The sequence below is a fragment of the Canis aureus genome, chromosome 4, assembly GCF_053574225.1.
Source record: "Canis aureus isolate CA01 chromosome 4, VMU_Caureus_v.1.0, whole genome shotgun sequence".
Classification (NCBI taxonomy): Eukaryota; Metazoa; Chordata; class Mammalia; order Carnivora; family Canidae; genus Canis; species Canis aureus.
The window spans coordinates 10,247,623-10,319,035 of NC_135614.1; the positions used below are offsets into that span (position 1 = coordinate 10,247,623).

General features: G+C 41.0%; 2 long non-coding RNA genes and 1 other non-coding gene across 4 annotated transcripts; all 3 read right to left on the reverse strand.

Moving 5' to 3' along the window:
- Positions 1–6,270: 6,270 nt before the first annotated feature.
- LOC144312169 (uncharacterized) lies at positions 6,271–23,133 on the reverse strand. The gene is made up of 2 exons (XR_013377597.1): positions 22,583–23,133; positions 6,271–6,374 (listed from the first exon to the last, which is right to left on the reverse strand). It is a non-coding gene; the product is annotated as an uncharacterized LOC144312169 (long non-coding RNA).
- A 1,024-nt stretch (positions 23,134–24,157) lies between these two features.
- On the reverse strand, positions 24,158–24,260 carry LOC144313146 (U6 spliceosomal RNA). Its single transcript, XR_013378872.1, has one exon. It is a non-coding gene; the product is annotated as a U6 spliceosomal RNA (small nuclear RNA).
- Positions 24,261–27,114: 2,854 nt separating this feature from the next.
- On the reverse strand, positions 27,115–34,482 carry LOC144311783 (uncharacterized). 2 transcript variants are annotated; one of them, XR_013377307.1, is made up of 4 exons: positions 34,361–34,482; positions 34,150–34,282; positions 31,875–32,086; positions 27,115–27,289 (listed from the first exon to the last, which is right to left on the reverse strand). It is a non-coding gene; the product is annotated as an uncharacterized LOC144311783 (long non-coding RNA). The 2 variants fall into 2 exon arrangements; XR_013377306.1 differs by lacking the exon at positions 34,150–34,282.
- Positions 34,483–71,413: the final 36,931 nt, after the last annotated feature.

Here is a 71,413-nt window from a genome sequence, read left to right on the forward strand (position 1 = left end):
TTTTGAAGATTTTAATTTATTTGAGAGAGAGAGAGAGAGAGAATGAGCAAGGGGAGGGGTAGGGGAGAAGCAGATTTCCCACCTAGCAGGGAGTCAGATGTGGGGCTTGATCCCAGGACCCCGGGATCATGACCTGACCCGAAGGCAGATGCTTAACCAACTGAGCCACCCAGGCACCCCAAGGTCATTTTTAATTGAATGTCCGCATTTTATATGACAAATGTTTTGTGACTCAATATACTATCTTCCATTTTACTTGTGTTTGGGGTAAGCAGTTGCATGAGGGGCAGATGACTTTAAAATGACTTGGGACTGAACTGATCTGAAGTTGAATTTTAGCACTTTGGAGAGCTGGTCTATTTCTGATTCACTCCTACTTCAGGGTATCATGTGAAAGTTTGGGGTGTTTGCTGGGATCTCTCTTTCTTGGTGGTTATTAAACATCAACTTTTTTTTAATTTTTATTTATTTATGATGGTCACACAGAGAGAGAGAGAGAGAGAGAGAGGCAGAGACATAGGCAGAGGGAGAAGCAGGCTCCATGCACCGGGAGCCCGACGTGGGATTCGATCCCGGGTCTCCAGGATCACGCCCTGGGCCAAAGGCAGGCGCCAAACCGCTGCGCCACCCAGGGATCCCTAAACATCAACTTTTGTCCCCAGCTTCATGTATATGACAAAAGTTCTGCTCAGCTTTCCAGGCTCTAAGTCACTGCTTTCACTTAATTAATAATTAATTGCCTCAATGGAAGGTGCAGCACTAAACAGGGCTCATCTTTCTGGATTTCCTTTCTCTCTGGAATTTTGACTCCTCAAGTCCTCACTATTTCAATATTTCTAACATTGGCAAACCAACATTTCTTTTTTTCTTAAGATTTTTTATTTATTTATTCATAGAGACAGAGAGAGAGAGAGAGAGAGAGGCAGAGACACAGGCAGAGGGAGAAGCAGGCTCCATGCAAAGATCCTGACGTTAGGACTCGATCCAGGGTCTCCAGGATCACACCCTAGGCTACAAGGCAGCACTAAACCGCTGCACCACCAGGGCTGCCCCAAACATTTTCTTTCTGGCTTTTTTGGTCTTTCTCAGTAAGGAGGTAGGTTTGAAACAAACTACTCATTCACATTCATTTATGTATCATATATCAGGTAGAGATGTACAACATAATCCTTATTGTGGGTCTTCATCAAGACAAACGGAAACACACTGTTTTAAGCCACACTCTACTGTAGGCTCTGTGCTTTATAGTCAGTATGATACACAAGAAAACACACTGGCTTTGGAATAAAAGACTAGGGTTTATATCCTGTCTCTGTCTTTACCGAGTTGTGTTAAACAGGCAAGACACTTACGCTTCACCCTCTGTCTGATTATCTGCAAACTGAAGAATTTGGGTAAAACGTTCTGTGATGTCCTTACCATTGTTTTTTTCTCACCTTCTCTAATTCAAAAATTGCTTAGACTTCTGTTTGTCACTTTCGCACATAGAAGTAATGGAAATAATAATAGCACACAAAGATGCATATTTCTCACATTTTGATGCCTCTGTAGTCAGTGTGCCTTACAGTTGACAGCATCTTATAAATACTACCAGTTGGTCGTGACTCTGTGGTCATGACCTGTGAATGTGGAAACTTGGTCATAGCCACACACAGTCATCACTTTGCTTAACTGGGTCCATCGTCAGTACTACCATATTGAATTTAGTTGCCACTTAAAAACTCCTCAGAAAGATAACAATCTGTTTTAGGATTGCAATGAAAAGTCATCATGAATGGAGAAAGACCCAGAAAAGAGCACTGGAGCATAAACTGGATATTAGTGTATGCAGCAGTTGGCTGAATCAAATTAAGCTACACGTATGTTTCTCAGAATCTCTAGCCCTGTGAGATTTCAGGTTAGAAATGACCAAAAGAGGAATCTGCACAACATTTAAGAGATGGAAATGAGGGATGTTTGGGTGGCTCAGTGGGTTAAGCATCTGCCTTTGGCTCAGATCATGATCCTAGGACCCTGGGCTTGAACTCCATACCAGGGCTCCCTCCCTGCTCAGCAAGGAGTCTGCTTCTCCCTCCCCCTGCTAGTGTGTATATGCTATCTCTCTCTATCTCAAGTAAATATATAATTTTTTTTTTTAAAGGGTGGAAATGAAGCAGTTGCCATTACTGTCAGATGGCCCTTATGGTCAGATGCAGTGAAAGGGCCTACAGATTCCAGCTCTTTCTTTGTTTTCTCCGCTCCATTCATATTTATCCCTGCTGCTGACCTTGCTGATCAACAATGGCCTCAGTCCACCACCAGACACTTAGCTGCAGAAGCAGTGAGTATGCAGAAGTGATAGCTTCTCGCAGATGTCTCCACAAGCTCCTATCTGGGGTGACCTAGAAGCTTTGACTTGTCCCTCTGTGCCAGCATGTCAGGTGGGTTGGCTGCTGAATCCTCTCTATGATACGTTGTGGACTCTTACTTCCTAATGTCTTCCAGAACCATACATGGTCGTATTCCATGCAACTTACTGGCTCTATTCTCGTGACTGAACCCTGACTCCTACTATGTAGCAATCCCGTCATTGCATTAGTGTTCAAAATTCTTTATTGTCTTGGAAAGCAATAACCAAGTGCTTTACAGATTCTAAGAAATGAAGATGACTATGGTAGATAGAGCTATTTACATTTTGTACTGAGATTCATGCAAAATCCTTGCCTTTCACCCATGAAGCAATAAATGGAAAGTGGGAGACATTACCAAATCCTTTTGAGTAGATGAAAGATATGAGCAGTGAGAGGCTGCCATGACCCATGTTGTATCTCATGGTTCAACCTTCAAGGTAGTGACTATGGTAGTTAGAGATGGCCAAGTCCTTTGTCCTTGTGTGTGCATGCTGCTCCATTAAGAAGGGAGTCTAGGGCACCTGGGTGGCTCAGTCTGTTAAGCGTCTGACTCTTGATTTCAGCTCAGATCATGATCTCAGGGTTGTGGGATCAAGACCCATAACAGGCTCCGCACTGAGCATGGATCCTGCTTGAGATTCTCTCTCCCTCTGCCTCCCCCCGCCCCCCCCAAAAGAAAAACAAATAAGAGAAAGAGAGAGCAGTCTAATTTCTCTTCTCTTGAATCTGGGCTTGAGCAACAGAAGGCAGCAGAAATGTTCTGGGATTTCTAAGGCTACATTATAAGAAGCCTACTCTTCCTGGATGCTTCCAAACACTCTCAGGACACTCCTGTAAATAGCCACCATGCTGTGACAATGTCCAAGTCATATTTGGAGGCCACTTGCTGTGCTCCAGCCAATGGTTCAGCTGATCTCCCTGTCAACAGCCCACATCAACTTCCAGGCATGTGAGGCAGCCATCTTGGATGCCTACCAAATGTCTGATGGCTACAGCCTCAGTTAAACCCTTACCCCAGCTACACCACATGAGAGACCCCGAGGGAGAGCCACTTAGAGGAATCTAGTCAACCCACAGAACTGTGAGATATCATCAAGCAGAGATTGGATTAAGCCACTAACTTTTGTGATAATTTGCTTATTTGCTTTGCAGCAATTGATATGCAGAACACTGTCAACGTTTAATTGGCATTTTTTCCTTTTTTTAATACTAAAAATTATACGTGTTTAAAATTTTTGGCATCTCACATTTGATGACACGCAGTAATGATTTTCTCACGTATTTCACAGGGTTGCTTTGAGAATCCAATATTTTTACTAAGCTAGATCATAGTGTAGCTGTTCGTGTAGTTCTGTGGAATTCCTGTTGCTCCACATCCTCGCCAGCATCTATTGTCAGTTCTTGGGATTGGGCACCAATTCCAAACACAGAACTACTTTCAAAAGACCTTTCTGTTCCTTGACCCTCATGAAATGCACACACACCACAGAAATTGATGTGTGCATTGGATGTGGAATGCAGGTTATTCTGAGGCTGTGGGAGCGCTCAGAACAGTGGCACCAGCTTCACAGGGGCCAACTACCAGGCAGAAATTCCTGTTTGCAGGGATCTCTATCCACACTAAGCCATCCCTCAAGTAGGAAACAAAGACAGTGATTTAATGTTTCCCAAACCCCAGGCTGACCCCATTGAGGAGTTTCTTCATGTGGAGCCACTTCTACTTCTTAGAAGAGTGTGCTGATGTTGTGACCTCAGGGATAGCCATCAGCTAAGAGGACTACTTCACTACCATCCTGCAGAGCCACAAATGCATTTGTAAACACTGGAGTGGTTTATCACAATATATGGAACTAAGATGCCTGAAGGGAAAAGACAAGCTTTTCCTTTGCTCTGGCTTCTCCCTCCTGTGAATCAAGTTCTCAAATGTTGACCACATCTAACATGAGTCACTTGCTTGCCCTTCTCACTGGTTATCCTGTAAAGGACTTGAAATTAGGATACAAATTATATTAGTTGACTCAATTAGTCAAAAGATTTTGGTGGTGAGGAAAATGCACCAATTTTGCTTCATTTTTTTTGAATCGAGTCACATTACAGGAAGCGTCTTTTGTAAGCCGTCTTTTGTAAGACGCCAAAGCCTATTTTTTAATCGCCCCACCCCCACCTGCTTTGAGCTGCCAGGGAGAAGTGTTCTCCTGCCATTTCACGATTATTCTCTTCCCCCTCCTGACTCCCCCGGGGAGGCTGCCTGGCTGGGTCTGTCTCCAGCTGCTACTCAGTTTGGCACAACTCAGCCAGCTCAGTACAGGCAGCTAGAGGTCAGCAGAGGAAGGGTGAGGGGACGTGGGCCATGGTGGTGGTGGAGGGGGTGGTGTCCAAACCTAGGTGGCCAGGGTGGGCTGGGAATGTGGGAATATAGTCATCCTGTCCATGCTGTTCCTGCCCACAGCCAGGCTCGCTGAGCACCAGCTCCCTGTGAAGCACATTTTAGGTCTTGGAAGGAGAGATTAAACAAACTCACACACACGCAACACACACAAACACACACACGTAATACTAATTTGCCCATGCTGCCATAACACGGTACTACAGACCAGGTGACTTAAACAACATTTATTTCCTCTTTGTTCTGGAGGCCAGAAGTCTAAGATTAAGGTATCAGCAGGGTTGGCTTCTCCTGAGGTCTTCATTCTTGGCTTGCAAATGGCTGCCTTCTCCCTGTGTTTTCATACTGTCTTCCCTCTGCACATAAGTGTGTCCTAATCTCCTCTTCTTATAAGGATACCAGCCATGCTGGATTAGGGTCCACCTTCATGACTTCATTTTAACTTTATTACCGCTTTAAAGAACCTATCTCCAAATACAGCCACATTCTGAAGCACTGAGGGTTAGATATTTGTCATATGAATTTTAGGGGAACACAATTCAGCTCATATCACATTCATGTACATATAGACACGCACATGCACAGAGTTTCTTTCTTCAAGGATGGTGATATTACTGAGTCCATGCAAGGAAATATAAATTTTGAACTGTAGTCTAAGTCTATCTGTGGCACTACTCTAGACATTGTACCAAAGGGTCACAAAATTGTTCCTAACTTCAGTTAACTTAAAAGCTGAACCTGGCTCTTGTTTTCGAGCAACTATTTTTCATTTTTCTGCACTTGTGATCCTGAAACTGTTGGAATGGAGCAGGGTAGCTGTGTAGCTGTGTTGACTGGGTAACTCTCAAAATGAGGCCTGGGACCATTTGCCTTGGGGTCACCAAAGTTGCTTGTTAAAAATGCTTTCATTTTTACAGCAATAAAAGTGAACAAAGTATTGCCATACTTAGCAATAACTGACGAATCTCTCCAGCATAATGTTGAGCAAAAAAAACCAGTCACACAATAATGCATTCTGTATGATTCCATTTTTAGTTGGTATTTTTAAAGCAGTGCGTAACTAATCTATGATATTGAAGGGTATGGATATAACTGTGACGAAGGTCAAGCAGGTTCATGGTGGTAACAGTTTACTTGGATTGTCGTTACATGACAACTTCTCAAAACACATACTTCTGACTTGTGTGCTTTGCTTTGTGCATGTTTTTTTTTTTCTTGAGTTTTAGAAAGTTATATAAGAAAATAACTCAGGGGCACCTAAGAGGCTCAACTGGTTAAGCATCTGACTCTTGATTTCGGCTCAGGTCATGATCTCAGGGCTGTGAGACTGAGCCCCAGATTCTGGGCAAGGAGCCTACTCAAGATTCTCTCTTCCTCTGCCTCTCCCCCTTCCTCCTCCTCATGCATGCATGCTCTCTCCCTCTCTTGTTCTCTATCTCTATCTAAAAAGAAAAGAAGATAAAAGAAAGAAAGAGAAAGAAAATATCTCCAACATTTTCCATTTGATTTTCCAAGCCACCATTTCTTTTACTTTGAATCTTATTATCATCATGCCATGGGTAAATCACTTCTCTTTTCCTTCAGTAAGTTGAAAACTCCTGAAATTTCACAAAAAAAAAAAAAAAAAAAAAGTTTCATTAAGGACTATGACATGCCAAACAAATATCAGCAAAGAAAATTTAGAAAGGAAAAAAACCCAGGTTTATTTAGAATGATATGGCTTTTAGCACAGTTTAGGGGTCTCCTGCCCATTCATTTACTCTGCCTGGGGAGGGAAGAGAAGGGGAAAAGAGAGAGAGAGCAGGAGGACAAAGAAGAGGAGAGGGATGGAGGGAGAAGAAGGAGGAAGGAAGAAAACAACCTTTGGTGAATTCTTCCATAAAGAGGAAGAGCCTCCTGTCATGATACAACAGTGCAACACCTCACCAAGTTTATCCAAGCTGGATTTCAGGGGATAATTCACTTTGGGGGTATACCCCTTTGTCTTGTAAGTCTCTAAAATTCCTGTTTTCCCTTAAACTTGCATTTTGCAGACCCCTCCTGGGGAACAGATGGCAGAGCGCAGGGCTCTGAAGGGTGGCTCCTGGGGGAGCAGCCCAGGTGGGGTGAGGGCCCAGGTCACACAGCTCTCTCTCCTCTCCCAACCTGGGATTCTGCAGTCTTGGGGACACAGGCATGGGAAGGTCAAGTGTGACATTTTCCTATCTCCCCCAAACAACCTGTATTTATCACCATTAGGAATGTTCTAAGTTCTATGTCATTGAACTGAATGAAAGTACTAAAAATGTGTATGGACCCATGAAAGAAATTGAAGATGGCACAAAGAAATCAGAAGATATTCTATGCTGATGGACTGAAAGAACAAATATTGTTAAAACGTCTATATTACCCAAAGCAATTTACACATTTAATGCAATCCCTGTCAAAATACCAACAGCATTTTTCACAGGGCTAGAACAAGCAATTATAAAAATCTAAAATTTGTATAGAACCACTTTAAAAGACCTGGAACGGCCAAAGCAATCTTGAAAAAGCAAAGCAAAACTGGAGGCATCACAATTCTGGACTTCAAGTTATAGTATAAAGCTGTAGTGATCAAAACAGTATGGCAGTGGCACAAAAATAAACACACGGATCAATAGAACAGAATAGAAAACCCAGAAATAAACCCACAACTATATGGTCAATTAATCCTTGACAAAGCAGGAAAGAATATCCAGTGCGGAAAAGACAGCCTGTTCAACAAATGGTGTTGAAAAAACTGGACAGCAACATGCAAAAGCATGAAACTGGACCACTTTCTGACACTATACCCAAAAATAAATTCAAAAGGAAATAAAGACCAAAATGTGAGGCCTAAAACCATAAGAATCCTAGAAGAGAGCACAGGCAGTAACCTCTTTGACACTGACCATAGCAACTCTTTTCTAGATATGTCCCCTGAGGCAAGGGAAACAAAAGCAAAAATAAACTATTGGGACTTAATCAAAATAAAAAGCTTCTGCACGGGAAAGGAAACAATCAACAAAAACTAAAGGCAACCTACAGAATGGGAGATTTTTGCAAAGGACACATTTTATAAGGAACTTATAAAACTCAACACTCAAAAAATAAATAATCCAACTAAAAAATGGCCAGAAGACAAAAAAGAGATATTTCTCCAAAGAAGACATCCAGATGGCCAACAGACACATGAAAAGATGCTCGTCATCACTTATCTAATCAGGGAAAGGTAAATCAAAACCTCAATGAGCTATCACAACTCTCAGAATGGTTAGAACCAACAAAACCAATAAATGGTTAAAATAAAAAGAAACAAGTGTTGGCGAGGATGTGGAGAAAAAGGAATCCTCATACACTGTTGATGGGAATGCAAACTGGTGCAGCCACTGTGGAAAACAGCGTAGAGTTTCCTCAAAAAGTTAAAAATAGAACTACAGTAGGATCCAGCAATCACACTACTGAGTATTTACCCAAAGAAAACAAAAACACTAATTCAAAGGGATACATGGCACCCGTATGTTTATAGCAGCATTATCCATAATAGCCAAGACATGGAAGCAGCCTGAGCATCCATCAATTGATGAATGGATAAGGAAGATGTGGTATATGTGCACATGTATATGAATGTTATTCAGCCATAAAAAAATGAAATCTTTTTGCAACAACATGCATATGATGAGGAGAACAAAGGCAAGAGAAGAGTAGCCAAAATGAAATCTGACGGCTTGCAGCCCAGTGATAGATACCTGAACATGCAGAGCATAATCTTCCTCAAGGAACTCATGGATGCCTTAGTGATGATGTTTTGCCAAAAACTAAGAGTAACTTTATCTTAACAACAACTAGTCCCTCAAGATCCTGAAAGCCTTCCTTTCAAATTCCTTAGAGACTTATGTCATCCCTAACCCCAACTAATTCAAAAGTATATAATCAGTCACTCCTCAAAATCCCAGTGCAGCTCTTTCTGCCCATGGGTCCTGTCCCCGTGCAATAATAAAATCACCTTTTTGCACCATAAAATGTCTCAAGAATTCTTTCTTGACCATTGGGCTCAATGGTCCTGAGTCAGATGGAGCTGTGGAGTATTACGCTAAGTGAAAGAAGTCAGTCAGAGAAAGACAAATACCGTATGATTTCACTCATCTATGGAATTTAAGAAACAAGAAAAACAGGAGAAAGAGAGAAACAAACCAAGAAACAGACCTTAACTACAGAGAACACACTGATGGTTTCTGGAGTGGAGGTTGAGGGGGAGAGGATTTTTTTCTCATATGAGTCATGCTTTCTGATGTTTAGACATGATCCCTCACAGATTCCCAAGTCCAGAAGTTTTTCTCCTTATCTTCTAAAAGTTCTATAATTACATGTTTTTCATTGAACCTATTTAAAATTAATTTTTGTGCAAAGTGAGGATTAGGTTGAGGTTGTTATATTTGGGGCTATGGTTATCCAATTGCTCTAATATCATTTGTTAAAAAGTGATCTTTCCTCCATTGTACTTCTTTTGAATCTTTGTCAGATTAGTTCCCTTACCTGTGTGGGTCTATTTCTGACTTCTCTATTTTGTTCCATTAATCTATGTGCCTATCCCTCCACCAACACCACTGAGTAACTATAACTGGCTGTACAGTAGTCCTTAATATTCAGTAGTGTAATTCTACTTTATTCTTTCTAAAAAATTTCTTCAGCTCTAGGGACATGATATTTTTCTCCATTTATTTAGCTCTTCTTTTATTTCTTCTATTAGTATTGTGTGGGTTTGTTTGTTTTTTTAAGATTTTATCTCTTTATTCATGAGAGACACAGAGAGAGAGGCAGAGATATATGCAGAAGGAGAAGCAGGCTCTCTGCGGGGAGCCTGGTGCAGGGCTTGATCGCAGGACCCCAGGATCATAACCTGAGCCAAAGGCAGATGCTCAATCATTAAGCCACCCAGGCTTCCCTATTGTGTGGTTTGGGCATAAACTGTAGGCATAGTTCCTTAGATTTACACCTAAGTCAACTTTTTGAGAAGTTGTAAATGATATTGAAAATGTAATTTTAATGAATCACAGTTTCATTGCAAGTATGTAAAAATACCACTGATTTTTATATAATTATCTTAGATCCTGTTGCCTTGCTAAACTCAATATTTTTAAAATATGTTTTAAGGAAATTCTTTGGAATGATTTAAGTAGACCATCATATCACCTGCACTTATGACAGGCTTATTCCTTCCTTTCCAATATGTATGCTTGTCTTTTCATTCCTTATTATTTTAACTAGAACTTTTGGCATTATTTTGACTAACAGTGTTGAGAGCAAACACTCATTTTATATTTGACTATCAGAGGAATGCATTCAGTATTTCTTTTTCTTTTTCTTTTTTTTTTTTTAATCCAGATTGAGAGAGAGAGAGAGAGAGAGAGGCAGAGACACAGGCAGAGGGAGAAGCAGGCTCCATGCAGGGAGACCGACGTGGGACTCCATCCCGGGTCTCCAGGATCACATCCTGGGCTGCAGGCGGCGCTAAACCGCTGAGCCACCCGGGCTGCCCCGCATTCAGTATTTCAACATCCGATGTTAGTTGTAGGTATTTGTTTTTTTGTTTTTTTTTTTTTTTTTGCTTTGTAGGTATTTGTTATGGAAGAAATTAACTTTCCTCTTAATTAGTACCTTGAATAACTACATTGATTATTCATGGAAGACAAAAGTGCTTCTTAATTATATTAATTTTCTTTTTCTTTTTCAGAGAAGCCACGCTTTTGACTCTGATAATTTTGTTTTTAAATTTTTATTATCAAAGTATATATACAAATATACAATGTTATATTAGTTTCAGGTATATAGCATAGTGATTCAACAATTCTATACATTATTCAGTGCTCAGCGTGATAAACGTAGGCCCCATCTGTCATCCTACAATGCTATTATAACCTTGAATCTATTCCCCGTGCTGTACTTAAATCTATCTTTACATAAGTGGCTTTTTTTCCCTAACCTTTGGTGACATACTTAGAAAGCTATTCCTCATCTTAAATTTGTTCTATAATTCATCTAAATGACTTGTTACATAATTTTTAAAAAGCATTTCTGTGACCTAGGGGATAGTATGCTAAGTGAAATAAGACAGACACAGAAAGACAATTACCATATGATTTCACTTACACGTAGAATCTAGAAAATCAGAACAGATGAACAAACCAGAAATGGAAGTGATCTCATAAAGACAGAGCACAAACGGGATGGCCAGGGAGGAAGGGGCGGAGGATGGGTAAAATAAACGAAAGGTATTAAGAGGCACAAACTTTCAGTTATAAAATGACAAGTCACAGGTTTAAAAAGAACAGTATAAGGAATATAGCCAGTAATACTGTAATCACATGGTATGGTGACAGATGGTAACCACACTCATCACGATGAGCACTGAGTCATGCACAAAACCACTACGTTGCACACCTGAAACTAATATAGTATTGTATGTCACCTATAGTTCAATTTTTAAACAGTGGATTTCCGATTAAAAAACAAAGTACTACTCTTTCAGGATTGTTTTTATTAAATGATGGGGAGATCAGTCATCTTCACCCATTCCCTGATGCCCCTCCCCCAAACAAGTCTTGTCAGAGGAGAGGACACTGGGGAGGGGTGAATGCCAAAGTTGTCTGTTGCGATTATTACTAAGATTTTTTTAATGCGCTCCACATAGTATCTCTGACCCTTAGTATTCCTTGTGTAAAAAAAAAAAAAAAACAGCCTTGGATAATGTAATGTTTAGGGCACTTCTAGCTTTAAAATTCCATAAATTACATTCAGATTCTAGTTTAAAGAATATAAAATCTGTTGCAGCCACTGATTAATTCACTTACACACAAAATGATGAAACCCACACAAAATATGCCTTAGCTGGAGTTTGAAATCTTACTAACAATAACAAAAAATGTGTTTTATATTTTGTAATGGCCATTTAATTAAAATGGTTGCATGAAAGTGTCCTGCCTCTGTCTATCGTGCTTCCAAACAGCAGTCACCAAATGACAGCTAGAGGCCCTGGAGAGCGCACCTAGGCCATGCCACACGGCAATAGGTACAGTGGCTGAGCTGTGACTTCATCCTGGACATGCTCTTTCTCTCATTTCCCCTCTGCCAACATTCTCTAGGATGCCTCCATACCCTCTCTAAAAAAATGTTCTATACTCCCACCCATATTAACGTTGTCTTTTATTTTTTGTTTTCTGATGCCTTGACCCCTGGGGTCCTGTTGACCCTGGAGGGACTGTCCCCACAGAGGCTAATCGATCCCATCCAGATAGTAAACAACTAGCCTGAGAGCAAGCATTTCACATACAGCCAACCCATCCAATGTTTCACATACACCCCCAGCCACCTTCTCCAAAAGGATCTCACTGTCCCTCTGCCCTAATCATCCAGGGCCAGGTATCGGGGCACCAGGTAAAGCCAGCCAGTTGGCCTTCCAATACCTAGAGAATAATAAAATTCACATGAAAACACCCCACTTCCTTCCTATTCCCTGAAGGGCCTACATGGGATGGATGCCAAAGGCATGCTCTGTCTCCACATCCATGAAAGATTTTTGACGCTGACCTCTACACTTGCCATGGTGTTGGCTGGGTCTGCCTAGGCATCGAACTCAGTCCTTAGTGGCTGTGCATGAGCTCCATGGATCTCATCCTGGATTGCAGCTGTCCGTTCTGCATCCACAGGAAAACCAGAGCCCTTTCTCAAGCCTTGAGTAGGATTTTGCCTGCACATTGTTTATTAAATGGAACAATGAGGCAATGCCTTCACCCACCTTCCTCCCTTTGCACTTGGCCTTGGGGGTGTGCAGGTCTGGTCCTTCTATCGGAGCAGCTAATCCCTGCCCAGCCCCTCTCACAGGCTCACAAGGTGCCTCCTTGCAGGTCCCACCATGTGCTCTGTGGCCAGGCAAACAGCACCCAGCACCCAACAAGGTGAGGCGAGGAGGCCACACAGGTGATCAGCTTCCCCATGCATCTTGAGACCTTCAGGTTGCCAGCAGGACTGAGAACTTGACTTGACAGGACATCTGGGAGTCAAAATCCCTCACAGAAACTCAAAGCACTAAGCACAGATCCTAGAAACATGGGCTGCTTGACACCCTACAGTTGAAGGACTTGCTCACCGTTTCCATGGCCAAAGGAACTCACACCTACTCCAAGCCTCAAGACAATCTCTGCTCCTGCCTGTTGAGGGCGGGGGGCGGGGGGGGGGGGTGCGGTCAGTGCACTGAGTTACTAAAATTCCAGCATAATGTGTACAGCCCTTTCCAGTCTACAGATTTTTCCTATACCCTGTCTCATTTCATCCATAGAAACAAGTAGAAAACAATCATGCAGCAACACAAAGCAATGGTTGATGACACTACTATAAAAGTTAAGTCTTCTGATGAGTTCGGCAAAATATTGAGGAAGAGAAAGACTTTATTTAGTTTTAATATTTTTTACCTTTGTTTTTATTTAAGTTCAATTTGCCAACATATAGTATAACACTCAGTGCTCATTCCATCAAGTGCCTTCCTCAGTGCCCGTCACCCAGTTACCCCAACCCCCCACCCACCTCCCTTCTGCAACCCTTTGTTTCCCAGAGTTAGGAGTTTCTCATGGTTTGTCTCCCTAATTTTTCTCAGTTCCCCTCTTTTCACTTATAATCCCTTTCACTATTTCTTATAATCCTCATATGAGTGGAACCATATGATGATTGTCCTTCTCCAATTGACTTATTTTACTCAGCATAATACCCTCTAGATCCACCCACATCGAAGCAAATGGTGGATATTCTTCCTTTCTGAAGGCTGAATAATATTCTATTGTATACATAGACCACATCTTCTTTATCCATTCATCTTTCGATGGACACCGAGGCTCCCTCCACAGTTTGGCTATTGTGGACATTGCTGCTATAAATATTAGGGTACAGGTGTCCTGCCATTTCACTGCATCTGTATCTTTGGGGTAAATCCCCAGCAGTGCAATTGCTGGGTCATAGGGTAGCTCTATTTTTAACTCTTTGAGGAACCTCCACACAGTTTTCCAGAGTGGCTGCACCAGTTCACATTCCCACCAACAGTGCAAGAGGGTTCCCCGTTCTCCACATCCTCTCCAACATTTGTTGTTTCCCGTCTTGTTAATTCTCTCCATTCTCACTGGTGTGAGGTGGGATCTCATTGTGGTTTTGATTTGTATCTCCCTGATGGCAAGTGATGCGGAGCATTCTCTCATGTGCTTGTTGGCCATGTCTATGTCTTCTTTGGAGAAATTTCTGTTCGTGTCTTCTCCCCATTTCATGGTTGGATTGTTTGTTTCTTGGGTATTGAGTTTGATAAGTTCTTTTTTTTTTTTTTTTTTTTATTTATGATAGGCACACAGTGAGAGAGAGAGAGGCAGAGACACAGGCAGAGGGAGAAGCAGGCTCCATGCACCGGGAGCCTGACGTGGGACTCGATCCCAGGTCTCCAGGATCGCGCCCTGGGCCAAAGGCAGGCGCCAAACCGCTGCGACATCCAGGGATCCCCCTGATAAGTTCTTTATAGATCTTGGATACTAGCCCTTTATCTGATATGTCATTTGCAAATATCTCCTCTCATTCTGTAGGTTGTCTTTTAGTTTTGTTGACTGTTTCTTTTGCTGTGCAGAAGCTTTTTATCTCGATGAAGTCCCAACAGTTCATTTTTGCTTTTGTTTCCCTTGCCTTCATACATGTATCTTGCAAGAAGTTACTATGCCCAAGTTCAAAAAGGTTGCTTCTCTAGGATTTTGATGGATCTTTGTCTCACATTTAGATCTTTCATCCATTCTGAGTTTATCTTTGTGTATGGTGTACGAGAATGGTCTAGTTTCATCCTTCTGCACGTGGCTGTCCAATTTTCCCAACACGATTTATTGAAGAGATTGTTCTTTTTCCAGTGGATATTCTTTCCTGCTTTGTCGAATATTAGTTGACCATAGAGTTGACTGGTTCAACACTCAAAAAACAATCAACATGATAGATCACATCAACAAGAGAAAAAACAAGAACTATATGATCCTCTCAATAGATGCAAAGAAGGCATTTGACAAAATACAGCATCTATTCCTGATTAAAACTTTATTTAGTTTTTAAAAAAACAATTCATGTGGGGGCTCCTGGGTGGCACAGTCGGTTCAGCGTCCGACCCTTGATCTCACCTCAGGTCTTGATCTCAGGTTTGTGAGTTCAAGCCCCACATTGGACTCCGTGCTGGGTATGGACCCTACTTAAAAAAGAATCAATTCAAGATACAAAGGTGACTTTCCTCCTGTGTACCCCAAATTTTTCTCAAGATCAAAAGAATTCTTTAATAATGATGACTATTGTTTATATTTGCATAATGATTTATAGTTTACAAGTATTTCCAAGTATATTTCTTAATTAGTTCTTGCCAAAAAATAAATAAAACCTAACACAAGATTTGTGTTTTATCCCAGTATTATAAATGAGGAAATTGAGGCTCAGGGAGTCGACATTCTCCAGCTGAGCATTCACTATGTTTAATTAAAGCAGCTGCTATAAAGTGTTGAAATGAAAAAGCAAGCTCATGTATGGCCTCATTACAAAGTTCCACTTTGGCTTCCTGTTCTTCATCACTCCTCTGACTCCGGTGAATTCTGTTCCTGGGACCCCTTCTCCACTGCAGTGGACCAAGCACAATCTTGGGACACTCTGTCTGAAAAGATGGAGACAGGACCTGGATGGGAGGGGGCTCAGGAGAAGTGGTGCCCCAGGGAGCAGGGATGCGGCTCAGGCAGCAGGGGTACCATACAAAGCATTCCCTCGCTGAAGTGCAGATCTTTGGGGGAAACCACACAGACAACACACAAAACAAACCCAAGCTTCCAATAAAGCTGAGTGAGAAAATAAGTCTAGTCTCGCATGGGGGTATGCTTAGAGTATTATGTTGTTTCCCCTGGCTAAGGGCTTGGATCCAGAGCAACTCAAAGATTTGTTCATGATTGTTCCATGCACTCTCCCATGGCCAGCATCGTGCTGAAGATTCACGAGTGAACACACTCACCCTGCAGTCACTGTGAGTGGGGGTGACAGACCCCACAGTGACCCCTCCCCCAGGGAAGACACATGCCTCCCTTGATCCTTCTGCACCCCAAGGGGAGTGGCCCACCAGGGTAGGAGCAAAGGGAAAGGCTGAGAACTTTCACTCCCTAGGGGTTCACTCTCCTTTTCCTCCGCAGAACTGCTCAGTTCAGCATTGGGAAAGATTCTGTGCTTTGGCTTATTCTAGTGGACCGTGGCATCACACGTTGAGAGCATTTCAATAGGTGGGTGGGCCTTCAGGTGTTTGGCCCTTTGCGTTTGTTCTCTCCACGCCATGGGCCAGGTCCATTCCCCTCCACACCTTTGGCTACACCAGAACCTGGGTTCTTAGAGAAACTGAGGCCAGGCTGAACCCGAGGATAAAAATCAATCCCACGTTCACATTCCCACATGCCCCCCACCCTGCCCCGGGGAGAAGGGAACCCATAATTGGGGATTTTTTTTTTTTTTAACAAGGCTGCTTTCACACATCACACACAGCCTGAGGCCATGTGGGAAAGGTGGTTAGAACCTGGAAAAATTACCCAGCCAGGGCTGCTGAGTCTGCCAGCCCTCCCTCGCCACCAGCCCTGGGAGAGCAGCTGAGCCTTGGGAAGCGACATTGCTCTAAATAGACAGAAAATTTCACACATAAGCTCGGCAGATTTTCAAAAGAAGAAGTAATAAAGTACTTGTGATAGCAAGTAGCCTTCCTTGGATTATTTCTCAAAATCCAGTGGATTTAACCCCCTGTGGCTTCCGGGCTACACTAGTAAACTCATAACCAATGCCATCATTCTACCCTTAAGAGGCTGTTGACCATCTCTGCCATTGGTAAGGTTAGAAAAATACTCTGAGGGGATGTTGAGGGCTTTAGCGACCCCTGGTTCAATTTAAGTGTAAATGATTAGAGCAATTGTATGGGAGCAATTGTATGGTGGGAGCTATGCTAGTTCGTTGGGATGGCCACAACCAGGTACCAGAGCCCTGGCTTGAACAACAGGGTATCATTATCTCCCGCATCTGGAGGCCGAAGTCTAAGACCAAGGTGTCGGTTCCTTCTGAGGTCTCTCTCCGTGGCTTGTAAATGACTGTCTTCTTCTCACATGGTCTCCTATGTGTGTCTGTGTCCTCAACCCCTCTTCTTAGAGGGACACCGATTGTGTTCGACTAGGGCCCACCCTAATGACCCCATTTTCACTTAATCACCTCTTTCACAACCTTATGTCCAAATACGGTCACATTCAGAGGTGCTGGGAACTGGAACGTCAGCATATATACCTGGGGAAGGGCCACATGTTAGCCCTTATCACCAACAATAAGCTACGCTTCACACGAAAGAAACAATTTATGTGTTTCTCCTTCCAAACACACGCAGGCCCACATAGAATTCTGTGGTTCTCCTTCTTCAACAACATTCTTTTGTATTATCATGAGTGTCATTTGCACCTGCAAGGACTTCAAGTTTATCTTTGGAACTTACTGGACTTTTTTTTAAATCTATAAAAGTGGCAGACCATAACATACTCAATTCCTCAAACTTGCATACAAGGCAAGAGCAGAGCCCCACAAATGGGCATGCAGTCTGACGGGGAGGGAAAACACAAGCCTTGCAGTTGCCAGGCCCGATGCCCGCAGGGCTCTGCCAAGTGTTACTGTGCAAGCTTGCGCAACTGGGCTGACCTTCCTAAGAGTTGGCTCCCCTCTTCAAAATCGCCCTACCCAATGAGGTCTGTAGGACAATCTAATGAGATATTGTAAAGCAATTAAAGCATAAGGGGTGAGAGTAACATCTTTTTCAATTGAATTTTTCTGTGATTCTTCAAAGTACTGCCAAAATTCCCTCCAGCTCCAAAAATGCTAAGCCCAGCTGTCCAGCTACTGCCCAGGGAGTCTTACCTTGAGACCTGCCCCAGCTGCTACTGCTCCTAGCCAGTCCTCCCAAAACATAAGGTTGTCAAACACCAGTGCTTGATGCTACTGATGCTGTGAGTCAGGGAGGCCACAGGACACAGCAGGGATGACTAGTCTCTGTTCTCTGACGTCTGGGCCACAGCTGGGGAGACTTTGTGGCTGCGAATGGAAATATCCACAGATGTCTTCTCTTACTGAAAGTTTCCCTGCTGGAAACTTCCCACACATCTGGTCCCTAGACTGTGTAGACTACAAAGTTTGGGTCAATGGGGCCTGTTGACATAGGTACCTAGGCATGGACTCCCCATGGGGCCTGGGCTTCCAAAAGCCAGTGTCCCAGTGAAGGAAGTGGAAACAGCCTCGCTCCTCATCATTCAGCCACTCCTGTCACTCTATAGGTTATAAAAAATAGTCGCCAACCACTCAAATTCAGGAGAAGGGGACATAGACCTGAAGTGTCCATGAAGGGAGTATTTGCAGCAATATGTAATAAGCCCCCACAAGATTCTTGGGCAGAAGGAGGGAGACAGGGACCAGGCAGCCTGGAGAGGAAAACTGCCCTCATCTGGCTTGGGGTAGAGGTGAGGAGAACAATCAGCCATCAGTGACTTTTGCCCTACTTTAATGGAAACTAAAGCATTATTTTATTTCCTTCCAAAGATATACAGGGTCCTCCGCCATTCTGGGCCTCAGTTTCTCCATCGGCAAAATGAAGAGATTAAAATGGATGATCTTAAGACTATTTTTACTTTAAAAATCTAAGAGTCTATCATGACTCCACCCCTGCAATCTGCCCAATGAACATCTCTACCAAACTGTACTTCAAGACTAGCTGAACTAGAGAAGCAGCATGGGGCCAGCTACTCATACCTCCTCTGGGATTCCTTTCAGCTCCACATACCCCAGGGTCCCCTTCTAGAGCTCCTCCCCTTACCACAGCTTCTTGCAGTTCAATCACAGCTAGATCTCCATGTCTATATGGCCCCTGTGCTTCTCTGAGGTTCTCCACACAACCCCTGGCCCAGATGAAAGGCTCCCTCTTCTCTGGTCTTCCAGGACCAGCCCTCCTGGAAAGTGTCTAACAGAGCTTTTGTGACAAAGAGGAGAGGGATGTAAAGGCACATTCCCCTACCTCCCAGGCAGATGAGCTACCTGGCGTCGGGAAAGACCATCACTAGGACCCCGTCCCCCCAACTTGTTCCTCCTAGACTTCCCTGGTGGTACCAACCACTGAGGTGCACACCCGAGGAAGTGGATGGCTTTGGTTAAAAAGCACCTGGGGAAATACATTTTCTTTTATGCCTAGATGGCACATAAAGTACGTTAAATAACATATCATATTTTATTATTTGATTTGAACATTGTTATTTTATTGGTCAGTGTCATAATCTCAAAAGCAAGATTCTAAGATACCATTCTAGCTGACTCTTTCTGAGAAGGAGATTCCAGAAAGTTGTTCACTTTGGCATGTTTTCCCACAGAAGCAGCACCACCTGTGAGCAACTACTGCCTACTTCACAAAGGCAACAAGTACAAAACTTTGAGGTCCATTATAAGTACTGTCATTTACAGGCCATTTCCCCCAGTAGGTAGGTTTGGGGGAGGCGGGAGGGTCAAGCACAATGACTTACACAGCTTTTCACTCCCCCCTTCCTTTGCTTTCAGTGATCCTCCCACCCCACCATTAGCATCATATTTATAGAAGGAGAGAGACAAATGTATATTGGGTGATGCTGTGGCACCTCCTCCTCAGTGACTTGTGTCCCTTGTCACTCTACACTTCCTCTCCTTCTTTGAGGCTTACCCAGCCCAGCCTCCTGCCCTCTTGTTCTCAGGATGCAAACACCAACCACAATTCCTAGGACCTGGGCTCTCAGCAGCAGCGAGAAGAGGCAGAGAGAAGCATGTGTACGTCCCCACCACCTCGCAGCATCCCTCGCCCTGTCTGGGTCTTCCTTCACTCTGCTGGCTGCTCCTGTTTACACAGGATAACACAGCCAAACAGTTTTTGGCACGATCCCAACACAATCACCATAATTCCTCCAGCTCCCAATATGGATCAGCGTTGCTTGATTAAACACATCCGTTTAAAGTAAAAGCCTCATTAATATCCAGGGTTGTAAGCCCATTTCACTTGGATAACTGCTTGCCTTATTATTTGATTTGATTTATTCCTCTGCCCAGCTGCCATCCTAAGTCTCCTCTCCACTTAATTTAGCATCCAAAGTAGATGTGTCCGTCTCGCCGGACATTCAGTCTAGAGGAGCACCAAGACTGGAGGCCCTCCCAGTCTTGTTTTTGCCATCTTTCAAAAGTCTCTCCTTTCTCTCTGGAGTGGAGGATATCCAGGACATCTTAACCCTGGAAAGAGGAGGAAAATAAAACCAGGCACAATAGAACAAATAGAGGCTCGTTTCCTACATGGGCCATGAGGGATTGTCTTCAATGCATGGAACTCAAGTTAAGTCTACGCTGGTCCTGGCTTCCTCCAGGGACCTTCACTGACACTTCATGGGATTGTTGGGATAGTCTTCCCACAGAGAGATGGGGATGGGGATGGCGGCTCTCTAGTCCCATCCATGCCATTGAAATCATCTCTGCAAGGTCACAGCTCACACCTGTCATCTTGGCTGGATTCTGTCCACCTCCCCCTGGATGTCTCCCAGTCTTGAACTTCTTTGGAGAACAGCCCCGTGCTAGGCACTCTCCTGATTGACTTTCTCCATGTAATCCCGGGTTCCACAGTTTTCCAGATAAGAACACAGTGGGGGGAAAAGTCACTCCCATGCTGCCCCTCTGCTTGTCCCTGGACCAGTAACTCTCAAAATTATGGAGTGGTGGAGACAGAGTGCTATCTCCGGCTAGCCGGTTCTGATTCACCTCCCCTGAAGTTTTCTCCCTCCCCTCCAATCTCCTAAAGGCCCATTCCAGGGAGAACCAGACATGTCCTTTCAGGTGTGTTGAGAATGTTTGGGAAGATTTTGCAGGTGGTGGGGGGTGTAGTGTGGAAGGGCCTATCTTCCCCCTTCCCCTGAACTCTGAGATGTATTGGGGGAAATGTGTAGGAAACTAATGTCCATACATCTCAATTCTTCTGATGCAGATCATGGGCACTAAAAGTCAACTTTCCACAAGAAACGGTGCCTCTCCTCCATATCTTTGAAATATGAAAAATTTATGTGACATGGAACTGAGGACAGAGAGCAAACTAAGGTGGCCCAAAAGATTGTAGGGATGATAAATGGGTTTCAGTGGGTGGTGGGAGCTGCTGAGAGTTTATACTGATTATCAGTCATCACTATGATTTGTGGAAGATTTCATTTTACAAAAGGAATTAGAGATGATTTGAGATTACTTCAAGATAAATTCACATTACCTTACTTGACTTCAAAACACGTCATGAGTGGGAGGGAAGGAATGGAGTGATGGCTTGCACCTGTAGTCCCTGCCCCACGCTAAGTAGACTGTCCCCCGCAAGGCACCCAGGATGGGGCTAATGATGATGCATCACCACAGAGCTTTCTTTCTTCACACAAGTTTTTGCTGTTTCATCAAAATCGAAGTGCATCCATTGAACCTCATCACGCGTGAAGACTCCATCCATCAGGTATGACAGAGCAGGGAAAACGATGGTGGGATGTGCTAGTGGGGTATTTTCTGAAAGCTGCCTTCTGACCTGCAGTTGGGGAGAGGGGCTAGCCTTGGAGCCAGGTGGAGAGAAAGATGGTGGTGTGCCACCTACCCTCACTTGCATGAACAAGTTGAAAACTAAAACAAAAGGAAGGCCCCTTCATCTCCTCACAGAACAGCCTCTGAAAAACACTGACAAGCTGCCAAAATGATTTTCCAGTGGTGAGGTGGAAAGAAACGCTGTGTTTGGGATGGAAATGAGTAAGGGAGGCTGAGACATAGCCCTGTGCTCTGTCAGAGATGATCCTGTGTATTTTCCACGAGGTTGCGAGATCTCTAAACTCTAAGCTATGTCTTGTTGATGTTTCACAAAAGATTTAGGTCAATTGTCCATGCTACTAAATGAAGCTGGATGCTGATGGAAGTTATGGGAAAGCTAAAGCCCCAAAGCTACTCTTGCTGCTCCCAAAACTATATGGTTCCAAAGCCAGAAGGCAATTTGGGGTTCTTCTCTTACTGCCACCATGATATGTCTTTTATTTGGCAAACATGCACTTTATTTTTTTTTAAGTTTTTATTTATTTATTTATTTTTAATATTTTATTTATTATTTATTTATTTCAGTCACAGACAGAGAGAGAGAGAGGCAGAGACACAGGCAGAGAGAGAAGCAGGCTCCATGCACCAGGAGCCCGACGTGGGACTCGATCCCGGGTCTCCAGGATCGCGCCCTGGGCCAAAGGCAGGCGCCAAACCGCTGCGCCACCCAGGGATCCCTAAGTTTTTATTTAAATTCCAGTTAGTTAACAGAGAGTGTACTGTTAGTTTCAGGTGTGTAATACAGTGATTGGACATTTCCATACATCACCCAGTGCTCACCATGACAAGTGCATTCCTTAATCCCCGTCACCTATTTCCTCCATCCCCCCGCCACCTCCCCTCTGGTGACCATCAATTTGTTCTCTATAGTTGAGTCTAGACACACATGTACTTTAAATGTACTGTGCCCAAGAATCCATGCTCAGCTTTAGCTGAGTGCCAGGAAGATTTCAGATTTTGCCCCATAGGAAGTATGATCCCAATGGGCTGACAGCAAACATATGCACCTGTCAGATTACCCTCTGCCTACAACCTTTCCACCCCTTGGCACTTGCAGTGGCTACCAGTGTATCCCATCTGTTCCAACACTTGCCTTTGGTCCTGAACAGGGCTTCCTGGACTGACCTCCATCATGTAACCAGCAGGAATTCTTCATTAATGACCCAGCATTGTCTAGCATCATTGTTGCTATGGTGATAGTCACTTATGAATATATTAGGAGAAAAATAGCCACATTCTAGCAGGTGTACAGTCCTGGTATGGCATACAGCACTGGCTTATAAAGTTCTCTAATTTTCCCCAAGACTTCTCTTTTCCCCAAGACTTAAATTAGGAACCGATATGTAACTGCTAAGAACACGATTTCCCTAGCAACAGGAGAAATGCTATTCCCTCCTGTTGGGGAGGCTAAAAATAACATTGCATGTACCACTGTAACCAGCTGGAATCTACGAATCATCTCCTGTAACATCCCTCTGGTCATAGCAGATGCCTAACTCCCTGTCTCATCCAGCATCAAGGTGACCTCTTTCTAAGGCACAAATGTCATTCCTGCATAGGATCCTTCAGGCTTCCCTTTTGACAAGGGGGGAAAGGTCCTAGTCAACTTGATCCTTGTGAGCAGGGCAGAGCTCTCTTCCTCCCCCTTCCCCAGCACACCAATGTTCTAGGCATAAGCAATCACTCAGGATTCTCTGAACAGACCGTGTGTCTGCCTGCCTGGCTGCCTGCCCTCTCTCCATCCCTCCTCCCTCCCTCCCTTCTTTTTGATATAATTAACATACAATAAAATAAAAAACATCCTAAGGGATCAGTTCAACGAGTTTTGACAGCTGTATCTGCAGGGTGAGATACCGAACATTTTCAGTGCTCTAGAAAGTTTTCCCATATCCTTTTCCAGTCGATCCACCATCCCCCTACCTAGAGGCAACCATTTTCTGAACTTCACTGCCGCAAATTAGTTTTGTCTATTCTGGAACTTCATAAATGGAATCATATAGACAATATTATTTTGTGCATTCCATTGTGTGCATATGCCACAATTGGTTTTATTAGTTTCAGAGGTAGAATTTAGAGACTCATCAGTTGTATACAACACCCAGTGCTCATTACATCTCGTGCCCTCCCTGATGCCCATCACCCAGCTACCCCATCCCCCACCACCTTCCCTCCAGCGACCCGCAGTTCGTTTCCTAGAGTTCAGTGTCTCTAATGTTTTGCCTCCCTCTGCTTTCATCTTATTTTATTTTTCCTTCCCTTCCCCTACATTCATTTGTTTTGTTTCTTAAATTCCACATATGAGTGAAATCATATAGTATTTCTCTTTTTCTGACTTATTTCTCTTAGCACAATACCCTCTATTTCCACCCATGTCATTGCAAATGGCAAGATTTCATTCTTTTTTTTTTCTTTAAAGATTTTATTTATTTATTCATGAGACACAGAGAGAAAGAGAGAGAGAGAGAGGCAGAGACACAGGCAGAGGGAGCAGGCCCCATGCAGGGAGCCCCACATGGGACCCGATCCTGGGTCTCCAGGATCAGGCCCTGGGCTGAAGGCGGCGCTAAACCGCTGAGCCACCTGGGCTGCCCGATTTCATTCTTTTTGATGGCTGAGTAATAATCCTCTATGTATGTATGTGTGTGTGTGTACACATTTTCTTTATCAAAAAAATATGGAATGCTTCACAAATTTGCACATCATCCTTGTACTGGGGCCATGCTAATCTTCTCTATATCATTCCAATCTTAGTATATCCGCCGCTGAAGTGAGCACTATGCCACTATTTTAAAATCCACTTTTCTGTTGATGGACCTTTGAGCTGTTTTCAGTTTGAGATTATTATGAAGAAGGCTCTTAAGAATATTTTCATGCAAAAAAAAGATAATATTTTTATGCTAGTCTTTTGGTGAACAATCATTTATTTCTCTTGGGCAAATGCCTAGAATTGGAACTGCAGGGCCATGGAGTAGCTGTATGGTCATCTTTACTAGAGCCTGCCAGATGGTTCTCCAAACTGCACGTGTCTTTTGACTCTTCTATCTACATCCCCGCTGACATTTGGTATTTTTTTTTTTTTATTTTACTGTTCTGGGTAGGTGTGTCATAGTGTCTTATTGTGGTTTTAACTTGCATTTTTCTAACAATTAATGATGTGAGTATATTTTCATGTACTTACTGGCCCCTTGCATATTGTCTTTTGTGAAGTGGCTGTCCAAGTATTTTGTCCATTAAAAAAATTGATAGTTTATCTTCTTATTAATTTATTAATACTATGTTCTGGATGTAAGTATTTATCAGATATATGTTCTGCAAATAGTTTTTCCCTATCTGTGCTTTGTCTGCTCATTTTCTTAATGGTAACATTGATGACCAAAAACTTTTAATTTTGATGAAGTCCAATTTATCAGTTATTTTTGTCATGATTTGTCCTTTTTATGTCTTGTTTCAACAATCTGTATCTAAGTGAAAGTTGCAAAGAATTTCTCTTATATTTTCTTCTAGAAGATTTATAATTTTTTTTTCATACAGGCTTTTGATTCATCTCAAATTACTTTATTTGTGCTGTGAGACAGGAGTTGACATTACTATTTTTCCCCAATGAAAATATTCAGTATTTCTAGCACTATTTGTTGAAAGATTTTCCTGTCACCATTGAATTATTTTGACACCCTTGTCTAAAAATAAGTTGACTGTAAAAGTAGGGGTCTATTTCTTGTCTTCTATTGACCTATGCTTTTACCCCTACACAATACCACATTGACTTGATTATTGTGTTTATAGAAAGACTTGGAATCATGTAATGTAAGTTCTTTAACACTTTTCTACATCAAGATAATTTTGGCACTTCTAGGTGCTCTGAATTTCCATAAAAGCTTTAGAATTAGATTTTCTATTTATTCCCCCAAAAACTTGCTGTTAATTTTGGTAGGCATTCCTTTGGAACTATTAGATTAATTTAAAGCAGATAAACATTTTAAGACATTGATCCTTCCAATCCATGAATATGGTGTATTTCTCCACTTGTTTATATCTTCTTTAATTCCTCTCAAAAATGCTTACAGTTTCCAGTGCAAAATTCTTTTTAAAAATATTTTATTTAAATTCAATTTGCCAACATATAGTATAACATCCAGTGCTCATGTCATTATGTGCCCTCTTTAGTGGCAGGGTAAAATTTGTGCACATCTTTCATAATTTTATGAAATTTATTGAATATATAGGAGTGAATTTACACTCTTAGATATTTGACTTTTTAATGCTATTGTAAAGAGTATTGTTTTATTGTTCAATAAAATAAAATCATTTATTACTTCATCTGCGTACTTTGGCATGTGCAGTTCCAGACATAGGGCATGGCTTTATGTACCTGTCACCCCTCATTCTGAGCATCACTCTCTGTAGGAAGCCCCTCTCTCTTTTCCTGGCCTGATTTAGTAATCTCATTTCTGTGTTATGATAAAAGTCTGTGTGGGTTCTATAATGAAACCCACAGTGCAAAGATCCTGTCATATTCAACTATGTGTTTATTGCCTTCTCCTAACTAGACTTGGAGAGCAGCAACTGTGTCTCTAGTCTCTGTTAACAATATTGAGTGAAATAGTCAGCATATAGAGTCACAAGTCAAACAAGGACATCTTAAAGTCGTAAAGAATTTCAGCTGTCATCAAGTGCAATTCTCTGCATGAATCTCCATTTTATCATTGCATGTCCAGAATGCAGCCAACCTGTCTAGTTTGGGCTATGGCCAGATATAATGCCCTTTATGCTGTTCTTTGTGTCCATTAAAAGTAGACCTGTGGAAGAGGCTTCCATTGGAATTGAAGAACATTCTGGATTTCCTGCTTGAATACTAAAGATCTCGTGCCACGTCTACTTGAATAATATTTTCTCCCCTTTGTTTTTTGGTTTTAGGCATAGTTAAAACATTCTAATTCCTTCCCTCTTAAGCATATTCATTTGGTACCATTTTATGTTTTAGAAAGTTTATCTTTACATTTCCCCAATTAGTACATAATAATTACCTGATTGTTGGTATTCATGCCAATTCTAGGCAGTATTACACAGTGAGAAATTGTAGCTCCTTGAAACTTTTTGTTCTGCCCCTCATTAGGTGTGTAATTTTGTCTCTACATGTATGAGAAGAACTGTATGATTGTGTTCATTGTACAAATTTATTATGTTGATGGAAATGTGGTTGTTCATCTCTAGGAAACTGGAAAGGTATAGTGTATTAAATGCCTTTTATGATGTATCACACAACAATTAGAAATGGTGAACCACGGATGCCTGGGTGGCTCAGAGGTTGAGTGTCTGCCTTTGGCTCAGGGTGTGATCCTGGAGTCCCGGGATCGAATCCCTCATCTGGCTCCCTGCAGGAAGCTTGCTTCTTCCTCTGTGTGTGTTTCTGTCTCTCTCTCTCTCTCTCTTTGTCTCTCATGAATAAATAAATAAAATCTTAAAAAAAAAAAGAAGTGGTGAATCAGATACATACATAACAATATAGATGGATCTTAAGAACTATGCCATTGGGTTCAGAAAAAGAAATATGTAACACAAAAACATTTATGTAAATTAAAAACTCATCAAACATCAATAAAAATGCATCAAACAACAAACCTCATTTTTGAAAAATATATCGAAACAAATATACACCAGAATTCTTTCCGAGGTAGAAGGGTGCATTTTAAGAGTGGGGAATAAGGGATAAAAGTGGACCAAGGAAGCATCCAGCAGACCTCTAGTGATAATATGCTCTGAAATGAGGAACTTGAGAAATTCAGGCTTCTGATTATAAGATCTGAAAGAAGAGAATAAAGTAAAAGATTTTGAGAGGATTAAATGAAGTAATTCATGAAAAACTCTTAGCAAGTGCCTAGCACATAGTAAATATTGACTAATTCCATTAAATTAATATTAGTAGACTAATATGTGCTTTAAAAGCACTGTTTATGGGGAAAGGGACCTTCATTTTGCTCATTCTGGCATCTCTAGCACCAGAACAGTGCCTCGCTCATTATAGGTGCTTGAATGAATACCAGGCATTGAGATACAATGATGAGCAAAAGCAATATTATTTCTGCTCTGAAGGAGCTAACAGTTTGGAAGAGAGACAAATACCAATAAAAATTTATTTAAATAAATACAAAATCGCAACCGTTTCTAAATGCAAGTGCTCATGGTTCTATCAGAGTCCATAATGGGAACATTTAAACTGGTCAGAGATATCAGAAAAAGCTTCCTTAAGCAAGTGACCTATGAGTCATTGTGAGTAAGAATTAACTAGATAAAAACAGGATGGTCATTCCAGACAGGATATACAGCATGTGCAATGTCCCTGTGGCAGAGGAGAGCTTGGCAAATACAGGAGCCTGAAAGGCAGGGTGAAGGGACCCAGCAGGGCAGTGAGGCTGGAGAGGGGGTGGGGCTAGACCATGCAAGGCCTCACCAACCATGTCAAGGGACTTGTCTTTATCTTCTGAGCAGTGAAAAGTTGATGAAAGGCTTTAAGAGCAGAGGCACACAAACACAATCAGATATTCTTTTTTATTTTGTTTGTTTGTTTGTTTGTTTGTTTGTTTGTAGAAGTAGGGAGGGGCAGAGGGAGAGGGAATCTTAAGCAGGCTCCACACCCAGCAGGGAGCCCGACGACACGAGGCTTGATCTCAGGACCCTGAGATAATGACCTGAGCCAAAATCAGGAGTCAGATGCTTAACCAAATGAGCCACCCAGGTGCCCCCAGATTTCTTTTGTAGAAGATCATTCAGGCATCAGTTTTTAGTGTATGTGGCACCGGGCTAGTAGTGACAGGATAGAGAGAAGTGAGTGGATAGCAAATATTGGCTGGAATTATTATCATGTCTGAACCATTGATATAAGACCATCTTCAGGGAATCCCTGGGTGGTTCAGTGGTTTAGCGTTGCCTTCAGCCCAGGGTGTGATCCTGGAGACCCGGGATTGAGTCCACACATGGAGCCTGCTTCTCCCTCTGCCTGTGTCTCTGCCTCTCTCTCTGTCTTTCATGATTAAATGAATTTAAAAATCTTTAAAAAAAAAAAAAAAAAAAAAAAAGACCATCCTCAATATAGTTGATTCCTAGGTATTAAGAAAAGTCTGAATCTATCTGAAATAATTTTGGTGCTCATAGGAGGGACTTATGGATTATAAAATGCCCAAGGCTCACAATGAGATGACATCTTTAAACAAACTGAGGGCAAAGGCCATTCCTCTATCTCTCCTCATACTGTCGCTCTACTTGACACCTGGAAGGATTTGGGCTCTATAAATGTTTTACTCCAAATGTATACATTCAAACTAGTTGATGATGGCCCTGGCCTCATTAATATGCAAATTCAACACATTTATCAACTAACCTTGAAGTCTGGTGCTGCCAACAGGCCTCTGCCTGCCCATTTCCTGGACCATACTGGTCCAGCCCACAGGCTACACACTTGCCTGCCTGGAGGAAAGAGAACACATGTTCTGCAATCTGTTTGTCACTCACCTACAGAGCCACGTCAAGGGACACACTAAGTCAACAGACTCCTACAACCATCCCCACCCACCCTGGCTATCCCTACCCTGAAGCAGGACCACAGCTAGCCTCTGGAACAAAGCTCAACTCGAAACTCTCAAAAATCAAGTTGAGTACATAAACTTGTGTTCTCAGTTTCCTTTCTAAGGTAGCTCACCCACCCTAACTTACCCTCAAATTGCATCCCATGCAAAAAGCTGTCACTGTGAAGCAAGTCATTGCTTCTCACCTTCCAAACCACTCCATAAATTTTAGTTCCTTTGTACACTTATGCAGGGGAGCCCCTCACAACTTGCCACATGATGATTCAGTATTCATTTCTCATGGGAGGCATCTTATGATCCCTTCAGATTCTAAGAATCAAAAATACAGGGGCGCCTGGGTGGCTCAGTCAGTTAAGTGTCCAACCCTTGATTTCAGCTCAGGTCTTGATCTCAGGGTTGTGAATTCAAGATCCTCGTTAAAAAGCATTCCAGTGAATGCTGGTAAGCATATAGAAAATATCAGTACCTGGGAGAGGGGTCACCTGAATGCTGAATTGTCCATCAGATACTTCTTTTTCTTCTGCTAAGTATCAACTAAGGGTTCCTCCAGTATGGAATCCAGCTTGCACACTAATGCATTCATACCCTGAAACCTCCCAGGGTGTTGCCCTGGTCATTCACTGACTATAGCAGTCATTTACTATATCACTTGACAAATTTCCTAAGTACATACTGTCCACAAAGCCTCCTTTGTGGACACAAATTTCTGCAGGAAGGAAGAGCATATGCTTGAAAGCACAAGCATTAGGAGACCCATATTTCTGCATAGTGTCTTCAAATGCAGAGAGAAACATGTTCTTACATGTTCTTACATGTGTAAGACAAGTGTCAGCCAGAGCTGCCCTCAGAGCTGCCCTTCAGCTCACTCACCTGGACTCTGAAGTCAGCCATGCAGTCAGGGAGCAAGTTCTCTGCCAAGCCAAATTAGTGGTATAGCCTGGCCTGAGACGCCAGGGGGATGCAAGCAGCTCCTGTCCCATTGTTATCCACATCTCATGCTCCTACATTACTCTCCCTTGTATTCCATATTTGTCGATTTAAAGGTGTTTAAAGTTCATCACAGTACTCTTCACAGTCAAAAGGCAGAGAAACCCAAATGTCCATCAACATATCAATGGATAAACAAATGTGGTCTATCCATACAATGGAATATTATTCAATCTTAAAAAGGAAGGAATTTCTTGGGGAGCCTGGGTGGCTCAGTCAGTTAAGCATTCAACTCTTGATTTTGGCTCAGGTCATGCGATGGTGGTGCGATCAAGCACTGTGTTGGGCTTTGCACCCAGCAAGGAGTTTGCCTGGGATTCTCTCTCCCTCTGCCCCACCCCCTCCTCATGCTCTTTCTCTGAATAAATAAAATCTTTTTTATTTTTTTAAAGGGAACGTAATTCTGACAAATGCTACAACATGAACTTTGAGGACATCATGCTACATGAAATAAGCCAGTCCAAGTACTGAATAATCTCACATAGATGAGGTCCCTAGAATAGTCAGATTCCTAGATACAGAAAGCAGAATGCTGGGGGCCAAGGGGCAGTAGAAAGGGGGAAGGGGGAGTTAGTGTTCAATGGGCACAGAATTTCAGTTTTGCAAGATGAAAGAGTTCTGGAGCTAGTTGATGGTGATGGTTGCAAAATGGTGTGTATGTACTTTATGTCTCTGAACTGTATACTTAAAAATGGTTAATTTGATAAATATCATGTAATGTATAGTTAACTACCATTCCTAAGTAAAAAGAGATGTTTAAGGGGCGAAATAACAGCAGATGAGGTCAGTAGGAGTAATATGTTTACTGACCAAAAATATTTGGTCAGACTGTGGAAGGTCATCTACCTGGCTGATCCAAGCAAGCCAGCCTCTGCAGAAAAGGAGCAGTTGTGGAGGGAACTAGTGTTCTGGCCACCTGCCCCATCACCACCTACGCACACCATCTGGTATTCCAGGTGTAGACAGAGCTTGATTATTAACCCAGGCCAGGACTAGATGGATGGGTGCATAAAGGATGGGGCATGTTGGAAAGATCAAGAACTATTGAAGTTTCAGAGTTGTCCAATAGGAAAGATGGTGGAAAGAACCTCAGGCACCAACAATTCATCACTAAATACTCCACTGGATGCAAATTCCAAGCCACTTGCTGGGGTGAACCTTCAGAACGCTCTCATTAAAGATGAGGTGAAGTGATTTTTCCCCAAGCTACACAGATTGATGGAAGGGGCCCCCCTCCCCTCCTGACTCTGGTGCTCTTTCTATTCTTTCATGAAATAAACCCACATTCTGAAGGAGGTTCACCCCCTCTATAATCCTTATTATGGGGGACAGACACCCTCAAATCCACCCCAGAGTCTCTGCAATGGCCATAGTTACCTTTCCTTTCCAGCCTTCCCTAAATTTCAGCTGGCCAGGAAGGATTTAGGCTGCCCCTGCTCCAGTGAACCTCATCCATGGACTGTGTATCAAGTCTGTCCTTCTGCTAAGTGGTTGGGCTCCGCTGGACAACGTTTGGGGAGCATGCAGACCTGTTCCTTTGTACAGCACATCCTCAGTGAGGCCCCTTGATTGTCCACAGTGACAGCTCCAACTGCCGTTCCCCTCTCCTTAAGCTCCTGAGACACCCACACCTCACCCATCCAGACTCTGCCTCTAACTTGTCCCTGACTTCATCCAGAAAGTTGAAGCCAACAGGTCTAAATTTGCTCTTTGTCCATCCTGCCCTGCCCCCTCATCCCCTGCAGGTCAGACTACAAGGGTCCTTCCTCCTGCCCAAGACCTTTCTTTTCCTAGAGGATTAGATTCCCTTTTGCCTACCTCCAGTGGGTTCTCCATCCATAAATTATTTCCTCTTCATGTCCTTAGGCGCATTGTCACTGGATCCTTTGTCTCAGGTTAAAGCTTTCTCCAAAGATCTCTTGATCCTCCAGATCCTCACCTCCCATTCGCACTCTGGTCCCTCAGCAAGCTACATATCGTTTAGATCCGAGAACTGTGCACAGGCGTATTTATTCTCTAAATTATTTTGTCTTAAAAAATAAATAAATAAATAAATAAATAAATAAATAAATAAATAAATAAATGATTTTGTCTTTTGGCACCATTTGACTTTGCTGACCCCTCTATTCTTATGGAAATCCTCTCCTTCCTGCCTCCTACTGCTTTGACTATTGCTTCTTGGTGTCCTCCGTTTCCTTTTTCTTCACTTGCCTTTTAAACATTAGTGTTTAAAGGGAGGTGGTCGGTTTGGTCCACTCTCCTCCTCCTTCTCTTGGGCATTTAGATTCATTTGTTTGCTCTCAACCCCTCATCTAAATTTGGATCCAGCTTTGACCTTTCCCTCAAGCTTTAGACCAGCCTACGGAGCTGCCTTCTGGGCATCTCCACCGGAGAGTCTCAAACCACCTCACAGGAAGCCTGTCTGAAAAGGGACTCATCCATCACCTGCTCCTCCACAAGACGCTGCTCCTTCCACATTCTGATGTCAGTTCTGCCTGCTTGCCAAGGTCACAAAGCTGATGCTCCCTGGGACCTTTTCCCTCCACACCTTCTATCAATTACCGGATCCTGCTGAACATTCCTCATCCTTTATGCACAACTGCTCAAATTCAGCCCTTATCTCCTCTTGCCTGGATGCTGACAGTAGTCTCTCAGCTGGTCATCCTGCCTTCAGCCCGGTCTCCTTCATCTTCATCTCAGTGAAGCTGACACAGAGCTCTACCTAACACATAAATATGTCCCTGTTGCTACCTGGATTCTAGCCCCCCTTTTTATCCCCCAATTTTATTTATCTATTTATTTATTATTGACTAGGCATGTGAGTGGGGGGAGGGGAAAGGGAGAGAGAGGATCTCAAACAGACTCCACATTGAGTGCAGAGCCCAACGTGGGCCTCAATCTCATGACCCTGAGATCATGACCTGAGCCAAAATGAAGAATTGGTTGCTCAACCAACTGAGTCAACCACACCCCAAACCTATTTTTAGTGATTTCTTATCATCAACATAATAACATTCAAGCTCTGTAGCTTAGCAAATAAAGACTTTCATAAACAGCTTTTATGTTTCAGTTATATCAAACCATTGTTTAATATATTATACCACTTTATTATAGAATTATTAAAGGATACATTTTCAAGTGGATAAGCAGGATTCTCATACCAATATAAAATGAACACATGTCAAAGAGTTTATTTTGTTCACTATTTAATCTGAGAAACAGTCATAGGGTACAACTGATTATAAGGAAGATCCCAGAAACAGACAAATATGGAGACAATAAGGAATACTAATATGAATTTGTTTAACAGATGCAAACCTGTGTTTTGTGTGTGTGTGTGTGTGTGTGTGTGTGTGTGTGTGTGTGGCAGTAAGGAAATCCATTGTCCTTCCATTGGGAAAAACTCATTTTCATGTCAACAGTCATTTGCATGGAAATCATTGCAGTATATGAACTAGCACCCCACAGTTCCTCCCTAATATTAACATCTTACATTAGGATGGTACATTTGTTTCAATTAATGGACCAGCATGGATCTCCTGGTATTAACAAAAGTCCATTCTTTATTCAGATTTCCTTAGCTTTTATCTAACATCCTTTTTCTATTAGAAGAATCTGGTATACGTGTCACACTTAGTCACCAGGTCACCTTAGGCTCCCCTTGGCTGTGGCTGTGACAGTTTCTCAGACTTTGTCTTTGATTAATTAGACAGTTTTGAGGACCGGTCAAGTATATTGTAGGATGCACATCTACTGGAATTTGTGTGATTTTTTTCTTTTCTTTATTTATTCATGAGAGACAGAGAGAGAGAGGCAGAGACACAGGCAGAGGGAAAAGCAGGCTCCATGCAGGGAGCCCAACATGGGACTCAATCCCAGTCTCCAGGATCACACCCTGGCTGAAGGCAGCACTAAACCGCTGAGCCACCCCGGCTGCCCTGTGTGATGTTTTTCTTATGACTAGAGTTCTAGGCTCTTAGGAGGAAGACCACAGAAGTAAAGTACCTTTCTCATCACATTATATCATGAATCAATGCTGGCAATATGACTCACTCCTTTGATGTTGACCTTAATCAACTGCCTTAGGTAGTACCTGTCAGATTTTTCTACTGTAAAGCTGCTCTTTTTTCCTTCTTCCATACTTTGCTCTTTGGAAGGATCTCACAATGTGCAGCTCTCACTTAAGGAATGGGAAGTTATACTAGTCCTCCTGTAGGGTAAAATAACTACATAACTCACTTGAAGTTATTCTGCATAGAAGATTTATCAAAGATTTGTCCCTTCTTTCTTATTTATCAACTTACTCATCCTTTATAAATATCAATGTGTTGTCATTTGTTAATTGTTGTTTCCAGCACTTTCTTATTTTCTGGCACTACAGACTTCTCCAGGCTCATCCTGTTTATTTCCTGCCCCAGTCCTAGAATCAGCCATTCTATTCTATTCCATTCTATTCTATTCTATTCTATTCTATTCTATTCTACTCTACTCTATTTCCTTTGATTGGAACCCAAGGTCTGGGTACTAGGTGCACTCACTGATACTGTGGTGTCATTGCTTCTAACTTTTTTTTTTTAGCATATAATAGAAGACTTAGCATTTATTCATTAAAGCATACAGGAAATCTATGTATTTCAAATAATCTTACAAGTAATAGATTCTCTGTGTCCTGAATCTAACTAGAATTGGTGCAATTTGTCCATCTCCTTATGGTTCTCTAGATACATCTAAGGATGGTACTAAATATTCAGGGAAGCTGGGTGTTCTAGAGTTCTATCCATTTAGACTAACGGCAAAAGCCATCACCCCCCACAACCAGTAACCTTTAGACCTCTCGTGTCTACTCTCTTAACCCCATCCTTTAGCTTCTTTGATTGTGATCAGCATTTTGTTTTTCACTGTCCACTGGCAAAGGAATGTATGTGACATATGTGTGTATATTGACTGATACCTATATCTGTATCTCAATATATGGATCTCACATACACACACATATAAAAATGTGTAGAGCTCTCTATAAAGATATGGCTATATATATCATTTATTTATCATATATCATGATATATATATATGAATATATATCTAGCCTCCGCCCCTTCCTAGTCTGTAACTTTCCATTCCAACAGTGAGAAGCCTAGCTCCCATTATCTGCCATCCACTCACTTAGTTGTTTGATTCTAGTATACATGTATAGTGGTATCAGAAATGTTAACCTGTACCCCTATGGAAAATAACTTTTTCAACTAGAGTATGGTGTATACATGCTGTTCCCTCTGCTGTTATCTTACAGATTCCATCCATTTGCCAAGTTTTCAAAGATCAGCACCTTTTCCCCAATCCCTTCAAGTACCCTTATTTCACACATTTATAATACAGTGATCATTTGCATTCTTTCCTGGAATCCACCAAGCCACTAAATGGTTTTTTAAATGTGCATGCAATAAGGTTCACCGAGGTATAAAGTTCTGTGAGTTTTGACAAATGTCATGTGTCTATCATTATAGTATTATACAGAAATAGTTTCCCTGCCCTACAAATCCCCTGTGCTTCACCTATTCATCCCTCCCTACCTTAAACCCTAGCAACCACTGATCCTTTTACTGCCTCCTTAGTTTCACCTTTTTCAGTATGTCATATAATTGAAATCACATACAGATCTTTCTTGGCTTATGATGGGTTATGTCTCAACACACCCATTGTTATTTGAAAATACTGTAAATTGAAAAGGCATTTATACACTATTGTATGAAACATCACAGCTCAGTCTAGCCTAACTTAAACATGTTCAGAACATTTACATCAGCCTATAGTTGGGAAAAATCATCTAACACAAAGCTTATTTTGTAATAAAGTGTTGAATATCTACAGTATTCATCAAATACTGTACTGAAAGTAAAAAGCGAAATGGTTATATGGGTATAGAATTGTTTAAGTGTGTCGCTTATTGATCCTCATGATTACCTGGCTGCCTGGGTCTACAGATGCTGACACTGCCCAGGACCATGAGAGAGGATCCTACTGAATATCATTAGCCTCAGAAAAAATCCAAATTCAAAACTTCAAGTAGGAGGACACCTGGGGGGCTCAGTAGTTGAGCATCTGCCTTTGGCTCAGGTCATGATCCTGGGGTCCTGGGATTGAGTCTCACATCGGGCTCCCCTCAGGGAGCCTCCTTCTCCCTATACCTATGTCTCTACCTCTCTCTGTGTCTTCATGAATAAGCAAATAAATAAAATATTTAGAAAAAAACTTCAAGTATGGTTTCTACTGAACATACATCGCTTTCATGTCATTGTAAAGTTAAAGAATCATAAGTTGAACCATAGTACAACAGAGACCCTCTGTAATACAGGCACATTTCAAGGATATTGTGGGTTCAGTCCCAGACCATCACAATAAAGCAAATATCACAATTGAGGCAAATAAACTTTTGGTTTCCCAGTACAGATAAAAGTTATGTTTAACTATATTGTGGTCTATTAAGTGTGAAATGGCATTATGTCTAAAAAAAAAAAACAGGGATCCCTGGGTGGCGCAGCGGTTTAGCGCCTGCCTTTGGCCCAGGGCGCGATCCTGGAGACCCGGGATCGAATCCCACATCGGGCTCCCGGTGCATGGAGCCTGCTTCTCCCTCTGCCTGTGTCTCTGCCTCTTTCTCTCTCTCTGTATGACTATCATAAATAAATAAAAATTAAAAAAAAAAAAAACAATGTGCGCCTACCTTAATTTAAAAATACTTTATCACAGGGGTGCCTGGGTGGTTTAGTCAGATAAGCATCAGACTCTTGGTTTCTGCTCAGGTCATGATCTCAAGATCATGAGATCAAGCCCCATGTTAAGATCTGTGCTTAGTGGGAGTCTGTTTGAGATTCCATCTCCCTTTTCCTCTGTCCCTCCTGCTCGTGCTCTCTCTCTAAAATAAATAAATAAATCTTTAAAAAAATACTTTATTGCTGAAAAACTAACCATCACCTGAGCTTTTGGGGAGTTGTAATCTTTTTCCTGCTGGAGGGTTTTGCCTCGATGTTGATGGGTGCTATCAGCGTGGTGGCTGCTGAGGGTTGGGGTGGCTGTGGTCATTTCTTAAAATAAGACAACAATCAGGTTTGCCACATAGCTTGACCCTTCCTTTCATGAACAATTTCTCTGTAGCATGTGATGCTGTTTGATAGCATTTTACCCATAGGAGAACTTCTTTCAAAATTCGAGTCAATCCTCTCAACCCTGCTGCCGCTTTATTGACCAAGCTTATGTAATATTCTAAATCCTTTGTTGTCATTTCAACAATCTTCACAGCATCTTCCCCAGGAGTAGATTTCATCTCAAGAAGCCACTTTCTTTGCTTATCCATAAGAAGCAACTCTTCATCCATTAAAGTTTGATCATGAAATTGCAGCCATTCAGCCACATCTAATTCCAGTTCTCTTGCTGTTTCCACCACATCTGCAGTGACTTCCTCCACTGAAGCCTTGAACCCCTCAAGTCCTCATGAGAATTGGAATCAACTTCTTCCAAACTCTCGCTAATGTTGATGTTTTCACCTCTCCTCATGAGTCATGAATGTTCTTAATGGCATCTAGAATGGTGAAGACTTTCTAGAGGTTTTCAATTTACTTTGCCCAGATACATCAGAGTAATCACTATTTATGGCAGTTATAGCCTTCTGAAATGTATTTTTTGAATAAAAAAACTTGAAAGTCAAAATGACCACTTAATCCATGGGTTGCAAAATGAATGATGTGTCAATGGGCATGAAAACAACATTAATCCTGCTGTACATCTCCAACAGAGCTCTTGGGTTACCAGGTACATTGTCAATAACTAGTAAGGTTTTGAAAGGAATCTTTTTTCCAAGCAATAGTTCTCAACAGTGAGCTTAAAATCCTCAGTAAACAATGTGGTAAACAGATGTACTGTCATCCAGGCTTTGTTGTTCCATTTATAGAGCACAGGCAGAGTAGTTTTGGGATAATTCTTAAGGGCCTTTGGATTTTCAGAATAATAAATGAGCTTTGGCTTCAACTTCAATTCACTGGCTGCATTAGCTCCCAACAAGAGAATCAGCCTATCTTTTGAAGCTTTGAAGCCAAGCATCGACTTCTCTCTAGCTATGTAAGTCTTAGGCATCTTCTTCCAATATAAGGCTGTTTTGTCCACACTGAAAATCTGTTGTTTGGTGTAGCCACGTTCATGCATGATCTCAGCTAAATCTTGTGGATAGCTTGCTGTAGCCTCTACATCAGTACTTGCTGCTTCACCTTGTACTTTTATGTTATGAAGATGACTTATATTTTCCTTAAACCTCATCAATTAACCTCTGTTGGCTTCAAACTTTTCTTCTACAGCTTCCTCACCTCTCTAAGCCTTCACAGAATTAAAGAGAGATAGGGCCTTTCTCTGGATTAGGCTTTGGTTTAAGGGAACACTGTGGCCAGTTTGATCTTCTATCTAGATCAGTAGAATTGTCTCTGTATCAGCAATAAGGCTGTTTCGCTTTCTTATCACTTGTGTGCTCACTGGAGCAGCACTTGAATTTCCTTCAAGAACCTCTTTGCATTGACAACTTGACTAAGGGTTTGGTGCAAGAGGCCTAGGTTGTTCTATCTCAGCCTTGGACATGCCTTCCTCACTAAACTTAATAATTTCGAGCTTTTGATTTAATGTGAGAGATGTGTGACTCTTCCTTTCACTTGAACACTTAGAAGCCATCGTAAGGATATTCATTGGCCTGATGTCAATTTTGTGTCTCAGAGGGAGAGAGGGAACAGCCAGTTGGTGGAACAGTCAGACACATATAACATTTGTCAGTTAAGTTCGCCCTCTCACAGGGGCTTGGTTGAGGTATGCCCGTACACAGCCCTTTCAGACTGACTTCTTTCAGCTAGTAATATGCATTAAAGTTCTCTCTGTGTCTTTTCATGGCTTTTCTGTGTCTTTTCATTTCTTTTTATCTTTGAATAATACTCCATCGCCTAGATATAACACAGTTTGTTTATTCGTCTTAAAGGACATCTTGGTTGCTTCCAGTTTTTAGTGCTTACACATAAAGATGCTAGAAACATTCATGTACAGGTTTTTGTAGGACATAAGCTGTCGACTCAGTTGGGTAAATTGGCAGTGGGATTGGTGGGTTGCATGGTAAAAATACGTTTAGCTTTGTAAAAACTACCAAAGTGTCTCCCCAAGTAGCTTTACCGAATTTTGCCTTACCCACTACAGACAGCAATGTATGGGAGTTCCTCATTCTCCCTAGAATTTGGTACCATCGCTTTTCTGGATTTTTAGCTATCCTACTCAGTGTGTAGTGGTATCTCCTTGTTGTTTGAATTTGCAGTATCCTAACAACAAATGATGCTGAGAATCTTTCCATATGCTTTTTTTGCCTTCTGTATATCTTCTTTGGTGAAGGGTCTGTCCACATCTTTTTTTTCTTTCATAATTGCGATTTTGTTGGTTGTTCCAGAGATCAATACACAAGCGTCATGAATAATTCGTACACAATTCTCAACACATGTACCCAAAATACAAGAAGCCATGTTGTTTTTTTTTCTAAACATTCTAGTGAAATTCCAGCTTAACATTTTCAGGCAAGTTTTTCCTAAGAAGATACTAGGTAACAGTATCTTCAGAGGTTGATAAGCTGTTACATTGCAAGTCTCAGTAATTCACATTTCACTGCCATGTATCCTCCATACTCCAAATTTCAATCTTTCACAGCACAGTGACAAAGTTATTAGGAAAACTGGACTTCCATGACTAAAGGTCTTAAAGAATGCACACAGTCTGAGAGGCAAGGAAAAACCACAATCATCAGACAGCAGTTTCCCTGAAGAAGTAATTCTCCTGAAAACAACATGGGAATAGAAGAGTAATTTCAAATGTTCAAGAATTGATGTGCTGTTTCAGGTCAGCAGTGGCTTCCACAGCCTGCCAGCAGCCCTGGGGATGACAGTCTTCCACTGTTCCCTTCCTCTCTCCCTCGAAGGTGAATCACTTCACCTCCATCGCTTTTCCTGCTTCTGCTGCTGTCTATAGTGAGCTTTTCATGTCTATCTCATATTCAGAAGCCCTGAGAGAGGATGTGATGGGTTCAGTTAGTGCCCATCATTCAAGCTGGATCGAGTTGTCTGATACCCCTGATTTCATAGGTCACAGGCTAGCTTATACGCTTCCTGCCTTTGGGAAAGGCACCATCCACCCCACCCCACCCCACCACCATCCCAGTCTAATTACCTGTAATAAGGTGTTGGGGTCACATATATTAGGCAGGGAGACATAAGGTAGGGGTGGGTCCCCTGACCCTCGGGAAAGCGGGGTGCACAGTACTTATACAGGCTAATTCAGATTTTTCTTGGGCAAAGTTGGTCATAGAGTTTTCCCCAGGGGCAGCCTCTTCTCCTCATCATCCCTGCTGACAAATGTCCATCCCTCCCCAACACATGAACATTAGAATTAAGGGTGCCCCTAAAGGAGAAGGCCACCTGAATCGGAATGAGCTTCTGTCCCCTGCCATAAAGGCAACAGTCCATCCCAGAATTCAATACCCCAACTGAGCAAAGACATTTGTGCTGTTCCCCTTCCACTCTTGGTCAGGATGGAACGTGGACACTGTAACTGGCAAAAGTATTTGTCAACAAAGTCAAGAGTAAAAGAGGAGGAGGGGCTTTCTGTGGACCCATTCATTCTGTGCATGGGATATAGGTAGATATAGATATAGATATAGATATAGATGTAGATATAGATATATATGCTTTCTGTTTATTTTTTTTTTTTAATTTTTATTTATTTATGATAGTCACAGAGAGAGAGAGAGGCACAGAGACACAGGCAGAGGGAGAAGCAGGCTCCATGCACCGGGAGCCCGACGTGGGATTCGATCCCGGGTCTCCAGGATCACGCCCTGGGCCAAAGGCAGGCGCCAAACCGCTGCGCCACCCAGGGATCCCTGTTTATTTTTTTTATATGCTTTCTGTTTAATGATAATCTCATGACATTTGTATAGGCTTTATTTTCACATGCATTCAACCTTAGAATATAACATGATGTAGATATCATTATGTCCATTGTGTAGAAGAGTAAACTAACAAGAAGAAAAATTAAGTAGTTTGCTGCAAGCTGTCACAGCTGGTAGGTTAAACCAAAATTTAAATCACCGTGTTATGGAAGGTCCCAGGGAAAAGTGGTGCTATTATGCCCTCCTAAAGCTATTTCTAACGATTGATGTTTTTGGTTTGGGTTTTGGTTGTTTGTGGTGTGTGTGTGTGTCTCAGAAATGATCTCTGACAAGTGTATGATGTGAGATGTAATCTGTATGTGGATGTGAGTGCCGAGAATGACATAGGATGCAATTGCATCTTTGGTATCTTATTTAAATAGCTCATGTTTCCCAAAAAGGAGCTGTGGCATTATCCCTAAAGCAAATGCCATTTTCCATGAATTGTAGCTAGTTTTGTGCCTCTAAGAAGCCTTCAGAAATATTCACCAGCTTCCTCTAGTCTCTCGAACAAGACACTGTCTACAGAATAATTAATATGTCCCCTTTTCTTTCTCTACCTGTGGTCATGAGGAACATACCTTCCCGGGGTCTGAAGCAAGGTACTTATCAAAGGGGAGAAAATTATGTTAGCCAAGTTTGCTCCTGGGATGTTTCCCCTTTTTCTTTTTGTGTATTTTCAAACTCACTTCAGTCTTGGGCCAAAATATTTCATTGCTCTTGTAGCCCAGATCTTTCTAATTTCCACTTGAGGGCTTGTGCTTCACAGTAAAAATCACAGGGGCAATTGTAATTAAAGTGCAGTCACATCTGCATTTCAAATGAACTCAATCCATTTTGGTTCTCATAATATTGGGGGATGAATAAATCATGCTCTCGAAGTTGTGAATGGCTGCAAAACTGAGTCTCAGGAGAGAGAGAAACTGTAAGCTTCCAAATGCTCTGAGCTATTCTGGGCAGCTAAGGTGTTGCTTTGAGGACTTATTATAAACCTGGATATTATTCTCTTTGGAAAATTTTGAATGGTCCTGAAAAGTTCATCATTGACCTAGAGGAGTTGTATCAGATTATCTTAACCTTCACGCAGGAGCGATTCACTCTTTCCTCACTTAGAAAAATACATTCTTCGCTGTGACAGGCAACATGCCAGAAATGCCACCTTTGGTGATTTATTATAAATTGGTAATTTATTGTTTTGATTTTCATCTAAAGGACCTGTCATGGAGGAAAGATGGAACATGAGTAGTTTTCTATGGGCCATTATAGGATTGTTTGTGTTTAGTTGATGGGTCACCAAAGAGTTTCTGTCAAAACCAAAAGCCAAACTTCTGTTTCTGGCAGTATGCCAGTTTGGGCACCTTGTCCAACCCTTTAGATTGAAATGACTATATTACATTGTTCCTCTTAAATGCATTGTTGGATGGCACCTAAATAAGAAATCCACAGAGACTCAGGCAGCCCAGGTGGCTCAGCAGTTTAGCGGAGCCTTCAGCCTAGGGCCTGATCCTGGAGACCCAGGATCGAGTCCCACGTCGGGCTCTCTGCATGGAGCCTGCTTCTCCCTCTGCCTGTGCCTCTGCCTCTCTCCCTTTCTGTGTCTCTCATAAATAAATAAACAAATAAATAAATAAATAAATAAATAAATAAATAAATAAAATCTTAAAAAAAAGAAAAGAAATCCACAGAGACTCAAAGCAAAGCAAAATCACAAACCTTAGGAGTTAAGCAGGTGGAGATCTAGCTTTCATTTAGAGGGTTTCTGTTAAACAATGGAAAACTTGAGCTTCTGCTTTAATAAGTAAGTAGGTATGAGAGGCCAGATTAAAATCTTAGAGACCACCTCAAGTAAGGAAGCTGATGCAAAATATCTACATAAGGCTGGAAATCCAAAGGCTACTATAATATTTAGTGTTAGGTGAACCAGAAAGAAACCCTAATTGCAGATGATTAAAGTAAGGAAATTACCTGTCTAGACTTAATGCTGGGGAAAAGAAAAATCATTGCCCTCAGAATACATAGCCATAGATAAAATATTGTACAAGTTTTCAGACTAAATTCAGATGACCTCTTAGCTTCTAAAAACCACCAATAAATGATTTTATTTAAAGTAGTCCCAGGTTGGCAGCACCTCCACACTACTGTGAAAAGCAAATGTGAATCGTCTTTGAAAGAATTCAGCATTAGCCCAGGACTCAAAGAATTCCCAGAGATAACAGTCCAAGGAAATAAGTTGCTCATGGCACAAATCACAAAACCCATGAGGAAATAAAGCAGTATGTGTGACAACCAGCATAGCCAACAGACAGAAAAAAAAAATCCTCAAAGAGATATGAGCTAGAAACAGTAGATCATACAAAATGACTATGAAGGTATTTTTTAAAAGAATGATTAAAATTAAAAAGCAATAAGTGAAATGAAAATTCAATGAATGGATTAGCCAGCAGATTAGAGATGGCTAAAGAGAAATTCAGTGAACTTGAAGATAGGTCAAAAACATGTTTTAGAATGTAGCTTAGTGACACAAGGGAAACAAAACATGAAAAAGGAGATAGGAAACGGAGAGGCTATCGTGACAGGGTGTAACATATGTCTAACAGATTGTCAGCATGAGGTTAAGAAAGGTAGATGATATTTTAAGAATGTATCAAGAATAGTAGAAGGACACCAATTTTCAGATCCAAGGAATCAGGTGAATTCCAAAGTGCTAGCAGGTAGAAGACCTATTATAACAAGAAAAGAAATTCATGAATGTGTCAGTAAATCTAATGTACATTTATAATACAAAAGGTTTCAATAATATTAGACTTATAGGTCAAAAAGTAATATAGTATTAAAATTCTAGACTGCATAAAATGCACATTGGAAGGGTATTGGTCATTAAAGTTTTTGAAAGTCCTTGTGTATTTCAAGAGGAGGTTAAAGATGCTTTTTACTTTTAGTCTTTATAAGCAACATACATGTACTTGAAGATCTAGAGTAGTTTTCATAATACTAGAAACTACTCTAAAAATGTAGAAATGGAGAAAAACCATGAGAGACTCTTAAGTATAGGAAACAAACTAAGGGTTGCTGGAGGGGAGGTGGGTAGGGAGATGGGGTAACTGGGTAATGGGCATTAAGGAGGGCATGTGTTGTTATGAGCACTGGGTGTTATATGCAACTTATAAATTGTTGAACACTAAACAATAAAGGAAAAGATAAAGAAGATGTGATATATAAAAAATTAAACATTTTTAAAAAGTAGAAATGGTAAAAGGCTATTTACTGCAGTGCTATGTATAATAGCAAAAAGCTGAAAACAACACATATATTCATCAGTAGGTGACTGGTTGAATAAATTATGATATATCCATGCGGGGGGGGGGGGTTCTATGAAAAGAATGAAAATATAATTTCCAAACAAAGTACACAGAAAAAATAAAATGAGTGGGGAGAAAACTCTCAATCATTCCAAAAGAAGGCAGAAAAAGGAGGAAAATATAAATAGAAAAAGTGGACAAATGTAAGCATATAATATTATAGTAATGACTAGAAATCTGGCACATCAGTAACTATAATAAATTTAAAATGACTAACCTCTATAGTTAGAAGTAGCGAGTGTAAGTCAGAGTTAAAATAATCCCATGCAAGGCTGATTACAAGAGATGTACCTGAAGATATTATCTCAAGTGATTAAAAGTCAATGAATGGGAAAATACATACCAGCTGAATATTAACCCCCTAAAAGCTGACATGAAGAATTCAAAGAAAATACATTTCCCTGGAGATTCACTAGAGATAAAGATAATGAGGAAAAGTTCAATACATAAGAATGAATGTGGGGATGCCTGAGTGGCTCAGTGGGTTAAGCATCTGACTCTTGGTTTCAGCTCAGGTCATGATCTCATGGGTTGTGAGATCAAGCCCCACATTGAGATCTGAATTGAGCAGGGAATCTGCTTAAAGATTCTCTCCCTCTGCCCCTCCTTCACTTGCATTCTCTTTTGCTCTCTCTCTCTAAAATTAATAAATCTTTTAAAAAAGAAAAAGAGGGCAGCCCGGGTGGCTCAGCAGTTTGGCACCGTCTTCTGCCCAGGGCCTGATCTTGATGACCCGGGATTGAGTCCCACATCAGGCTCTCTGCATGGAGCCTGCTTCTCCCTCTGCCTCTGTCTCTGCCTCTCTCTCTCTCTCTGTCTCTCATGCATAAATAAATAAAATATTTTTTTAAAAATAAAAAATAAGAAGAATTAATATGTAGGAAATTCATATTTAATTTCAAAATGCATAAATCAAAAATTGACCATTGAAAGAAGAAATATAAAACTTCATGGTAATAGTGGGAGTTTTTAATATATCTCTCTGTAGATAATCATAGTAAACAAGCTATAACTGATAAATCAAGCAAACCAAATATTAATAAGTATGTAAACAATATACAACATCACTCTTCAAATTGAGAGAAAACACATTCTTTTCAGGCACATAAGGGATGGCCATGAAAACTGACCATCTTCTAGGTCATAAAGCTTCCCACATCAAATTTAGAATTCAGGATTGGCATCACATATGTATTGGACCACAATGCAATTATGCTAGAGCATATACACAACAGCAACTACAATACCTGGAGAAAAATCGTACATCTAGACATTAAAAATAGACTTTTAAACTGCTCATTGGTCCAAAAAGAATTATAATGGAAGTGGGAAAATAGTTGAATGTAATAAAAATATTAGGTATCAAACTTACAGGACAGCCAAAACAATACTCTATTAGACTAGGTATTAACATTACTTTTACAATAATGAAGTGGTTCAACAACTTCACTTTAAGAACACAGTAGAATTAAATCAGAGAGATTAGGAGGATAGAATGATGAAGTAGATGGTAATTATAAAGGAAACAAAGTTGCTTTAGAAAGAGAATATCAACTAAACCAAAAGTTGGTTCTTTGAAAAAGTTAAATGAATAGAAAACTTTTGTTGAAATTTATTAAGAAAAAGAAAGGACAGGGGCGCCTGTGTAGCACAGCAGTTTGAGCATCAGACTCTTGATTTCAGCGCAGGTCGTGATCTCTGGGTCACGAGATCAAGCCTCGCATCAGGCTCTGTGCTCAGTGTGGAGCCTGCTTGTAATTCTATCTCTCCCTCTGCCCCTCCCTCCACCTGTCCTCTCTCTAAAATAAATAAATAAATAAATGAATCTTAAAAAGAAAAAAAAAAGAGGACAAAGGCCCCAGCAATTCTACTGGAAGAGTAAACAAGAATACATGCCTGCTGAGACAAAATGGGTAAGAATATATGATACACTTCTTTATGTGAATACATTATAACAATTAATGGATTGGACAAATTCCTTTTAAGTGCAGTTGATCAAGAGGACTTAGAAAAGAGGAATAGTCTTCAAACGACTAAGGAGACTGAATCAGTAGTTTAAAAATATTGTCTCAAAGAAATATTGAGTCCCAATTGGCTTTACCACCAGTTTTACCAAACATTCAGGAACAAATAAGTGCTATAACTTCCAGATAATATATTTTTTTAAAAAGGATAATATCTCCAATTCACTTTTTGAAGTTAGCATGACTATGATATCAAAAACCCGATAAGAACAATAAAAAGTAAAATTGTAGGTCAATCTCACTTGTGAGTGTAAATGCAAAAAACCTCTGCAGAACAACGAAAGCCAGCAATACATAAATGATGAATGCATCATGACCAAGAAGTTCTAGCCCTGGGATTGGAAGACAAATTAAGACCACAATGAGATATCACTTTACACCTGTCAGAATGGCTACAATAAAAAACACAAGAAACAAAAAATGTTGGCAAAGATCAGGGTTAGAAAGAAATCCTCATGCACTGTTAGTGGGAATGCAAACTTGTGCAGCCACTGTGGAAGACAGTATGGAGGTTCCTCAAAAAAGTTAAAAACAGGGATCCCTGGGTGGCGCAGCGGTTTGGCGCCTGCCTTTGGCCCAGGGCGTGTTCCTGGAGACCTGGGATCAAATCCCACATCGGGCTCCTGGTGCATGGAGCCTGCTTCTCCCTCTGCCTGTGTCTCTGCCTCTCTCTCTCTCTCTCTCTCTCTCTCTCTCTCTCTCTGTGACTATCATAAATAAATAAAAATTTTTAAAAAAAAGTTAAAAATAGAATCATCATATAAGATAGTAATCCCACTACTGGGTATTTACCCAAAGAAAATAATAGTACTAATTGGAAAAGATACATACACCTTTATGTTTATTGCAGCATTATTTACAATAGGCAAGATACAGAAGCAACCCAAGTGTCCATTGATGGATGAATGGATAAAGACGATGTGGTATGTATACAGGATGGAATATTACTCAGCCATAAAAAGAAAGAGCTCTGCAATGACATGGATGGATTTAGAGGGTATAATGATAAGTGAATTAAGTCAGATAGATAAAGACAAATACCACATAATTTCACTTATATGTGTAATTTAAGAAACAAAACAAATGAACAAAGAAAAAAGGAGACAAACAAACAGCAGGCTCTTAAAATACAGAGAACAAACTGGAGGTTTCCAGAGGGGAGTGGGTATATGTGAAATAGATAAAGGGAATTAAGAGTACACTAAACCATGATGAGCAGAGAGTAACATATAGAATTGTTGAATCACTATATTGTACACCTGAAACTAATATAATATTGTATATTTATTTTACTTGAATTTTTTAAAAGGCTGGTTTAACATCAGGAAAGTGATTTATAAAATTCATCACAATAATATGTGATGATTGTCTTGGTAGATGCAGAAAGAACATTTGATAAAATTTCACTTCTAATCATGACAAAATCTCCTAACAAACTGTAATGAGGAAGGAACTTCCACAACCTAATGAAGGGCATAAAAAATATATAACAAACATTATACCTAATGGGTATAACTTCTGAGTTGACTCAGAAGCCACTTGAAGAGATTCCCAGGGGCCAAAGTTTAGGACAGTTTGAACATTACTAAAAATAATAATAGCTATGGATGTAAACACATCACAATAGGTAAGCCCAGGAGTTATTCATGATAAAACAAATGAAGATAATAAAAATTTCTTAATTGGAGGGGATCCCTGGATAGCTCAGTGGTTTAGCACCTGCCTTTGGCCCAGGGCGCGATCCTGGAGTCCCGGAATTGAGTCCCGTGTCAGGCTCCCAGCATGGAGCCTGCTTCTCCCTCCTCCTATGTCTGTGCCTCTCTCTCTCTCTCTCTATGTCTATCATGAATAAAAAAAAAAAAAAAAAAAGAATCTGTTTCTTAAAAAAAAAAAAATTCTTAATTGCAGGTGCCTCAGTGGCTTGGTGGGTTAAGCAGCTGACTTGTGATTTAGGCTCAGTTCATGATCTCACAGTCATGAGATCAAGACCCATGTGGCCTTCAGTGCTCAGTGGAGAATCTTCTTGAGATTCTCTCTCCTTCTCCCTTGCCCCTCCCCCACTCACATGTGTTTTCTTTCTCTTAAATAAATAAATAAACCTTTATAAAAAATCTCTTAATAATTGCCTTTAAAGATAGTAGGATATCAGCTTCTTAGTTTGAAAAGTAATAAGTAGGGGCATCTGGATGGTTCAGTCTGTCAAGCATCTGCCTTCAGCTCAGGTCATGATCCCAGGGTCCTGGAACCAAGCCTCAATAGGGCTCTCCACTCAGCAAGGGGTCTGCCCTTCCCCCTGCACCTCTCTCTGCCCCTGTTCGCCATACTCCCTCTCAAATAATTAAATAAATATTTTTTTAAAGTAATGAATAATGAAAAAGAATCAAGAATTTACATCATCTCAAAAAAAAAAAGAATTTACATCATCTCTTTTGTATGGACTGTTCCTCAGAGCAACCAAATAGTTGATGAGAAAAACTTTCCCCGTGGGATGCCTGGGTGGCTCAGCAATTGAGCGTCTACCTTTGGCTCAGGGCATGATCCTGGGCTCTGGGATCGAGTCCCACATCAGGCTCCCTGCGAGGAGCCTGCTTCTCCCTCTGCCTATGTTTCTGTCTCTCTCTGTATGTCTCTCATGAATAAATAAAAATCTTTTTTAAAAAAAGATACTTTCCCTTTATCACTGCTGATGAATGAAATAATAGTAAAATTAGAATATCATATCTTTGGAACCCGTGATGATCATCGGTGGTTGTGAACATCACATAAAGACAGGTAAGTAGACACTGTGTCTCATGATGGAAGTGTTCTACTCTTAAGTTCCTCCTCCCACCCTGCCCAAGAATCAAAGGTGAATCAGAGTAGGCTGGTAGAGCTATCAATTTATAGGAAACACAGGAGGAAGAACAGACTGTTAGCACAGAGATGCAATTAGCAAAATCCCAAATGTGGCAAATACTAAAGGCCAAGTGCTCTAGTTTTTTTCAAGAAATAAAACTGCAAGAAAGTGGGGAGGAGAAAAAGAGGGTGAGCATCAGCAGCCCCATGAATCCATCATGTCCCGGATTTCTTCTCTCTGTTCCACTCACCTGAGAGTGAGAGCTGCTAAGTCACGGTCAAGAGATGGCTGCCAAACCTGCAAATACGGTGTCCATGAAGAGGGAGAAAGAATTCTGGAGAGCCTTTCTTTGATTTGAGAAGGGCAGCCCTTTTCAGGGACTTCCAATTTTGACTCAAGCACAATTAGGTCTCCAAGAACCCCCAGCTACAGGGGAGTTGAGACATGACTGGCCTTAAGGAGGCACAGTGTCTCAAAGAAAAGTGGGGTTAGGCTAGTTAGGAAGAGATGGGGAGTAGAGACTGAGCAGCAGGTGGCCACTGGTCTCTAGCACAGACAGATTTGTGTTGTCCTGGAGACACTGCTTTGTCTGATGAGATTAGAGAAATGACTGGGGACCAGATCACTGCTCATGGCTTGGAACAGAGGGACATTTCTGACTTGTGAGGTGTGTTCTTATTCATGCTGTATTCCAACCAAGGTAGCTAACCAGCCAGTGTACCATGCAATGATGTATGCAGTCACGAACAGGGCTCCTCTCTTCCCTCAATCCTGACTTCTTTGCCCAAATGCCATTAACAAAAGGAATTGTCTTAAAAATTCTACAAGTTGGGGATCCCTGGGTGGCTCAGGGGTTTGGCGCCTGCCTTTGGCCCAGGGTGTGATCCTGGAGTCCCAGGATCGAGTCCCGCATCGGGGTCCTGACATGGAGCCTGCTTCTCCCTCCTCCTGTGTCTCTGCTTCTCTGTGTGTGTGTGTGTGTCTATCATGAATAATAAATAAATAAATAAATAAATAAATAAATAAATAAATAAATCTTTAAAAAATATATTCTACAAGTTTTGGGGTGCCTGGGTGGCTCAGTGGCTAAGCATCTGCCCTCTGCTCAGGTAGTGATCTGGAGTCCTGGAATCAAGCCCTGCATTGGGCTCCAAGTTCAGCAGGGAGTCTGCTTCTCCCTCAGCCCCTCCCCCTGTTTTCTCTTTCTCTCAAATAAATGAATAAAATCTTAAGAAAAAACAAAACAAAACAACTTTACAAGCTTTATTTGCTGCTTCCTAGACATTGCTATCCATTATAGCCTATATTTGGGTGCCCTCTTCATTTTTTAGATATGTCATATAAAAGAAGAATTAGATCATTTTTCTTTTGACAAAACTATTTTCCCTCTACTTCAATAGAATACTGAAAATGATATAAAATCCTGTTATTGATACCATCGAGTCTTAGTCTATAAGTATCACTAGTCACATACCTATGCCAGAGAGTTACGCCACAGCCAGGAAAGTGCCTTCTTCCTGTCTCTCCCTATCTTCTTTCTATTCAGAGAAGGAAAGATAATTTTTAAAAAATTAACAGACTGTAATTTTTAGGGAATGTTATGGTTTGCATTGTGTCCCCCCAAAAGATCCATATCTGTAAATGTGACCTTATTTGGAAAAAAAATTAAGATAAGGTCATTAGGGTGGGCCCTAAGCCAATGTGACCAGCACCCTTATGAAAAGGGGAACTTTGGGCCTAAACAGCACATGGGCAGAGAGAAGATAATAGGGAACAAAGATGTGATGTTGGAGGCAGATTGGTACTGGCGCAGCTATAAGCCAAGAACCGCTAGCTTTCCAGCAGGACCTCCCAGAAGCTAGGAAGAGGCAAGGAAGGAGCCCTCCCAGTCTTAGGGGGAGCATGGCCCTACGAACACCATCATTTTGGACTTCCAGGCTCCAGAATTGTGACACAATAAATTTCTGTTGTTTTAAGTCACCCAGTTTGTGGTCCTTGGTTACAGCTGCCCTAATTAACTAATATATAGGACAATTTTTGGTTTACAGAAAAATGGATCAGAAAGCGGAAGATTCTCATATAGTCCCTTATAATATGCCCTCCCCCAACAAGATTTCCCCTATTACTAACCTCTTGTGTGGTATATTTGTCACAATTGATGAGCCAATATTGATACATTATTATGAATTGAAATCCACAGGTTACATTAAGGTTTCACTTGCTCTGTAGTACCTGGTATGGTTTTTGTTTAGACGTAAGTTTTCAGCTTAACTGGGTAAATACCAAGGAGCACAATTGCTGGATCATATGGTAAGAGTATGTTTCATTTTGTGAAAACTGCCAAACCATCTTCCAAAGTGGTTGTACTGTTTTGAATTCCTACCGGCAATGAATGAGAAATTATGTTGATCCTCATCCTTGCCAGGATTCGGTGATGTAGGTATGTGGCGGTATGTCATTGTCATTTTAATTTGCAATTCCCTGAGGGCATATGACGTGAAGCATCTTTTCACATGCATATTTGCCATCACTGTGAAGCTCAGATCTTTTGAAGTTCAGATCTTCCGCTTATTTTTAAGTTGGGTTGTTTGTTTTCTTGTTGTTGAGTTTGTGTTTTGGATACCATGCCTTTTCAGATATGTGTTTTGCAAATATTTTCCCCTACTCTGTAGCTTGTCTTTCATTTGTTAAACAGTGTCTTTCACAGAGCAGAAGCTTTTAATTTTAATGAAGTACAACTTACCAATTTTTTCTTTCACCGTGTTTTTTGATCTAAAAAGCCATTGCCCGAACCCTCGGTCAACTAGATTTTCTCCTGTTATCTTTTGTGAGTTATATAGTTTTGCATTTTGCACTTAGGTCCAAGATCCATCTTGTGTTAATTTCTGTGAAAAATGTGAGATTTGTGTCTACTTTCATTCACTTGCATAGACACATCCAGCTGTTCCAGCAGTATTTGTTAAAAAAGATTATCATTTCTCCAATGGATTGTCTTTGTTCCTTTGTCAAAGATGAGTTGACTATGTGTGGGTCTATTTTATAAAAAGCCCACTATCTGTGGGCTTTTTATTCTCATCCACGGGTCTAGTCATCTATTCTTTTGCCAGAACTACACTGTCTTGATTGCTGTAGCTTCTTTTAAGTCTTAAAATCAAATAGCATCAGTCCTCCAACTTTGTTCAGTATTGTGTTGGCTATTATGGGTCTTTGCCTTCTCGTATCAATTTGAAACTTTAGAGTTGGTCGATATCCACAAAATAACTTGCTGGGATTGTGACTGGGATTGTAGTGAATGTATCGATTAATTTGGGAAGAACTGACATCTTTACACTGTTGAGTCTTCCAATCCATATACATGGAGTCTCTCTCCATGAATTTAATTCTTGTCTCATTTCTTTCATCAGAGCTTTGTAGATGTCCTTACATAGATCCTGTACATATTTTGTTAGATTTACGCCTAAATTGTGTGTGGGGGGAGGGAGGAAAGAGGATTTTAAAAAAATATTTTATTTATTTATTTATTTATTTATTTATTTATTTATTTATTTATGAGAGAGACAGAGACAGAGATAGCTAGAGAGAGCATGAGCAGGAAGGAGAGGGAGAAGTAGGCTCAGCACTGAGCAGGGAGCATGATGTGGCTCCCTGGATCTGGCACCATGACCCGAGCTGAAAGCAGATGCCCAACTGACTAAGTCACCCAGGTGCCCCAGAAAAGAGGATTTTTAAAAGGTATTTTAAAAGAGAAAATAAAATTAGAAACCTTGGCAGTTACAGAGAAGTAAAGTAAAAGAAGAACAATTAAGCTGCAATGCAAGGCATAATTCCAAATACAAAATACCAAAGGAACAGTATATAGTTTGCTAAAAGGCATAAAGAAAACCCTGAAGACTTCTTTAGTGAAATAAACATGTAAAAAAAACAAGCTAAGAGCCTGAAAACACAGTCCAGAGATGAAGCCAGCTTTCTGCAAGTCAGAGAAAATTCACCTTAGCTAGCATGTCTCCTTAGCAACCCCCTGCCCCCTACCGTGCCCTGAAGTTCATCCCTGCAAGGCAAGGAGAAGAGAGAGAAAGTTCTGAGCAGGGCCACAAAAACCTCCCAAAGCTCTCTTCCACTGGTCAGAAAACCAAGTCAAGCCTTTGAGACATCACCTTTTCTGAGAAAGCACAGGCTTTCAGACAGACTATGGGGAAATGCCAATCCCTATCCAAAATTAGACATCTCATCTCACACAGGAGGATAATGAGGACTTAGAGAGATATCATTTGTCAAATGTTGTTTGTCAAGCACAACTGCTGGAAAATTTTCCCCTGAAAAAGAAGGAGTCTTTGTTGATAACAAGCTTGGTGGCAGAGATTGGACTCTGAGAGCAGGGCTTTCAGAAAGCAAGAAAACAAAGGAGACAATTGAACTGCTTTCTGGAGAAATGAACAGGAATTCTAGGGTGTGAGGAATGCTGAGAACAGAGGGGAGAAGAGAAATTGGGAGAAAATCACCAGAGGATGACTGAGCAGAATGGTTCAGTGTCTAAAGGACTAGCCTCCAGTGTGGAATATCCAATTTCATGGTGCAGGGGGCCAGTTCAAGGATTTTTAGGGAGCTACCATATAGATTGACTCCTTCCTCATCCTCCCATCCATCCATTATGTCTGCTCTACTTCACTGCTTTTTGTGAAATGAAGATGTTGGGGGGAATCGAGGAAAGCAGGCTGGATTCCACACAGGCTCAGCACAGAGAAGAGAAAGAAACAAGCTCTAGGGGGAGAACACAAGTGATCTCAAAGCAGCAATTCAAAGGCTGATATGACCACCAGAAGACAAAGTTCAGGGAATACACAGACATCTTGGAGAAAAATAGGACATGACGTTCAAATGCTCAACTAGGCTGCACAACAAAGAAAAAGGTCTCCTCTTTAAAAATGGTGACAACCAACTTTAATCAACTGTTTCTTCCGTTTTAGTTTTTGTGTCCAAACAATTTACAAGCATTATCTCCTTTGACCTTATAATCCTATGAGGTTAGGGCTCTTCTCATTGCCTTTATCTGCAAATAAGGAAATTGAGACTTAGAGAAAGTAAAAACTTGTCCAAGGGCACTCAGCAAGTGACCAAACCAGGAGTTGAGCCCCCACTGCCCAACTCCAGAGCCCAAAGCTCACCTATGATGGTTTAAAGCTGTTCCTTTGGTTCACAAACAAGAATGACTCACATCTAAAAGGTCTTATGATTCACTGGAACCCTTCTTGCCAAGGTCACCAAACTACCTTCTGGCTGCAAAATCCAATGAGCTGACTTCTGGGTCACAAAAGAAACAGAATCCAGTTTTTGCTTTTTTTTATTTTTTTCAATGACGATCACTAATGTGAATCTTGCCCAAACCAGATGCTTCTTCCTCCCTCCTTGGAACTTTATTTTTCTCTACAGCACTCATCCATATTTGACATTTTATATTTCACTGCTTTGTCCATTGTGTTCTCCACAACTAGCTGTCCCAACAGCAGAGGCTTTTGTCCATTTTATTAGTACTCAGTCAATATTTGTTCAATGGGCCTTAGTATTTATTAAGACTACAACATTCTGGAGATGTGTTGGCAGTTCTTTGAAAAGTTAAACAAGCATCTACCCTATGTCCTGGCAATTCTACTCCTAGGCATTTACCTAAAAGAAGTGAAAATATATGTCCCTGTCCCTCCCCCACTGAAGTCCTATGTAAGACTGTTCATAATAAATAAGTCAGACAGAGAAAAACAAATGCCATAGGATTTCAGTTGTATGTGGACTCTAAAAACAAAACAAACCAACAAATGAACACAGACTCCTAAATACAGAGAACAGAGTGGTGGTTGCCAGGGAGAGGTAGGTGAGGGAATGGGAGGAATAAAGAAGATTAAGAGATACAAACTTTGACTTGTATAATAATAAATAAGTCACAGAGATGAAAAGTACAGCGTAGGGAATATAGTCAATAATACTTTAATGTTGTGTAGTGACAGATGGTGACTACACTTGCCACGATGAGCACTGAGTAATGTAGAGGGTTGTCAAACCACTCTGCTGTACACTTGAAACTAATATAAAGTTGTATGTTAATTATACTTCAGTAAAATTTTTTTTTAATTAGGAAAAAAAAGTGTTCAGAAGAACCTTATTCCTACCAACCAACCCAGATGTCAATCAACAAAAGAATGGATAAGCTATGGTACCTTCTTTAAATGAACTAGCTAGCACTCAGCAATGAAGAACAAACCACTGGTTTAAAAAGCAATATGATGTGGGGTGCTTGGGTGGCTCAGTAGGTTAACGTCTGCCTTGGGCTTAGGTCACGATCCTGGGGTCCTGGGACTAAGACCCAAGTTGGTGGGGGAGGGTCCCTGCTCAGTGGGGAGCTTGCTTCTCCCTCTCTCTCTTTGCTCCTCCCCCCCCCCCCCCCCCGCTTGTGCTCTCTCTGCCAAATAAATAAATAAAATCTTAAAAAAAACAGTATGCATGAATCTCAAACCCATATGTTATATGAAAGATGTCAGACACAAAAGACACAGAAAGATAATGGAATATATTATTTCATTTTATATGACTTTACTTTTTTTTTAAGATTTTATTTATTTGACAGAGAGAGAGAGAGAGAACTCTCAGGAGGAGCAGCAGGCAGAGGGAGAGGGAGAAGCAGGCTCTCCGCTGAGCAGGGAGCGGGATGTGGGGCTCTATTCCAGGACCCTGAGATCATGACCTGAGCTGAAAGCAGATGCTTAACCGACTCAGCCACCCAGGTGCCCCATTTTATATGACTTTGAAGAACAGGCACAGCTAATCTCTGGTAGTAAATGTTAGAGCAGCGGTTACCTGGGAGTGAGTTCTGGCATTGACCTGCAGGGGTTGGAGGGAGCTTTCTGGACTTACAGAGGGTTGTTCTCAATTTAGTTCTGGGCAGTGGTTACAGAAATGTAAACAAGTGTCAAAATGTATCAAATGGATCACTTAAAATGCATATGTACATGTTATGGGTGTAAATTATGCCTCAACTTTTAAAAAACTTGTTTTTAAAAGGTTAGTCAAGGACACCTGCGTGGCTCAGCAATTGAGCATCTGCCTTTGGCTCAGGGCATGATCCCGCTGTCCCGGGATCGAGTCCCACATGGGGCTCCCTGCAAGGAGCTTGCTTCTCCCTTTGCCTGGGTCTCTGCCTCTCTCTGAGGGTCTCTCATGAATACATAAATAAAAAAATATTTTTTTAAGTTGGAGAATTGGTTTTTTTCTTCCTCTTGAAAAGCAAGGGGATCTGGTGAAATAGACTCCCATTTACTAGCTGGGAGATTTCTTTGCCTCTGTTCACTCACAGGAAGAATGCAACACTTGCCGGATGGAATTTTTGTCAAGATTAAGCAAGACAAGGTATATATAGTATGCTCAGCATCTTATTAACTGGCACAAAATAAGTGCTCCAAATATGTTAATCCTCTGTCTTGCTTTTAAAAATAAAAGATGGTTTTATAGCCTGATTGCTTTGCTCCAACTAATTCAAGATTTCGGCTAGCTTTTTTTGCCCACTGACAATTTTCTGAGCATGCCTATGTTCTTTAGAAATTGGAAAATTCAGTCCATAAGACCACAAGTGCTTTTGACCTTGACACAATGCAAAACTGGGTCAAATTGAATCAATCTAGATAATGGTGAGGTTAAATGTCATTTCTGAAGTGTATTCCCTAAACTTCAGATCTTTATATTTTTTTAAGGCAGTGAAATGATAGAAGGGGCTTATTGACAAAAGCCTTTAATAACTGTCATTTTGATTCTCAAAGTAAATGTCTGCTAAAGGTCATGAATTTGGTTGGTGCTGTCGTCTTATTATCATGGAAAATAAAAGCGATTATTGCTTGATTTTGCATTATTGACCTGTGTAATGATTTCTGTCACTGTGAAGTCGTGCTCCAGGGATCCTGCACGATCGTCACATCGCTGATGCGGCTCCCTTCCTCTGTTTCCCTGAGGGGCACCATGACAGCCAGGTTAGCAGGATGTCAGTTCTAAGTCAGGCAGTGAGAATGGGCCCCTCTGCCCTGCAGGAACTGCAATGACAGCCGTGAGCAGCAGGCAGATCCAAGGACTTTAAACCCACGTCTGAGAACCTGCAGAATCTATGAGGTGGAAAGACCTGTGACAGCTCAGAATCTGGTGGCCCCCAGGCTGACTGGACGTGTCCTGATAACCTGGCTTCTATGGACACATAAAAGTGACAGGTCCACCCTCCAAGCCCTTGACCATCCTTGCACCTGGAAATCCCTGTCCACCGCCCTGAGGGTGACCATCCACCTGGAACAGTGCATTGTCTGCTTTCTTTTCTTTTCTTTTCTTTTCTTTTCTTTTCTTTTCTTTTCTTTTCTTTTCTTTTCTTTCTTTCTTTTATAAACTTTTTTTTTTTTAAGATTTTATTTATTTATTCATCAGAGACACAGAGAGGGGTAGAGACACAGGCAGAAGGAGAAGCAGGCTCCACGCAGGGAGCCTGATGTGGGACTCAGTCCTGGGACTCCGGGATCATGACCCGAGCAGAAGGCAGACGCTCAACCTCTGAGCCACCCGGGTGTCCCTGTCCCTTCTTTCCATGATTACACTTGACCAGAGGTAAGGCACAGTTGCACACATCCGGAACCAGCAAGAAACAGCTAATGGTAAACTCTACCCCTTCCAGTATTGACTGCTGGTGTCCCCTGCCACCCAAATCAGCAGTCCCAGGACACTTGGCCAGCCAGAGTCTCAAGGTCTACCTTCTACCTTCGGGTTTTCCTTGTAGACTGGCATCATGGGGCTTTACTGGAATAAGGAGTTAGAAATGTGGGACCCTCCTTTCTTCTCATCCCAGCAGTGCCACATGGGGTATTTTACGGATTAAGATGAATATTACGAAGCCTCTGTGGCCCTGGGCAAGTTTTTCTTTCTAAGTCTGATTTCCTTTTCTCTAAAGTGGGGATGCCACCTCACAGGGTTGTCCTGGGGATTGAATGAAGAAAGAATATAGCTCCTGGCTCACTGCCTTCAGAGTAAGTGCTCAACAGATGGCAGCTATTGCTGAGTGTAATTAATTTCATAACAACATCCTAAAGCCTTGCTCTCTCCTGCTCATCATCCCAAGTTAGCATTTTCTCCAGGCTTCACTACTGCATTGGGTCTCTCCATCATGTGGCTTCGCCCAAGTTGTTTTGCTGGGACACTTCTGCACCTGCTGTATTAGAGAAGCTCACCTTTTCTTAGGTTTCCTCTCCCTTCCAAAGAGATGAGAAAAATGGGTCCGAGAAGGTAAGATGCCTAAGAAAATTCTTCTGAAATCCTGAAAAGTCTTTTTCTCCTATGGCTCAGTATCCCTTCATAAGCAGGAAATACAGAACCACTTAGGACCCATCAGATAAACAGAGATGGAACCAACAGATTAACGGTAGTGAACTCCCTTGATGTCATCTTACAAAAATGTTCCAAGATGATACACGCAAGGCGTTTCATGGTCTTCCACTTTTGCTCGTTGTTTTCTTATTCCTTAAGCAGAATGAGCACCACAGAATGATGACCTCTTCTCGCTGGAAGACTCCATAGAGATCTGGTCTGTGGTGTCCTAACTGAGGGCCAAGGAAGGCCTTCAAAGCAGGGGCTGTGACTCTGAAACCGCACCTGATTTTTATGGATATGCATGTTTTTGGGGAGAGGTCCACCGCTTGCATGGCTTCTCAAGGATTCAGTGTCCCAACCTCCTGATTTTACATATGAAGAAGCTAAGGCCTGGGATCCCTGGGTGGCTCAGCGGTTTGGTGCCTGCCTTTGGCCCAGGGCGCGATCTTGGGGTCCCGGGATCGAGTCCCATGTCGGGCTCCCAGCATGGAGCCTGCTTCTTCTCTGCCTGTGTCTCTGCCTCTCTCTCTCTCTCTCTCTCTCCCTATGTCTATCATGAGTGAATAAAAAAAAAAAGAAGAAGAAGAAGAAGCTAAGGCCAGGGCACCTGGGTGGCTCAGTGGTGGAGTGTCTGCCTTTGGCTCAGGTCATGACCCCGGGGTCCTGGGATGGAGTCCCGCATCGGTATCCCTGCAGGGAGCCTGCTTCTCCCTCTGCCTATGTCTCTGCCTCTCTCTGTGACTCTCATGAATGTATAGATAAAATTAAAAAAAAAAAAACAACTAAGGACTGTAGAGAACACGTGGGTTTTTTTCAAACTAATTTAAACATGATTATGACTAAAAGAGGACTACTGTTAAGAAGAGCTGTGGGACAACTGTATCTTTGTAGCCCATCTGTCAGACCACCTCTCTCAAAATCTAGCAGGCTTACCTAGAATTTCTAAAGCCTCCTGGCTACCCGTATACTGTGCTCTACCCTGCAGAGAGGGTTGCAGATTTATCAACAAACCAGCAGCAGCAATAACAACAAAAGAATGCCTCGTTAAATTTGAATCTCACATAAACCACAAATAACGTTCTAGTATAAGTAGGTCCCATCTGAAATCCGCTTTTGACCAAGCAGCCCTCTATGGAGATGACAAAGCCAGGTAGGCTGTGCCTCTGACGTATAGCACATTTTAGGAATGTTCTTGCTTAATTGCTAAGTAAGAATAGGGTCATCTGGGAGCAGAGACCAGGGCCCCCAAATTGGCTGAAAGGTCCAGAAGGAGCCCAAGGAAAGCACATAAATCCATGACCCAGCGGTAAGTAGTATTTCCTAGGTTAAGCCTACTCAGTTTAGCCCACTTAGTGAGGGAAGCCTCTCTAAACTGAGGAAGGCTGAAACTAGGAGTCAGAAACAGTCCCCTCCTGACCTAAAAGCTGTAAAGAGGTATGGCAAGGGTTCCCTCTCTCCTGTGAAGCGAAGCTGGCAGGGCTCACCCAGGACACAAGGCTCGTAGGGACTCCTATGCCATCCTGCAGGGAATGAAAAGAACGTCCCTTCCATAAGTAAAAAGCCAGAATTACTAAATTACTGTTTCTCAATAATCATAATTAGCAAAATAACGTCAATCTGTAGAAATTTTTGCAAATCTAATTAATTTAAAAATTATAGGAAATGGAAAACTAAACCACAAATAATTTAGAAACTCAGAGTCACTAGCCTATAAAATAACCACACCTCAACACTTGACGTTCATGGCGATGTTGCCACAATAGTTCTATGGCTTAGCTGTCCCAATATCTTGCTTTCTGTAAAAATCATTGCTAGATTTGACTGCCTTACTTGTGGTATTTTAGGCCTTACATCTTTGAAAATAAGCTTGAATTCTGAGGAACTACATTGGCAATGTTAAATATATCCTGAGAGCTACAGAAGTATGCAGAAAGGCATCTGATAAGCTACAGTTGCAAATACATTAAAAGACACTAACAGATGACACACTGGAGTTCAGAAAGTAGCCTGAGGCTTTTAGCTCCTCATATGTTGATGTTATACCATCTATTTATTTTATAAATTATACCATTAAGTACTACTACATGTTCATTTTAATTCTCAGATACATGGCATCTAAATCACTGAGAAGGTCATGATGCTGAGTATCTAAACCTGTCTTTTTATTATTATTATTTTAGAAAAAGAAGGAGAGCATGCATGCATGAGTGGGAGAGGAGCGGAGGGAAAGGCCCAAGTAGACTCTGCTGAGTGTGGAGCCCCAGCTGGGGCTCAGTCTCATGACCCTGAGATCATGATCTGCGCCAAAATCAAGGGTCAGACACTTATTCAACTGAGCCACTCAGGTGCCCCTAAACCTGCCTTCAAAAAATGATACTGTTGTAAGAAATATTTAAAAAAGAAATTTTGAATGAATTTTGTATTAGAGTTGGATGATCATGGGATTCAGAGACAAAATGGGTTTTCATTATCCTTTCTCTTATATTTTGTACATGAGAGAAATTGGCTTCAATGTAAGAGATTGCAATTGGTTTAGCACCAATAATATCTATTTTATAAATATTGCCTCTCTTTTTCTTCAAAAAACTTCTGAATCCCTTCAATGCTTTTGGAATCATTATGTACACTTGGTTCCTATAATTATTTGCTAATAATATTAATTTTACTTAATATGCTATGCCAAATTAGTCCTGAACAAATAAATATAAAAGTGGATTTTTATTAAACTTTATTTTCATTCAAATGTAGTTAACATATAGTGTTATATTGGTTCCAAGTATGCAGTATTGTGATTCAGTAATTCCGTATATTACTCAGTGCTCATCAAGATGAGTGTCTTCTTAATCCCCCCCATCTATTTCACTCATCCTCCCCCCCTCCCCAACCTGCCAGATTGTTTCTATATGTAAGAATCTGGGTTTTGTTTTTTTTTGTGTGTGTTTTTTGTTAGGAAGATTGTCTCTTTTTTATTTTCCCACCTTTTATTTATTATTTTGTTTTTAAAATTCCACATATGAATGAAATCATATTATATTTGTCTTTCTCTGACTGACATATTTCACTTAGCATTATACTCTCTAGCTCTATCCATATTGCTGCAAATGGCAAGATTTCATTGTTTTTATGGTTGAATAATATTCCATTATATATATATATATATATATTCTTCTATTGAAGAAGGCACAAAGATATGGAAAAATGTTCTACACTCATGTATTAGAAGAACAAATATTGTTAAAATGTCTATGCTATCTAGAATAATCCCTATCAAAATATCATCAACTTATTTCACAGAGCTGGACAAGATAATCCTAAAATTTGCATGGGACCAGAAAAGATCCCAAATAGCCAAATGAATGTTGAAAAAGAAAACCAAAGCTGGTGGCATCACAATTCCAGACTTCAAGCTCTATTACAAAGCTGTAATCATCAAGACAGTGTGGTACTGACACAAAAACAGACAGATCAATGGAACAGAATGGAGAACCCAGAAGTGGACCCTCAACTCTATGTTCAAGTAATCTTTGACAAAGCAGGAAAGAATATCCAATGGAAAAAAGAGTCTCTTCAACAAATGGTATTGGGAAATTGAACAGCCACATGCAGAAGAATGAAACTAGACCATTTCCTCATGCCATACACAAAAATAGACTCAAAATGGATGAAAGCACCAAATGTGAGACAGGAATCTATCAAAAACCTAAAGGAGAACACAGACCGCAACCTCTGTGACCTCAGCTGCAGCAACTTCTTGCTAGACACATCTCCAAAGGCACGGAAAACAAAAGCAAAAATGAACTATTGGGAATTCATCAAGATAAGAAACTTTTGCACAGCAAAGGAAAGAGTCGACAAAACCAAAAGACAATCCACAGAATGGGAGAAGATATTTGCAAATGACATATAAGACAAGGGGTTAGTCCCCAAAATCTATAAAGAACTTATCAAACTTAATACCTAAGGAAATAATTCAATCGAGAAATGAGCAGAAGATATGAACAGATATTTCTCCAAAGAAGACATACAAATGGCCAATAGACACATGAAAAAATACTCAATGTGACTCAGCATCAGGGAAATACAAATCAAAATCACAATGAGATACTACCTCACACCAGTTAGAATGGCTAAAATTAACAAGTCAGGAAACAACAGATGTTGGCAGGGATGTGGAGAAAGGGGAACCTTCTTGCACTGTTGGTGAGAATGCAAGCTGATGCAGCCACTTTGGAAAACAGTTTGAAGGTTCCTCAAAAAGTTGAAAATAGAGCTACTCTATGATTCAGCAATTGCATTCCTGGGTATATACCCCGAAGATACAAATATAGTGATCTGAAGGGGTGCTTGCACCCCAATGTTTATAGTAGCAATGTCCACAATAGCTAAACTATAGAAAGAGCCCAGATGTCTATTGACAGATAAATGGATAAAGAAGACATGTCTGTCAAGACACATAACCTTTGAGTACAGATCATATATATATATATATATATATATACACACACACATACACACAATGGAATATTACTCCACCATCAAAAAAATGGGATCTTGCCATTTGCAACAATGTGAATGAAACTAGAGGATATTATGCTAAGTGAATTAAGTTAATCAGAGAAAGACAATTATCATATGATCTCACTTATACGTGGAATTTAAGAAACAAAACAGAAGATGATAGAGGAAGAGAGGAAAAAACAAAACAAGATGAAATTAGAGGGAGACAAATCATAAGAGACTCTCAATCATAGGAAACAAACTGAGGGTCACTGGAGGTGAGAGGGATGGGGTAATTGAGTGATGGACACTACAGAGGGTATGTGATTATATAAGACTGATGAATCATTGATCTCTGCCTCTGAAACCAATAATATGTAATACATTAATTAATTGAATTTAAATAAAAATAAATAAATTCCCTTTTCCACTTAAAAGAACCAGAAGTTAACTGATCCTAGGGCTGGGGAGGCAAAGTACAAGATAAACTCGGAACACCTTGTTGTGTTGAAGTACTCAAAGAATGAGGAGTAACGTCAAAAGAAAACAGAAGTCAGTTTGAAGGGGCCCCTACTGGTCAGACTGGAAACAACATAATCATCAGAGTAAATAATGATGGCAACAGATTATAATTCATTAAAAAAGAAGAAAACATATATCCATGCAAATATTAAAAATAAATAATAAATAAAAAGTTTGATGAGGAATGGTATATTTAAATAGTGTTAAAATACCACCCCCACTAAACACTTCTGAATTTTGAAAGAGAAATGTATAGGGATCCCTGGGTGGTGCAGCGGTTTAGCGCCTGCCTTTGGCCCAGGGCGCGATCCTGGAGACCCGGGATCGAATCCCACGTCGGGCTCCCGGTGCATGGAGCCTGCTTCTCCCTCTGCCTGTGTCTCTGCCTCTCTCTGTGTGTGACTATCATAAATAAATAAAAAATTAAAAAAAAAAAAAAAAAAAAAAGAAAGAGAAATGTATAACTTCACAGTGAAGACTGGAACAGTCTACCTTACCAGGTGATCAAAATTACCAACATCAGTGATGGGACAAACAAAAATCCTATGCCACCTAGGATGCAATACAAAGAACACAGAGTCACTTCTGTGTTATTTCTGTCAAGACACATAACCTGGATCTAATCTTGAGGAAATGTCAGACAAACCAAAACTGAGGAACGCTCCAGAACATAACTGGCCTGTAATTTTCAAAAGTATCAAGTTTATGAAGGTCAAGAAATGACTGAAAAATTGTATCAGACTTAGGAGACTAAGACCAATGAATACATGCAGGCATATTGGGACAATTGCCAGAAGATGAAGGAGATCTGTGGATGAAATGATAGATATCCATGTAAATTTCCTGATTTTGATGCTTGCAATGTGTTTTTGTGGGAGAATATTCTCATTTGTAGGAAATCCACACCAAAGTATGCAGGAGTGATGGAGGATTCAGATTATCACTGAACTCTCAAATGATTTAGGAAAGGAAGCTCCTCATTTAAGCTTTTGATTATTTCAAAATAAAAAGTAATAATGTACAGAAGGAGGGATATAAAATTTCCTAAATAGGTTTTAAGTAATTTCAATCTACTGTGTTTTCTTTTTTTTTTTTTTTAAGATTTATTTATTTATTCATGAGAGACAGAGAAAGAGGCAGAGACACAGGCAGAGAGAGAGGCATGTTCCCCACAGGGAGCCCAAGGTGGGACTCCATCACGGATCCCAGGATCATGCCCTTAGCCAAAGGCAGACACTCAACTGCTGAGCCACTCATGCATCCCAATCTACTGTGTTTTCTATGCACATTTGCAGCACAGTGTATTTCTGGCCCAAATTATTTTTTATTAAATTTATTATTTGTGGGATCCCTGGGTGGCGCAGTGGTTTGGTGCCTGCCTTTGGCCCAGGGCGTGATCCTGGAGACCCTGGATCGAATCCCACATCGGGCTCCTGGTGCATGGAGACTGCTTCTCCCTCTGCCTGTGTCTCTGCCTCTCTCTCTCTCTTTCTGTGACTATAATAAACAAATAAAAATTTTTTAAAAATTTAGTATTTGTGTTTAGCAAACGCTTGATAAGTGTTTTAACTTAGAATTTGTAATCTTATGAAGTAATATGTATTAAAATTTTATTTTTTTTATTTTTTTAAAGATTTTATTTATTTATTCATGATAGTCACAGAGAGAGAGAGAGGGGCAGAGACACAGGCAGAGAGAGAAGCAGGCTCCATGCATCGGAAGCCCGATGTGGGATTCGATCCTGGGTCTCCAGGATCGCGCCCTGGGCCAAAGGCAGGCGCCAAACCGCTGCGCCACCCAGGGATCCCTGTATTAAAATTTTAAAGTAATAAGTAAATATTTAAAGTAACATGTACCTAACAGGTTGGTAACTTATATACCAACTAAACCTCCATGTTATTGAAAGCATCTGCTATAGTACAACTAGTGGACCTTTTTTTTTTTTTAAAGATTTTATTTATTTATTCATGAGAGACAGAATGAGAGAGAGAGAGAGGCAGAGATACAGAGGGAGAAGCAAGCTCCATTCACGGAGCCCGACATGGGACTCTATCCCAAGTCTCCAGGATCAGGCCCTGGGCTGAAGGCGGCACTCAACTCTGAGCTACCCGGGCTACCCCTAGTGGACCATTTTGTAGTAGTTTCTAACTTATTTCTGTGTGATATTTTGTGACTTATTAATAATCGATGAATATTAGCTATTAAAAATGATTGTGACACTATGAAAGTACATATAAATTGGAAATTCAAAACATCATCCTGTTTTCAGCACACAAATCTCAGAAGATATGATCAACAAATCAACTTCAAAAGATCAAATTTAGCTAGTGTCTAATATCACTGGTGTCTTGTTTTTCATTTTAAGATAACAATCAGTATATGAATCAGAAAAGCAGCTCTTTGTCTAGAAGCTGTTTATTTTATTTTATTATTTTTTAAGCTATTTATTTTAGAAATTGTTTCGGCTAAAAGGTCTTTCCTTTATCCAATGTATTTTTGTTTCATAATCAAAGCAGAATGATACACAGACATCTCTCACTTAACATTAGTTAATCCATTCTTGAAACTCAGATGCTCTGAACAATAATAAAAATAGTCTTTTGCCCAATTATTTTCAATGGGAAAATTTAATATACATTATATACCAACAGAAAACCCCAAACAACTTACTAAGACATAACTAAAACACAGTGAAATGCCTACATGTAAGTAACAAACTCATAAGGGGATATAAAATGCTTAAAACACTGTTTCCTGATCATCTATCAATTAATATGCTTGCTCTATATTCAACAGCATGTAGAGTTTGCATTCTATATTACATATTTTACACATACATATACATATAATACATATACATATATTACAATAATACAGCACAGCAAATAACAGACATCAACAAATGAATCTGATAGAGAAAATGTAGACAGAAGTTTGCAATAAATTAAGGCAATTTCCTGCAATGCTACTCATGGAGGGAGGACCCTCGGAGCTGGCAAATTTAAAAAGCTCCTTCTGTAGACACTCCTGGCTCCTGATTAATCTTCAGAGAAGGTAGGCGACACTACAGGATAAGAAATTGCCAAGGATAGCTCTGCTTACACTCTCAGCACTTACGTGTATAAATTTCCTTATAAGTGTGCTATGGAGACATGAAGCAGTTTTTAAAAAGCAAAGCTGGTCATCCTACGGCCTCATGTCAAGAACAGGGATAACGCTGCTTATGTCATTTAAGCCTCCAGTGTCCAGGTTTTTGATCTGATGCTCTTCAGGGTCTTCACTGTAGTCTTTCTCAAGCTCAATGGCCAATAATTCCACAGCAGGAGCTTTAGGGGAGCTCGCTGATTTCTTTTTTGGCTGTCTTTTCCAAGCCTGCTTCCTCGGTAAGAGTCATAGCTTTGCCTGGGCATCCACCACCTCCTAGAGCCTTTGAAATCAGCCACAAATTGCCGTGCTAATTCCTTCCAGAACCACATACCATTTGCAGAAAAACTCTTTGTTATGCCTTGCCAATAATAGCGAAGATTTCATTTGCAACCTGGACCAGGTTAGGGAATGTTCTCCACATGAATGTGAGCAAATGTCTTTTTTTTTTAATTTTTATTTATTTATGATAGTCACACACACAGAGAGAGAGAGAGAGAGAGAGAGAGGCAGAGGGAGAAGCAGGCTCCATGCACCGGGAGCCCGACGTGGGATTCGATCCCGGATCTCCAGGATCGCGCCCTGTGCCAAAGGCAGGCGCCAAACCACTGCGCCACCCAGGGATCCCAGCAAATGTCTTTATACTGAGATGTACATTCTATAAATATTGGACTTTGCAAATCCAGTAAATAAGGTATGCTTGTGTACTCACCCTGCTGGAAGGAGGCACTTTAATTTTTTTTTAAGATTTTATTTTATTTTTTTTAAAGATTTTATTTATTTATTCATGAGAGACACACACACACACACAGAGAGAGAGAGAGAGAGAGAGAGAGAGGCAGAGACACAGCAGAGGGAGAAGCAGGCTCCATGCAAGGAACCTGATGTGGGACTCAATCTCAGGTCTCCAGGATGACACCCTGGGCTGCAGGCAGCACTAAACCGCTGGGCCACCAGGGCTGCCTCAATTTTATTTATTCATTCATGAGAAACACAGAGAAGAGAGGCAGAGACACAGGCAGAAGGGGAAGCTCCCTCTGCTCCCTGCAGGGAGCCAAATGCAGGACTCGATCCCAGGACTCCAGGATCATGACCTGATCCAAAGGCAGACGCTCAACCACTGAACCACTCAGGTGTCTGTCCCATGGAAGGAGGCACTTTATATCCATCTTTCAGAAAATTGGTACAACATACTTAATTTTCATAACAAAGAAGGCAGTGTTATGTCATCTATGAAAAAAATGCCATAATAAGCAAAAAATTGCCTCTTTGGAATCAACAAATTAATAATATATATATTTTTTTAAATTTTCAAAATAATAAAGATACAAAGATGTCTGTAATGCTAAGCGTATCCCTTAGTTATAGCAACCTGAACGGTTATACATGGCCACCGGTAGTCTGATTCATACATCAATTCACTTGGCAGTCCATTAAAAGAGAGCCTCACACATGAAAAGTTTTCAATAAGACACTGACAAGATGGCCAAGCAGCCTTCTTCCCTGGCTTTTTCAAGTGTCCAGACATCTACTTAACCTACCTCACCAACTCACCAACCTCATTGCCATGCTTACTGTGGTAAATCCAATTTATTTTCCTCTCCGATAGGAGATGGAACGAGAGCTGCTCACACACGTGTATGGACTTCTCATTCCCTCTTGCTCTGACCCTGCACAATGCTCTCCTCTCCACCCAGAAGTTCCTGGGTCAAATTATATGACTCAGGTTGTTTTTCTCTCTACCTCAAGTCCTCTGGGTGACAAACAATTGTCTCAAACTAATAATCTTGTTGCCATATGCTAGGATTCTGCTTCATTCTCCCAGTAAAGTTCAGTATTTTCCCCTAAAGTTTGGTGTATCAGTATTGTTAATTTAGGAGGCTGCAAACATTTACTTTGATTTTTGGAGCACTAAGGGCTAAAAGAACTTTGTGATCATATTGATTTTAAGGGGAATGTATTTTTAAAGTTCTGGGTTGGCAAATCTGGGATGAAAGGTCCGGTCCTAGAGCTGTAGTTTCAAGACTCAGATGGAAACATCACAGATCAGCAGAGAAGGAACTGACAGCTCCTGTTTTCTTTAATAGTTATTGTGTGTGTCTTTTTTTTTTTTTTAATTATTTATTTATTCATGAGAGGCACAGACACAGGCAGAGGGAGAAGCAGGCTCCATGCAGGGAGCCCGATGTGGGACCGGGTCTCCAGAATCACACCCTGGGCTGAAGGAGGCGCTAAACCGCTAAGCCACCTGGGCTGCCCTGTGTGTGTCTTTAAAAACCATCTCTATTTTTCCACTTTTAGAGATTAATCCTAGGAATTAATGGTACAAATCAAAGTGTCCTATTTCTTTTTAAAAAGTCTTCTCCAGGGCGCCTGGGTGGCTCAGCTGGTTGAGCATCTGACTCTTGATTGTGGCTCAGGTCATGACCTCAGGGGCTATGCCCTCAGTGGGGAGTCTGCTTCTCTCCCTTTGTTCCCTCCCCATCAGGCGCAAGCATGCCTGCGAGCTCTCTGTCTCTGTTTCTCTCTCTCTCAGTGAATAAATAAATAAATAAATCTTTAAAAATTCTTCTCCAAAGCGAATTTGAGAAACAGTAGGAAGTAAAGGAGCAGGAAGTAAATATTAGTAAGGAGCAGGAAGTAAATATTAGAAGTTTTATTTGTATTTCATGTCATCCACTTAAATGTTTACCTTTTGCATATCATTTACAATGCACATAATTTAGTACAGTAGTACAGTCTATAATTTATTTAAAATTTTGCTTACTTTGGTGGTATGTCCTTAAATTTTTTTTTTTTTTTTTTTTTTTTTTTTGGTGAAAGAGAGGCACACAATAATAAATGTTTGGAGATCATTGCTCCAGGGACTCAGATATTTCCTCAAGTCCTGTTTCCTTCCATTCATTCTGGAATTATTAGACCCTCTTCACCGCCACATCTGCTCCCTGAAATATGCCCTGTGTGGCACCCACCTCTCATGCTTCACCCAGGCAATCACTGCAGGTGGTACTGGGATTACCCTAGTGAAAAGGGTGGGCCTCATGGGTTTGCTGTGTCACCTCCATGAACAGTCGTTGGTATTGAACAGCTAGTGCAGCCCACGTTTGCAATCACAGGCTCTGGAACCAAAGTGGGTGTAAATCCCAGCTGGCCCCTCACTAGCAATGTGGCTTTGGGAGAGTTGTGTGACTTCTCACCAAGACCTAATTAGTGTTCATCCATAATATGGAGGAGAAAATAGTGTGACCCCCATTGGGCTGTCATCAGGATCATGAGATCATTTGACTCAAGTGCTCAGCAGTACCTGGCACGTAGTAGGCTTTCTGTAAAAAGTTGTTGTATTGATATTATAGTTCCCATACTCATACTAACAAAAATGATGATTTGAGATGACTTTCAAGCAAGGTCTCTTTCCTGGATTTTGAAGAATTTTTTTAAAGATTTTTATTTGAGAGAGAGAGAGAACAAGTGCGCCAATATGAGCACATGAGCAGGGAGGAGGGGCAAAGGAAGAGAGAGAGAACTAGACTCCCAGCTAAGCAGGGAGCTGAAAGGCAGATGCTTAACCCACTGAGCCACTCAGCACCCCCTGGACTTCCAAGATTAAACTGCTTCAAAATGGATTCTGCTCTACTGTGAAGAATGAGTTAACCAGCTGCCAGTGGATTTCTCCTGAATCTTTTCTGAACTTTTTAAGATCCTCCCTAGAGAAAATTTATAAAGGGGAAAAAGTGGAGAAATACTCTCATTCCAAAGGATGTGTAGGGGAAATTATTAATTTTGTCAAAAAACAGTGCCTTGGACATAGAAGACGTTCAGTGAAGCCTGCTGTGTAGAGAATGTATCTCTCCAGAACTCATATGTTGAAAACATAATGCCCAAAATGACATTACTGGGAGATGGGGTCTTTGGGAGATGTTTAGGTCATGAGGGTCAAGCCCTCATGGGTGAGATTAGGGTCTTCATAAGAGACACCTCACAGAGATCTCTCACCTCTTCCACCACATGAGGCTACAGGGAGAAGATGGTCATCTGTGACCCAGGAAGTGGGACCCTCTAAGAGACACTGAATTTGCCAGTGCCTTGATCTTAGACTTCCCAGCCTCCAGAACTATGAGAAATAAACATCTTTTGTTTAAAGCACCCGGTCTATGGTGTTTTGTTATAGCAGTCCAAACTAAGATAAAGCTTATCTTTTATACCTACAAATAACACAAATATTAACAATAATAAGAAAAAAAAGGCACATTGTGGCCAATCACATGTAATGAACATCATCTCTCCTTTACAGAGCCAAGAGCTTAATTAGGTTTAGACAACTCAGTAAAGTATGATTAAAACAAACATCGGCAAGATGTCTAAATGCTCAAGTCCTCTGCCTGTTACCTTTCTGCTAAAACAAAAGAAAGACCCTGGGCAGGTTTTGGTTGCCACTGAGCACCAGAGGGCCAAGTCCCAAATTAGAAAGCTTTGGGGTTTAATTGTGGATGTGTGGAATTACATACAAGCTCTCTTTGATCATTCCAAAGGATGTTTCCCTGGAAGGTTGCAAATACATCTCGGTCTACCAACTAAGGCATACAAAAAAATATGCTTTTAGTGTT